Here is a 72,089-nt window from a genome sequence, read left to right as displayed (position 1 = left end):
GGCAAGTGCCCCCTTTTGCCCCCTGCCGTGGAGACTCATTACCCTACATACTGGGCTCCGGAACAACTATAAATCTAAACTTGGTTGCTAAGCAGCATGTATAGTTTCCATAGGGACAGAGTCACAGATTTATGTATATATGTGTATGTATACAGCGCTACGGATTCTGCAGGCGCCATATAAATAAAGGTAATAGAGACAGTATATAAAGCGGAGATTTCCTAGAGTATCGCCTTCTGCGCTTTCAAGATGCTGTTCCACTTATCTGTCATTTTATTCCCCCTAAAGGTTCAATCACATAGAAGACAACCTATCAATGCCGGCCTTTCAGTCACATGACAAACAGTGAGATGCCCTGCATAATGTATAGTTAAATCAGCGAGTCGGCCCCTGTATAATGTAGAGATAAATCAGTGACCGGCCCCCTGTATAATGTATAGATAAATCAGTGACCGGCCCTGTATAATGTATAGATAAATCAGTGACCAGCCCCTGTATAATATATAGATAAATCAGTGACCGGCCCCCTGTATAATGTATAGATAAATCAGCGAGCCGGCCCCCTGTGTAATATATAGATAAATCAGTGACCGGCCCCTGTATAATGTATAGATAAATCAGTGACCACCCCCCTGTATGATGTATAGATAAATCAGTGACCGGCCCCTGTATAATGTATAGATAAATCAGTGACTGGCCCCTGTTTAATGTATAGATAAATCAGTGACCGGCCCCCTGTATAATGTATAGATAAATCAGTGACCGGCCCCCTGTATAATGTATAGATAAATCAGTGACTGGCCCCTGTATAATGTATAGATAAATCAGTGACCGATCCCCTGTATAATGTATAGATAAATCAGTGACCGGCCCCCTGTATAATGTATAGATAAATCAGTGACCGATCCCCTGTATAATGTATAGATAAATCAGTGACCGGCCCCCTGTATAATGTATAGATAAATCAGTGACCGGCCCCCTGAATAATGTATAGATAAATCAGTGACCGGCCCACCTGTATAATGTATAGATAAATCAGAGAGATGTCCTGTATAATTATTGTGTAATTACTGTATACAGCGCAGGGGGGTTATATTACTGTATACAGCGCTGGGGGTATATTACTGTATACAGCACTGGGGGTTATATTACTGTATACAGTGCTGGGGGGGTTATATTACTGTATACAGCGCTGGGGGGGTTATATTACTGTATACAGCGCTGGGGGTTATATTACTGTATACAGTGCTGGGGGGTTATATTACTGTATACAGCGCTGGGGGTTATATTACTGTATACAGCGCTGAGGGTTATATTACTGTATACAGCGCTGGGGGGGTTATATTACTGTATACAGCGCAGGGGGGTTATATTACTGTATACAGTGCTGGGGGTTATATTACTGTATACAGCGCTGGGGGTTATATTACTGTATACAGCGCTGGGGGTTATATTACTGTATACAGCGCTGGGGGTTATATTACTGTATACAGCACTGGGGGTATATTACTGTATACAGCGCTGGGGGGGTTATATTACTGTATACAGCGCTGGGGGTTATATTACTGTATACAGCGCTGGGGTTATATTACTGTATACAGCGCTGGGGGTTATATTACTGTATACAGCGCTGGGGGTTATATTACTGTATACAGCACTGGGGGTTATATTACTGTATACAGCGCTGGGGGTTATATTACTGTATACAGCGCAGGGGGGTTATATTACTGTATACAGCGCTGGGGGTTATATTACTGTATACAGCGCTGGGGGGGTTATATTACTGTATACAGCGCAGGGGGGTTATATTACTGTATACAGCACTGGGGGTTATATTACTGTATACAGTGCTGGGGGGTTATACTACTGTATACAGTGCTGGGGGGGTTATATTACTGTATACAGCGCTGGGGGGGTTATATTACTGTATACAGCGCTGGGGGTTATATTACTGTATACAGCGCTGGGGGGTATATTACTGTATACAGCACTGGGGGTTATATTACTGTATACAGCGCTGGGGGTTATATTACTGTATACAGCACTGGGGGTTATATTACTGTATACAGCGCTGGGGGTTATATTACTGTATAGAGTGCTGGGGGGTTATTACTGTATACAGCACTGGGGGGTTATATTACTGTATACAGCACTGGGGGTTATATAACTGTATACAGCGCTGGGGGTTATATTACTGTATACAGCACTGGGGGTTATATTACTGTATACAGTGCTGGGGGGTTATATTACTGTATACAGTGCTGGGGGGTTATATTACTGTATACAGTGCTGGGGATTATATTACTGTATACAGCGCTGGGGGGTTATATTACTGTATACAGCGCTGGGGGTTATATTACTGTATACAGTGCTGGGGGGTTATTACTGTATACAGTGCTGGGGGGTTATATTACTGTATACAGCGCTGGGGGGTTATATTACTGTATACAGCGCTGGGGGGTTATATTACTGTATACAGTGCTGGGGGGTTATATTACTGTATACAGCGCTGGGGGATATATTACTGTATACAGCGGGGGGGTTATATTACTGTATACAGCGCTGGGGGTTATATTACTGTATACAGCGCTGGGGTTATATTACTGTATACAGCGCTGGGGGTTATATTACTGTATACAGCGCTGGGGGGTTATATTACTGTATACAGCGCTGGGGGATATATTACTGTATACAGCGGGGGGGTTATATTACTGTATACAGCGCTGGGGGTTATATTACTGTATACAGCGCTGGGGTTATATTACTGTATACAGCGCTGGGGGTTATATTACTGTATACAGCGCTGGGGGTTATATTACTGTATAGAGCGCTGGGGGTTATATTACTGTATACAGCGCTGGGGGTTATTTTACTGTATACAGCGCTGGGGGTTATATTACTGTATACAGCGCTGGGGGGTTATATTACTGTATACAGCGCTGGGGGTTATATTACTGTATACAGCGCTGGGGGTTATATTACTGTATACAGCGCTGGGGGGGTTATATTACTGTATAGAGCGCTGGGGGTTATATTACTGTATACAGCGCTGGGGGTTATATTACTGTATACAGCACTGGGGGTTATATTACTGTATAGAGTGCTGGGGGTTATATTACTGTATAGAGTGCTGGGGGTTATATTACTGTATACAGCACTGGGGGTTATATTACTGTATACAGCACTGGGGGTTATATTACTGTATACAGCGCTGGGGGGGTTATATTACTGTATACAGCGCTGGGGGTTATATTACTGTATACAGCGCTGGGGGTTATATTACTGTATACAGCGCTGGGGGGTTATATTACTGTATACAGCGCTGGGGGTTATATTACTGTATACAGCGCTGGGGGTTATATTACTGTATACAGCGCTGGGGGGGTTATATTACTGTATACAGCGCTGGGGGTTATATTACTGTATAGAGCGCTGGGGGTTATATTACTGTATACAGCACTGGGGGTTATATTACTGTATACAGCACTGGGGGTTATATTACTGTATACAGCGCTGGGGGGTTATATTACTGTATACAGCGCTGGGGGGGTTATATTACTGTATACAGCACTGGGGGTTATATTACTGTATACAGCGCTGGGGGTTATATTACTGTATACAGTGCTGGGGGTTATATTACTGTATACAGCACTGGGGGTTATATTACTGTATACAGCGCTGGGGGTTATATTACTGTATACAGTGCTGGGGGTTATATTACTGTATACAGTGCTGGGGGGTTATATTACTGTATACAGTGCTGGGGGGTTATAATACTGTATACAGCGCTGGGGGTTATATTACTGTATACAGCGCTGGGGGTTATATTACTGTATACAGTGCTGGGGGATATATTACTGTATACAGTGCTGGGGGGTTATATTACTGTATACAGCGCTGGGGGTTATATTACTGTATAGAGCGCTGGGGGTATATTATATATATACATTACAAAATGTACAAGAATGATAAATACCCTATAATGGGGGGAATGAAGGTTAACCTGTGCGGTCACGTGGAGTGTGGGGCGCGCGGAATGTGGGGCGCGCGGAGTGTGGGGCACGCGGAGTGTTGGACATGCGAGTCGGCTCTGGTGAAGTTGTAAGTGGGTTCCCTTTATTTTCTGCCCGCTTGCTGCATGCCCTTGCAGCTTAGTGAATAGGAGGAGGGTATTATGTGGTGCATGCACTGTTCAGGAAGGACACTAGATGGCGGCACTGAGCATCTCCAGCTAATACAACATATAAGCAGCACCATTCATACAGAACATAGAAGCTGCCAGCAGACCGGCCGTCTAGTAACGACTCAGACTATAATCAGTCGCTGGCCTCGTCTTAGATTCAGGAGCCGTATGTCTATCCCTTGCATGTTTAATCCCCTCACTGTATTACCCTCTACCACTTCTGCTAGGAGGCTGATGCACTTATCTACTACCCTCTTGGTGAAGTAGTGTTAGATTTTTTTCTCCTCCTTGGAAATAACCCCCCTCCAGTACTGCATTTAGACACCTTTTTTGTACTGATCCAGTCGCACATACGTCCAGCACGCTGAAGAATGTATACATTGGGGGAGGAATAATGACACAGAGGCGCTAATACCATATTTGCTCGATTATAAGACAAGGTTTTTTCCAGCCATGGCTTGAAGCTTTGTGAGACCCACATGCGTGGCAAGCGCTCCCATAGATTTCAATAGGAGCTTCTTTCCTGCTACTGATTGGCTTCTCGAAGCCACAAATGTCGGACCATGAAAGAGGAGAGCAGCTGCAGCAACAGGGCTGTAGCTTCTATGTCAGGTGTTTTTTAGTTTTCATTTCACTCCGATGCCTTCACGGAGGGTTAGGGCCACTCACAGAAACTTTAATGTACAGTGGCAAGAAAAGGTAAGTGAACCAGCATTTATGGATACATTTGTCCTCTGAACCTCATTTAAGTTACAAAAATCTGTTTTATCTAATAACACAAATTATTGTATTGTTCTTTCCATATTCTAAGGGACAGAGAAGAGATTCATGAATCCCACGATGCTCTCGAAAGCTTGTCCAAGATACATATATATCACATACACACTGATTCACATACACACACCGTCACATACACATAACATACATTTTATATTATATATATATATCACATACACACTGATTCACATATACACACCGTCACATACACATAACATACATTTTATATTATATATATATCACATACACACTGATTCACATATACACACCGTCACATACACATAAATACATTTTATATTATATATATCACATACACACTGATTCACATATACACACCGTCACACACACATAACATACATTATATATTATATATATATATATATATATATATATCACATACACACTGATTCACATATACACACCGTCACATACACATAAATACATTTTATATTATATATATCACATACACCCTGATTCACATATACACACCGTCACATACACATAACATACATTTTATATTATATATATATATATATCACATACACACTGATTCACATATACACACCGTCACATACACATAACATACATTTTATATTATATATATCTCACATACACACTGATTCACATATACACACCGTCACATACACATAAATACATTATATATATATATATATATCACATACACACTGATTCACATATACACACCGTCACATACACATAAATACATTATATATTATATATATATCACATACACACTGATTCACATATACACACCGTCACATACATATAAATACATTATATATTATATATATATATCACATACACGCTGATTCACATATACACACCGTCACATACACATAACATACATTTTATATTATATATATATATCACATACACACTGATTCACATACACACACCGTCACATACACATAACATACATTTTATATTATATATATATATCACATACACACTGATTCACATATACACACCGTCACATACACATAAATACATTATATATTATATATATATATCACATACACGCTGATTCACATATACACACCGTCACACACACATAACATACATTATATATTATATATATATATATATATATATATATATCACATACACACTGATTCACATATACACACCGTCACATACACATAAATACATTTTATATTATATATATCACATACACCCTGATTCACATATACACACCGTCACATACACATAACATACATTTTATATTATATATATATATATATATCACATACACACTGATTCACATATACACACCGTCACATACACATAAATACATTATATATATATATATATATCACATACACACTGATTCACATATACACACCGTCACATACACATAAATACATTTTATATTATATATATATCACATACACACTGATTCACATATACACACCGTCACATACACATAACATACATTTTATATTATATATATATATATATCACATACACACTGATTCACATATACTATTTAATTATTAAGAAGAAACAGTCACACACAGAGTCAGAGTCAGAGTCAGAGTCAGAGTCACAGACAGAGTCACAGACAGAGTCACACACACACCTGGTGCTGGCTGCAGCTTACTCTAAGTTGGTGTGAAGGAGGCAATCAGGAGAGTTGAGAAGTCTCTCCTGATTGGCTGAGACCTCCTTCACTCAGACTCCTCATTCCGGGACAATGTGGTCACCCTAATTGGCTCGAATATAGGCCGCACCCGATTATAGGCTGCGCCCTTATAGTTTGCTGCTATTTTAAAGAAAATTTATTATTTTTCAAGAAAAAAATACACATTAATATATACTATATATATATATATACACTATATATATATATATATATATATATATTATACACACACTATATATATATATATTATACACACACTATATATATATTATACACATATATATATATTATACACACACTATATATATATAATACACACACTATATATATATAATACACACGTATATATTATACACACACTATATATGTATATTATACACACACTATATATATATTATACACACACACTATATATATATTATACACACACTATATATATATATTATACACACACCATATATATATATTATATACACACACTATATATATATTATACAGATATATATATATATTATACACACACTATATATATATTATACACACACTATATATATATTATACACACTATATATATATTATACACACACTATATATCTATTACACACACACACTATATATTTATATATATTATACATACACTATATATATATATATTATACACACACATATATATTATACACACACTATATATATATATATATATATTATACACACACTATATATATATAATTTATACACACATATATATTATACACACACTATATATATATATATGAGGCACCGACATCAATGGGCAGTCCTGGCCGCATCCCGCAAAGAAGTTCCCAGGTATGTATACACACACACCTATGTGTATATATAAATATATATATATATATATATATGTATATACTGCTCAAAATAATAAAGGGAACACTAAAACAACACAATGTAACTTGAAGTCAATCACACTTCTGTGAAATCACACTGTCCACTCAGGAAGCAACACTGATGGACAATCAATTTCACACGCTGCTGTGCAAATGGAACAGGCAAGGCAATAGGTGGAAATTATAGGCAATTAGCAAGACACCCCCAATAAAGGAGCGGTTCTGCAGGTGGTGACCACAGACCACTTCTCACTTCCTATGCTTCCTGGCTGATGTTTTGGTCACTTTTGAATGCTGGCGGTGCTTTCCCTCTATCTGTTGCATGAGACGGTTGTGAGTACAGCCCAACACCGTGCAGGACGTTTGGCATTTGCCAGAGAACACCAGGATTGGCATATTCGCCACTGGCGCCCTGTGCTCTTCACAGATGAAAGCAGGTTCACACTGAGCACGTGACAGACGTGACAGAGTCTGGAGACGCCGTGGAGAACGTTCTGCTGCCTGCAACATCCTCCAGCATGACCGGTTTGGCGGTGGGTCAGTAATGGTGTGGGGTGCCATTTCTTTGGGGGGCCGCACAGCCCTCCATGTGCTTGCCAGAGGTAGCCTGACTGCCATTAGGTACCGAGATGAGATCCTCTGACCCCTTGTGAGACCATATGCTGGTGCAGTTGGCCCTGGGTACCTCCTAATGCAAGACAATGCTAGGCCTCATGTGGCTGGGGTGTGTCAGCAGTTCCTGCAAGAGGAAGGCATTGATGCTATGGACCGGCCCGCCCGTTCCCCAGACCAGAATCCGATTGAGCACATCTGGGACGCAAGTATGTCATACGATTAGTTCATTCATTCAGATCTACGATGTGTAATCTTAGTGTTAGTGCATTATACAGGGGGCCGGTCACTGATTTATCTATACATTATACAGGGGCCGGTCACTGATTTATACATTATACAGGGGCCGGTCACTGATTTAACTATACATTATACAGGGGGCCGGTCACTGATTTATCTATACATTATACAGGGGCCGGTCACTGATTTATCTATACATTATACAGGGGGGCGGTCACTGATTTAACTGTACATTATACAGGGGCCGGTCACTGATTTAACTATACATTATACAGGGGCCAGTCACTGATTTAACTGTACACGTGTATAGATTATCTGAAATCTGCCCAAAATGATAACTCAATCCCATCCAACTAATGCTGGCCTCACCTTATCTCTACTACAGCTGTCACTAAGACCCTATCTGCGTAAATCCCTTTCCAGTCCTGGGTCTGACCCCACCAAATCTGGTCTTATAGGGAAAGCCGGGGTTAAAGTCACCAATGACCTTCTGGAAGCTAAAGCTCAAACTGTCACTTCACCTGACGGCGCTTTTTAAGCTGCAGCCTCGGCGGCTGTCAAACTGCAGCCTCAGCTTCTCACCAACCCCCCCCCCCCGGTCTCCATCTACCGGCTTCACCTGATCAGACTTCACTCGAAGTGATGAGCATCTCTCCTCTATCACTTGTAGGAAGCCAAAAGCACACATGGGTTACACGCGCCTGGATAGGCAACAATCACGCTATTTAACCAAAAACCTGTAAACTCTGGTGATTGCGGGGAACGCAATCCCTGCCTCGTCACTCCATCCCACGTCTCCCACGGTGGATCGTCTTCACCCACTCAGGACCGCGTATCCCATCACACGCACTACGCGTTCCGCCCACAGCTAAAGCCCTGCTTCCCGTCTCTCTGATATAAACCCCGCTTTATGAGCTATTCCTGGGGTAATCCTGGGGTAGACGGCAGCCCCCCCAGCTGGGGCTAATGCAGAATGCTACCCACGGCAGATCAGTCACCGTCAATAATGCCAGAGATGCCGCCTTATACAAATTTACCACTGACCGGTAACAATCCACAGCCCAAGCCGGTGGAGCCAACATGGCAGACGGCAATCAAGCAATTTACCCTATTAGGAAGGCAGCAATTCCAACACCATCACTCCCAGTACGGATTCTGTGATACCCTATCACTCCCAGTACGGATTCTGTGATACCCCATCACTCCCAGTACCGATTCTGTGATACCCTATCACTCCCAGTACGGATCCGTGTGATATGCCATCACTCCCAGTACGGATCCGTGTGATACCCCATCACTCCCAGTACGGATCCGTGTGATACGCCATCACTCCCAGTACGGATTCTATGATACCCTATCACTCCCAGTACGTTTTCTGTGGTACCCTATCACTCCCAGTACGGATTCTGTGATACCCCATCACTCCCAGTACGGATTCTGTGATACCCCATCACTCCCAGTACGGATTCTGTGATACCCCATCACTCCCAGTACCGATTCTGTGATACCCTATCACTCCCAGTACGGATCCGTGTGATATGCCATCACTCCCAGTACGGATCCGTGTGATACGCCATCACTTCCAGTACAGATCCCTGTGATACCCCATCACTCCCAGTACGGATCCTTGTGATACCCCATCACTCCCAGTACGGATCCGTGTGATACCCAATCACTCCCATTACGGATTCTGTGATATGCCATCACTCCCAGTACGGATCCCTGTGATACCCCATCAGTCCCAGAATGGATCCCTGTGATACCCCATCACTCCCAGTACGGATCCCTGTGATACCCCATCACTCCCAGTACGGATCCGTGTGATATGCCATCACTCCCAGTTAGGATTCTGTGATACCCCATCAGTCCCAGAATGGATCCCTGTGATACGCCATCACTCCCAGTACAGATCCCTGTGATACGCCATCACTCCCAGTACAGATCCCTGTGATACCCCATCAGTCGCAGAATGGATCCCTGTGATACCCCATCACTCTCAGAATGGATCCCTGTGATACCCCATCACTCCCAGTACAGATCCCTGTGATACGCCATCACTCCAGGAATGGATCTCTCCGATACGCCATTATTCCCAGTACAGATCCCTTTGATACCCATAACTCCCAGTGCTGATCTGAGACACATCATCGCTCACAGTATTAATTCCTATGGTCACCTATCAGTCACAGTATGGATAGCTGAGGTAGCCATTACACCAGTACAGAAATATGCAGCACTTCAGCTGCCCAAGCTAACCCTCTATGGCTGGTTTAGAGGTCTCCATGTATTTCATAGAGTTAAGCCACTGGTGCAGTACAGAGAGTTGGGAAAGGATGTGTCTGAAGCACATGGTTCCATTTTGGTGCCACATCAGCCCAAGCTAAGTGTCCCTCTGTTCCAGTCAGCGCATGCCCGAGCCCACTCAGCCGTGAACAGTCAGTAGGATTCACTCCACAGACACTCCAGGTCACAGCCCCAAAACCCCCATCAGATCAGATGAGGCATTTAAGGTGACCTGGAGACCCCAGGTTTCTCCACTCGTCCACCCATCCATCATTTATGGGACAAATAGCTCATAAATGTCTTGCGTGTTCTATTATGGTGTCCTTACACACAATGTTCTCTTTAGGGTGACTCCTACATCTTTTGATAGCTGACTGTGCACACCGAAATTATGTCATAGCTACTGATGATGTCACACAGAGGAAGGAAGCTCACATAAGGAATTAGAGGATGCAGGAGGGAGCATGGCTTTAGCTATTTAAAGAAGAGAGGAGGGAGAGACTGTCTCCATGGCAACAATACGGTGACATCACATTGACAGAGTGACAGCGAGGGGCGTGGGATGGGGGAACGGGGGAGGGAGAATTTGTAAAAAGAGAAGCGTGGGAAAGAGAGGCAGGAAGGGAAGAAGGAGAATAGAGAATGAAATCCAGAAATTAGAGAGTGGAAACAAGGCAGAGAACGAGCAAACTTTAAGGAGAATGGCTCGGAAGGAGCAAGATTAGAAAATGTGGTAGAGCGGCAGTGATGCAAAAGAGACGAGCGCAGACACTGGAGAGAGAGGTGGGAGAGGGAAATGAGGAGAGACGTGAGGGGTAACAGCAGGTGAACCACCAGGGGACATGGACTGAGCTTTCGAGGAGTAGGAGCAGAATGAGACACAATGATCAGATTGTGAGGGTCCTCAACAAGCGCAGACCCCCACATAAGCCAAATAACACAGCAGTATCTAGCCCCCAAACTGCCATCCCAAATGCACTGTGGGCCTAGGGTGGGAGGTCGAGGGGGCAGATGACAAGGAGCATTGATTGCCCTATTGGGGGATTAGGCTCCCCTGTAACGGCGCCACTCAATAGGCCGGTTAATATGGTGGTCACTTATCTCCCCAGCCGGCCCATTCACTCTATGGAGGGCTGTGCTGAGTTTCCTTCTGCGTCGCACTCCCTTTGAAAGTGGAGTACCAGGATATGACATCATATCCTGACTCCCAGCGGAATGGAGTGGCAGCACCAAACGTAAATGCGCCACTCAGCTCCTAATGAATAGACTTCAATTGGACGAAAGAGCAACAAAAAGAGAAGGAAATAAAGAAATAAGTGAAAAAGAGGGAGAGTGATTCACCTGCATGCTGGCCCTGTATAATGTATACTTAACATGGGGAGAGTTTGTGATTTATTGATGTGACTATACATTATACAGGGGCCGGTCACTGATTTATCTATACATTATACAGGGGCCGGTCACTGATTTATCTATACATTATACAGGGGGCCGGTCACTGATTTATCTATACATTATACACGGCCAGCCACTGATTTATCTATACATTATACAGGGGGGCGGTCACTGATTTATCTATACATTATACAGGGGGCCGGTCACTGATTTATCTATACATTATACAGGGGCCGGTCACTGATTTATCTATACATTATACAGGGGCCGGTCACTGATTTATCTATACATTATACAGGGGGCCGGTCACTGATTTATCTATACATTATACAGGGGGCCGGTCACTGATTTATCTATACATTATACAGGGCCGGTCACTGATTTATCTATACATTATACAGGGGCCGGTCACTGATTTATCTATACATTATACAGGGGCCGGTCACTGATTTATCTATACATTATACAGGGGCCGGTCACTGATTTATCTATACATTATACAGGGGCCGGTCACTGATTTATCTATACATTATACAGGGCCGGTCACTGATTTATCTATACATTATACAGGGGGCCGGTCACTGATTTATCTATACATTATACAGGGCCGGTCACTGATTTATCTATACATTATACAGGGCCGGTTACTGATTTATCTATACATTATACAGGGCCGGTCACTGATTTATCTATACATTATACAGGGCCAGCCACTGATTTATCTATACATTATACAGGGGCTCTCTGATTTAACTATACATTATATAGGGCCGGTCACTGATTTATCTATACATTATACAGGGGCTCACTGATTTATCTATACATTATACAGGGCCGGTTACTGATTTATCTATACATTATACAGGGCCGGTCACTGATTTATCTATACATTATACAGGGCCAGCCACTGATTTATCTATACATTATACAGGGGCTCTCTGATTTAACTATACATTATATAGGGCCGGTCACTGATTTATCTATACATTATACAGGGGCTCACTGATTTAACTATACATTATATAGGGCCGGTCACTGATTTATCTATACATTATACAGGGCATCTCACTGATTTAACTATACATTATATAAGGGCCGGCTCGCTGATTTAACTATACATTATACAGGGGGCCGGTCACTGATTTATCTATACATTATACAGGGGGCCGGCTCACTGATTTATCTATACATTATACAGGGCATCTCACTGATTTAACTATACATTATATAAGGGCCGGCTCGCTGATTTAACTATACATTATACAGGGCCGGCTCGCTGATTTAACTATACATTATACAGAAAGAAGAGTCAAAAGAGGGCTCTTCTTCATATTGAGTCTTTAGTTGAAGTTGATACCTTTTTTTGAACCAACACAGAAAAATAAATAAAGTTACATAAGATTTTTGGACCTCGGAGGTCTCTCCTTCAGATGGAAACTTTGACTAAAAACACAATTTTCTTTTGGGCTAATATTCTTGCTACCCGGATTCGCTGCACAAATATAAAGCACCAGGGGCATGTAGCAGTTCTGAGGATTTACTGAAAGCGACTGTTCTACAAAACATTCCCCTCAGGGCAAAATCTGACATTTTACAATTTCACATAAAACCACAAACTTTAATGCTTTTTCACTATCTACGGCAACAACCTATCAGGGCCTGCCTTTCAGTCACCTGATTTGTGCATGATTACAGAAATATCTGTAGGCAGCGTTTGGACATTTAGCTGGGGTGTTGAGAGGAGACTGAAGACGGAAAGGAATGAGAAGACGGGGCGGTATGTGGGATGTATAAAGTCACACCAAGTAATATATAGGGGCCCTTGGAATAGAGATGCTTTGGCACTAAAGCCCAAACAACCATATTTCCCCTGAAGGGACACATGCGGAAGGACCCAGGAGACGGAGACACCTGAGATACACTGATAATCTCCACACTTCGCAGGAGATTACAGAAAACTATGTGATTGGAGATGAAAGAAACAGACGGGAGAACAAACAACGCGGCATGGACTACAGGAAAAGCAAGAACAAGCACATTAAAAGACTGGTAGAGGACAGGAGAGAATGAGGAGGACATGAGAGAATGTGGAGGGCAGGAGAGAATATGGAGGGCAGGAGAGAATGAGGAGGACAGGAGAGAATGAGGAAGGCACGGAAGAATGAGGAGGACAGGAGAGAATGAGGAGGACAGGAGAGAATGTGGAGGGCAGGAGAGAATGAGGAGGACAGGAGAGAATGAGGAGGACAGGAGAGAATGTGGAGGACAGGAGATAATGAGGAGGACAGGAGAGAATGAGGAAGGCACAGAATAATGAGGAGGACAGGAGAGAATGAGGAGGACAGGACAGAATGATGAGGACAGGAGAGAATGAGGAAGGCACAGAAGAATGAGGAGGACAGGAGAGAATGAGGAAGGCACGGAAGAATGAGAAGGACAGGAGAGAATGAGGAGGACAGGAGAGAATGAGGAGGACAGGAGAGAATGTGGAGGACAGGAGAGAATGTGGAGGACAGGAGAGAATGAGGAGGACATGAGATAATGAGGAAGGCACAGAAGAATGAGGAGGACAGGAGAGAATGAGGAAGGCACGGAAGAATGAGGAGGACAGGAGAGAATGAGGAGGACAGAAGAGAATAAGGAGGACAGGAGAGAATGAGGAAGGCATGGAAGAATGAGGAGGGCAGGAGAGAATGAGGAAGGCACGAGAGAATGAGGAGGGCACCTGAGAGGTAAGAACGGAAGAAGAAAACACAACTGAATGTCAGAATGAGTGGGCCCCAGAGTTCTCCTTATAAGGAGGTTTCTCCAAACCCTACACCTCAGTTCTGACTCCTCTGTTTCACCACATGGGGGGGGCAGAGTCACAGCTCCCTGTGTGCCCACGCTGGGAGAGGGGTAGACTCCTAGCCCCCTGTGTGACCCCGTTTGGAGAGGGGTAGACTCTTAGCCCCCTGTGTGACCCCGTTTGGAGAGGGGTAGACTCCTAGCTTCCTGTGTGACCCCGCTGGGAGAGGGGTAGACTCCTAGCTTCCTGTGTGACCCCGCTGAGAGAGGGGTAGACTCCTAGCCTCCTGTGTGACCCCGTTTGGAGAGGGGTAGACTCCTAGCCCCCTGTGTGACCCCGCTGGGAGAGGGGTAGACTCCTAGCCCCCTGTGTGACCCCGTTTGGAGAGGGGTAGACGCCTAGCTTCCTGTGTGACCCCGCTGGGAGAGGGGTAGACTCCTAGCCCCCTGTGTGACCCCGTTTGGAGAGGGGTAGACTCCTAGCCCCCTGTGTGACCCCACTGGGAGAGGGGTAGACTCCTAGCCCCCTGTGTGACCCCGTTTGGAGAGGGGTAGACTCCTAGCCCCCTGTGTGACCCCGCTGGGAGAGGGGTAGACTCCTAGCCCCCTGTGTGACCCCACTGGGTGAGGGGTAGACTCCTAGCCCCCTGTGTGACCCTGTTTGGAGAGGAGTAGACTCCTAGCCCCCTGTGTGACCCCGCTGGGAGAGGGGTAGACTCCTAGCTTCCTGTGTGATACCCGTTTGGAGAGGGGCAGACTCATAGCTCCCCATTTCACCCTGAAGGGGGAGGGTAGACCCACAGCTCCCTTTGTCACCCCACAGGGGGAGGGGCAAACTCACAGTTACTTTTGTCTCACCCTGCTGCAGATAGATTCAGGCTCTCTCTCTCTCTCGCTCTGTGGCTCATGTGATAATTAACTTCATGTGCAAAATGTAATTAACAAAATCACAGAGACTCACAGAGAGAAATGGGGACAGCAGCAAATAGAGAGTGTGGAGAGAGAGCTCACAGAAACATGATTCACGAGGGTCCCATGCAGACTTCCAACAGTCCTGTAGTATCAATATCATACATGGAGGAGAGACAGAGACTCCATACTAAACCAAATGAAGATGAGACTTCTGAGGCTCCAAAAGCTTATATAGCTTTGCATCTTTTTCTATGGGGCCAATAACTGGGACCAAGTTCAACTAAAGACTCTATTTTCTGTTTGGTCAAAACATCCATTTGTGCTACACATCAAAAACACAGACCTCATAACAGCACTGTACATACATACCATAGCAGCCCTGTACATACATACATACCATAACAGTCCTGTACATACATACCATAGCGGTCCTGTACATACATACATACATACATACCATAACAGCCCTGTACATACATACATACATACCATAACAGCCCTGTACATACATACCACAGCAGCCCTGTACATACATACCATAGCAGTCCTGTACATACATACATACCATAGCAGCCCTGTACATACATACATACATACCATAACAGCCCTGTACATACATACATACCATAACAGTCCTGTACATACATACATACTATAACAGCCCTGTACATACATACATACCATAACAGCCCTGTACATACATACATACATACATACATACATACCATAACAGCCCTGTACATACATACATACCATAGCAGCCCTGTGCATACATACATACTATAACAGCCCTGTACATACATACATACTATAACAGCCCTGTACTGTACATACATACATACATACCATAACAGCCCTGTACATACATACATACCATAACAGCCCTGTACTGTACATACATACATACATACCATAACAGCCCTGTACATACATACATACCATAACAGCCCTGTACTGTACATACATACATACTATAACAGTCCTGTACATACATACATACCATAACAGCCCTGTACATACATACATACATACCATAACAGCCCTGTACATACATACATACATACATACCATAACAGCCCTGTACATACATACATACATACCATAACAGCCCTGTACATACATATATACATACATACCATAACAGCCCTGTACATACATACATACATACATACATACATACATACCATAACAGCCCTGTACATACATACACACCATAACAGCCCTGTACATACATACATACATACATACCATAACAGCCCTGTACATACATACATACATACCATAACAGCCCTGTACATACATACATACATACCATAACAGCCCTGTACATACATACATACATACATACCATAACAGCCCTGTACATACATACCATAGCAGTCCTGTACATACATACATAACATAACAGCCCTGTACATACATACATACATACATACCATAACAGCCCTGTACATACATACATACATACATACATACCATAACAGCCCTGTACATACATACATACATACATACCATAACAGCCCTGTACATACATACATACCAAGCCTGTACATACATACATACCATAACAGCCCTGTACTGTACATACATACATACCATAACAGCCCTGTACTGTACATACATACTATAACAGTCCTGTACATACATACATACCATAACAGCCCTGTACTGTACATACATACTATAACAGCCCTGTACTGTACATACATACTATAACAGTCCTGTACGTAAATACATACAATAAACTTCCTGTACTGCATATATGTAACAGTCTCAAACTGTACATACATACATACTATAACTGTCGAGTACATACATAGCACTCCTGTACTGTACAGGACTATTGTAGTTCCGTAATGTTCATAGTCATACCATAACAGTCCTATACATACATACATACATACATACATATATAGCAAGGCCCTGTGTGTATGTATATTGGGTACCTATAGCCCTGTGTGTACGTGTATTGGGTACCTATAGCCCTGTGTGTACGTATATTGGGTATCCATAGCCCTGTGTGTACGTATATTGGTTACCTATAGCCCTGTGTGTACGTATATTGGGTATCTATAGCCCTGCGTGTGCGTATATTGGGTATCCATAGCCCTGTGTGTATGTATATTGGGTACCTATAGCCCTGCGTGTACATATATTGGGTATCCATAGCCCTGTGTGTACGTATAGTGGGTACCTATAGCCCTGTGTGTACGTATATTGGGTACCTATAGCCCTGCGTGTACGTATATTGGGTACCCATAGTCCTGTGTGTACATATATTGGGTACCTATAGCCCTGCGTGTACGTATATTGGGTATCCATAGCCCTGTGTGTACGTATATTGGGTACCCATAGTCCTGTGTGTACATATATTGGGTACCTATAGCCCTGCGTGTACATATATTGGGTATCCATAGCCCTGTGTGTACGTATATTGGGTACCTATAGTACTGCGTGTACATATATTGGGTACCCATAGCCCTGTCTGTACGTATATTGGGTACCTATAGCCCTGCGTGTACATATATTGGGTACCCATAGCCCTGTGTGTACATATATTGGGTACCTATAGCCCTCCGTGTACGTATATTGGGTACCCATAGCCCTGTGTGTACGTATATTGGGTACCTATAGTACTGCGTGTACGTATATTGGGTACCTATAGCCTTGCGTGTACGTATATTGGGTATCCATAGCCCTGTGTGTACGTATATTGGGTACCTATAGTACTGCGTGTACGTATATTGGGTATCCATAGCCCTGTGTGTACGTATATTGGGTACCTATAGCCTTGCGTGTACGTATATTGGGTACCTATAGCCTTGCGTATACAGGGTACACACAGCCTTGTGTTCATGTCAACCACGGGACCCTCTAATGATATAAGAAAGAAGACCTTGGTTCCATGTGTGATATGAGGGGATGATGCCCTTACACACACACATGGACACACACAAACACACTACCTTTACTCACACTGTGCTTACACACACCGCCCATACACTTGCACACGCGTATTTACGCTTACCCTTATAGACACACATTTACCGTAACATAAACACTTCCCCCTCTCTCCTATCTTTCCCCCTTCTCCGTATTTCGACCTTCCCTGGAAGTCCTGTGGTGGGAGTTTGTGGTCTCTTCCTACAGACCTTCACTTCAGTGCTCACTCAGGGTGCGCACAGCTGCAGTGCTGAGCAGCGGGCTATGACATCATACCCCTGGCGCTTAGCATCAATAACCGGAGCGCAGCGAGAGGGAGCGCTGGTCTGAAGGAACAGACCTCCCGATCCCTTTATTGTAGGCCTGGAGATCTATGGTCTCCCTAACCAGCCCTGTTCCTCCAGCAGCGGACAGTCCAGTCCACCTCCAAAGCGCCCCCAGCAGGGCGACGGACATCACAAGTTGTGATGACGGACACAATGTGTCGGTACGGACCACCTGCCGACCCCTGCTACTGAACATGGGCATGTACCATGGTGCTAGGCTTTCCAGGACATATACTCATTCCCGTGTTAATGAGCCACCCCTGGCGGTATGTGCGATGTATGAAGTCACGCCATGTAACATTTGCCAGTGGAACCCTATAGAACGGTGATGCCCAAACAGCCATATTTCCCCTAAAGGGACACAGCATTTGCAGACAGATAAAAGATGTCTCCCCGGGAGATTGAAAGGATCTGGTTCAGGATGACACAGGGCCCGGCGATTACATAACACGGTAACATAACACGCATACACGTATGGAAACTCCGGCGTGCAAACAATCCATAGGAACTAAATCTGCGAGATACATCGATAATCTACAAGCCGTTTCTATCAAACCAATACAACAGCAAATTAACATTTTATAAACAATATTAAAAGGCAAGGCCTGGGCGGAGCTATAGGGAGTAATGGGAGGAGTTATATGCAGTAGTGGGAGGAGTTATAGAAATGATTATAGGAAGGTATTACATGGTGTAATAGGAGGGTATATGAGTAGTGGTTATATTATATATAATATAATATATAATATTATATATGAGTTATATTATATACGGTATGGTATAATAGGAGGGGTGATAGGAGTAGTAGGAGGAGTTATATTATATACGGTATGGTATAATAGGAGGGGTGATAGGAGTAGTAGGAGGAGTTATATTATATACGGTATGATATAATAGGAGGGGTGATAGGAGTAGTAGTAGGAGTTATATTATATACGGTATGATATAATAGGAGGGGTGATAGGAGTAGTAGTAGGAGTTATATTATATACGGTATGGTATAATAGGAGGGGTGATAGGAGTAGTAGTAGGAGTTATATTATATACGGTATGGTATAGTAGGAGGAGTGATAGGAGTAGTAGGAGGAGTTATATTATATACGGTATGGTATAATAGGAGGGGTGATAGGAGTAGTAGTAGGAGTTATATTATATACGGTATGGTATAATAGGAGGGGTGATAGGAGTAGTAGTAGGAGTTATATTATATACGGTATGGTATAATAGGAGGGGTGATAGGAGTAGTAGTAGGAGTTATATTATATACGGTATGGTATAATAGGAGGGGTGATAGGAGTAGTAGTAGGAGTTATATTATATACGGTATGGTATAATAGGAGGGGTGATAGGAGTAGTAGTAGGAGTTATATTATATACGGTATGGTATAATAGGAGGGGTGATAGGAGTAGTAGTAGGAGTTATATTATATACGGTATGGTATAATAGGAGGGGTGATAGGAGTAGTAGTAGGAGTTATATTATATACGGTATGGTATAATAGGAGGAGTGATAGGAGTAGTAGTAGGAGTTATATTATATACGGTATGGTATAGTAGGAGGAGTGATAGGAGTAGTAGTAGGAGTTATATTATATACGGTATGGTATAATAGGAGGAGTGATAGGAGTAGTAGTAGGAGTTATATTATATACGGTATGGTATAGTAGGAGGAGTGATAGGAGTAGTAGTAGGAGTTATATTATATACGGTATGGTATAATAGGAGGAGTGATAGGAGTAGTAGTAGGAGTTATATTATATACGGTATGGTATAATAGGAGGAGTGATAGGAGTAGTAGTAGGAGTTATATTATATACGGTATGGTATAATAGGAGGAGTGATAGGAGTAGTAGTAGGAGTTATATTATATATATATATTATATACGGTATGGTATAATAGGAGGGGTGATAGGAGTAGTAGTAGGAGTTATATTATATACGGTATGGTATAATAGGAGGAGTGATAGGAGTAGTAGTAGGAGTTATATTATATATATATATTATATACGGTATGGTATAGTAGGAGGAGTGATAGGAGTAGTAGTAGGAGTTATATTATATACGGTATGGTATAATGGGAAGAGTTATAGGGAGGGTTTTGCAAAGTAATGGGAGGCGTTATATGGAGGTTATTAGGGTCTGTTTGGGGTAACAGGGCAGTAACGGATCCGACGGCACATTGTCTATGCTGCTGTGCGATTTCAGCACCATGGAGAGCGTCACGTGCCGCCAGGCCACCGGCTCCCATTCTATATGTGTGTGTGTGCTGGGAATGGTATCTGCCTTTACAGTATATCTATAGGTCCTCCCCCCCGTCTGTGCTGTCACATCTACATTTGGTGTATGAACACGGACATCCATGAACACGGGATTTGCACGTAATTAGCTGTGATCCGTAGAAGAGATGAATACTTGGACCGACACGGGAAGACGGAGCCATGTGTCTCCCAGACATGTAGACGTTTAAGCACCGCGTGTATATATGTGAACGCTGGCAGAGCGTGATCATGTAGGCTCGGTGTCGGTGTGTGTGTCCGGTGGCATGGTTAGCGTGCAGCTGTGTGTCTCGTGTGTATGTTGTATTAGAATGTGTCGGTCTCTTTGTGTGTCTATGTGCGATATTCGAGACCTGTTACAGAGGGAAGTGGATTCACAGGCTGGGGCAGGATTGGCCAGTGGATAGTTCCATGGCACTGAGTGAGGCAAAATAGATGAGAGGGCAATAATGAGGCTTTGTGGGTGGCACATTGGGGCAGGTGAGTAGAGGGTTGCTGCAGGGGGGCACAAGAGCAGTCAGATTTGAGTGGAACTACGTAAAGGGTCATTAGGGGACGGGTAGAGGGTCATGTCTTACCTTAGTGGTGACAATACACAGACAATCCATGGCACCTGCTGTCACCTCGGCCGCTCAACCACATCCAAAATCTCTGCAGGATAACCCTCCCCTTCCTGCTCTCCTTCCTGTCTATTCCCCAGCCCTGTCTGTCTGTATTCTGCCCCTATGGTGGGGACCTCAGTGATCTGAGGGTGGGGGGCAGAGGGGGAGAAGGGGGAACAGGGTGAGGATTTGACAGAGGGAGGACAGGGGATGGAAGCAGGAGAGAGGGTGCTGGTGTAAAGAAGAGAAGCCTGCAGCCTTCTGGGTGTTATGCAGAGAAGGAGGGAGGGAGAGCAGGAAGGAGGGGGGGAGGAGAAAGGGAGACTCGGAGAGAAAAAGACACAGAACGAGGAGAAGAAGGAAGAGAGAGGGAGAGACAGAGAGAGAAAGAAGGAGAGAGAGAAAAAAGAGGAAAGAGAGGGGGAGGAGAGAAAACCCACGCTATGGTAGTTACTCACGAAGACTTAGTGACTAATAGTGAGAGAGAGAGACACACAGGGGGAGAGAGATAGAGAGACGGAGTAAGAGGGAGGGGGAGACAGCCATAGAGAGACACACAGCTACACAGAGGTCTCTATGGGTAGAGAGACGCACAGAAGGGGGCACACATGGAGTAAGAGACAATGAAAGAAACAAGCACAATGTGGGTAGAGAAAGAGACATAGCGGAGAGAGAGAAAAGGAAAACACAGACAGGAGAGCCAGTCATCAAGACATCGACCGAGCTTCATAAAATCCTGCAATGAGACACACAGGAAAGAGGGACGCAATAGGAAAGTGGTTCCGACGGCAGAGACAGGTGACGAGAGAGAGAGAGAGAAGCAAGCGGCAAGGAGGGAGAGAGGAACAGGGGACTATGAGTGGGAGAGACAGGGATCTTGGGAACGGGACAAAGACAGGAAGGAAATGGAAAGGGGGTAAAATGAAAGAGTAGAGCGAGAAACGAGGGACAACGAGAGGGGGAGAGACAAATGGGGGAAAGTGAAGAAAGACAGTGGGATATATAAATAGGAGAACAAGGGACAATGGGGGAGAGAAACAGGAAAAGAGAGAGAATGATATTGGGCTTGGAATGGGACAGGAGAAAAATACAACTAGAGGGGAGAAATGAAGAGATCAACACGAGTCAGGGGGAGAGGGGCAAAGAGAGGACAATGAAAGGGGAGAGGGGCAACGAGAGGACAATGAAAGGGGAGAGGGGCAAAGAGAGGACAATGAAAGGGGAGAAGGGCAAAGAGAGGACAATGAAAGGGGATAGGGGCAAAGAGAGGACAATGAAAGGGGGGAGGGGCAAAGAGAGGACAATGAAAGGGGAGAGGGGCAAAGAGAGGACAATGAAAGGGGGCAGGTGGCAAAGAGACGATAATAATAGAGGAAAGGACAAAAAATGGGGCAATGAGGGAAGAGATGGGAAAGAGGACAATCAGAGAGGAGAAAGAGGGGGACAGTGATTGGGTGGAGAGAATAGGGTCCAGTGATGGGGGGCAATGGGGAGAGATGAAAACAGGGACAAGAAAGTGGAATGTGGAAAATACAGGGGGAAATGATGGTGTTTAGGGAATCAGGGGCAATGATGGGGCAACAAGATGGGGGAGGGAGAGGGGTGTAATGAAAGGCTATGGAGAAAGAATGGTACAGTAAGAGGGGGTAAGGAGAAACCGGTACAATGAGCTGGGGAGAGGGTAACAGGAAATGAAAGAGGGGAGAGAGAAAAGGGGGCAATAATGAGAGACAGGGGACAGTGAGAGGGGGCAAGGGGGAATATGAGAGGGTAGAGGAAGAAACAATGGGCAATGCATGGGTGAAACATTGGACAATGAGACAAGAGAGAGACAATTGTCAATGCCAGAAAGAGGAGCAACAGGGGAAAGAAAAGTGGGACAAAGAGATGGGGGAAAGAGAGTTAATGGACAATGGGAGAGGAGAGAAATGGGGGGGTGGAGGGATAAGAAACAGGAAGCAATGGGGGGGGAAGAATGAGTGCAGACAGAGAACAATAAAAGGATTGAAACGGAAAGGGGGGCAATAAGATTGTGATGAGGTGATGGGGCAATAAGATGGTGATGAGGTGATGGGGACAATAAGATGGTGATGAGGTGATGGGGGCAATAAGATGGTGATGGGGCAATAAGATGGTGATGGGGACAATAAGATGGTGATGAGGTGATGGGGGCAATAAGATGGTGATGAGGTGATGGGGCAATAAGATTGTGATGAGGTGATGGGGGCAATAAGATGGTCATGAGGTGATGGGGACAATAAGATGGTGATGGGGACAATAAGATGGTGATGAGGTGATGGGGGCAATAAGATGGTGATGAGGTACCAACAGTGTGACTGGAGACGTACTTCTGAAATTCCCACATCGGAATCACTTGTTTTGGTGGAGATTGGTGGCATGAGCCTTACCGGAAGAGCCAGATCCGAGGCTCTCTCCAAGGGACCGGTCCTCCCCATTCCCAGCAGCGACTGGGAACAGAGGAATAATAATGTAAAGACAGAATTTGCTGGCTTTGCTCCCATATTCCTCCCCAGCTGCTGGGAATCCTCTATTTACTTTTTATTATTTCTTCTTTTTTGCACGGTTCCTACAGCGATATGGCCAGCGATCCCTTTGGTGATTTCCTAGATCCCTATAAAGTATTTTTATTATTATTTTTATATATAAAAAAAATCTCTCTTGTGCTGATCACATGGATCAACAAGCATGCCCTGCAATGTTAGTCATTGGCCAGAAGGGGGAGCCATCAGAGATCCCATCAGGGTCTCCTCTCAAGTCCTTCCAGTGGGTGTCAGGCCACGATTACACCGGATCTGCCAGCACCAACAGCGAAGAGTCCTGCCGCTGCAAAAATGCCAGGATGCTCCTTTTTTATGGACGAACCTGCGCGCCCATAGGGCTAAAACATCGTTTTCATTCCGGGGGCAAACAACGTCACCGGACCAAATCTCTTTTATTTCGTGCAGCGCCCTTTTATGAGGGTCCATATAAAATGCTGCAGCAAAATCCAAACAAATCCTTCCCGCTGACGGCCCCTGGGCTAAACATTTTGCTCGCCTCTTATAGTCTGACGTGAACCCTAGGCCTGGCTATTTCTTACATCACCAGGTGATGTATGAGATCGGACCCTGGGGTTTTAACTATTTTAATTCTTTGCATGCCAAGGCTTTTTAAGTACCCTACGTACCGCACACATTTGCCATTTTAACCATATGGGGCTTTAATCAAGATTCCCCTTTTCCATGTTTGATGAACCCACACAAATTATTCATCCTTTTTTCAGAAAAAAAAAATAGGGCTTTCACTTGAAACCATAGAAACATGCAAAAAAAAAAAAAAAGATCATTGTGAGTGCTAGTATGTACAAAAAAAACCTATGCTAAAAAAAATGTTTTACAATTTTACTTAGACTTTGGTCTGCAGATTAAATGCTGCTAATTCAGCATCTCGGAGATTACAGACCCCACATACATATTGTTAATGTTCTAGAGGGCCACCTCCATCCCTTACACAGTACCGTATAGGGAGGTAATTTTAATACCTCTGGGTTTGGGAGTCATTCGTGGAGGAGGGGGCAGGTATCATTTTTAGATGTATTGATAAGGCGACGGGATGTCAGGCCTTTTTCGTCATTTTTTTACACTGTTGCAATTTGTGCATCCAGCCAGCAGGGGGAGCCGCCAGCCGCATGTAAGAGAAACCCTGCTGCGTCTCTCCCGTCTTCCAGCGACCTTCCGGTGGGTGTCAGCAGCGATGCCTGCCAGGAGCAAACGCCCATTCGCACAATCGGGCATTCCTTCTGTAACGGTGTAAGGGCGCGTGCGCGGTTACACGTGATCGATAGACGGCCTGATCTCCTGCGTAGCGGCAGGGAGATGACTTACAAGTACGTCCAGTATCTCCAGTGGCCCCGTTATGGTCTCTGTTCCCCAAATGCCCCCTTCCAGACATACATTGTTACAGTCTATGTTTCACTTGCTAGTAATTTGTGTTCGGCGGGTTTTCTCTGATGAGAATAATGCCCCTCTGTAAATGGAACGAGGTGACGGCCCTGGGGTATGACCGTAGGAAACTAACCCCGCCACCGCTACTGTCATTCCATTATTACTCAGATTAAATCACGGCCTGTCCAAAAGGAACACCCAGTGCAAACTTACCTTGTGTAACATCACATTACTCCCAGTCAACACGCATTCAATAACAGTACTAAGCATTAGCCTTCAGAGCTCATATACTGCGCTCAAATACTCAATACTCGGTGCTCTATGGGGGCCAAACCACCAGTTCCAGGACTGCTTCTTCTTCTTTACACTGAAGAGAGATCCTAATGACGTACGTCTGTGGCTGTATGTTTGGGGTCGTTGTCGTGCTGCAGAATAAATCTGGTGCCGTATCAGATGCCTCTTCGATGGTATTGCATGATGGAGAAGTATCTGCTGTACTTCTCAGTATCGAGACCATTAATTCTTCCTCAATTCGCGATTCCACTTGGGGAAATGTAGCCCCAAATATACGAGGAACCTCCACCGCGTGTCACCATCCCCGTACCGCTCTCCTGCCTTCGGCTGCAGCCACATATTTTACATTTTGACTCGGCAGAGCACCTGCTGCCATCTTTCTGCTCCTCGGTTCCTGTATTTTTGTGCGTAATTGAATTCCTTGGCTTTGTCTCCACATCGGAGGTCGGGCTTTTTGGACGCAAGTCCAAAAAAATAGGCCCGGGCATTTAAGCCTGAGCAGCCCATTTTTATTTATTTATTTATTTATTGTTAAAGCCCACCCTTCATGTTCCATCTTTGCATTTACTCATTCACACAAATCATTCACACATTCATTAATGCAGTCTCACAAATCATTCAAGCAATTCATCCACACATGAATTCATTAATTCTCATACGCATTCACACAATTCATCCACACATTTATTCATTCATTCTCATATGCATTCACACTACCCCCTCTACCCATCTTATCTGCCCCTTCTCACTATGTTCCCCCTTTTCACTATGTACCCCTTTCCCCACTTCTCAATATGTACCCCCTCTCACTATCTATCCCTTCTCCCCATTTCTCACTATCTAACCCCCCTCTGCCCCTTCTCACTGCACCCCCTCCCTCACCCTACTTACCTTGTTGCCGGAGCAAGCAGCAACTGCAACCGGGCCCGCGGCAGGGCCGGATTGACTTAGGGGCTGATGGAGCTGCAGCTCCAGGCCTCTACCTTAAAATAGGCCCAGTCAGGACCGGACTGACTGGACCTATGCGGCCTCTACGGCAGCATTAACGCAGGGCCCCTTAAGCCCGCCGCAACTGCAACCGGGTCCGCCACTCTAAGGGGCCGGGAAGCCCCCACCAGGGCCGGCCTTAGGGGCTTAAATTAAAACATCGGGGTTTTTTTTTAACTTTATTTAACATCCTCCATATTAAATAAAGTTAACAAAAACTTTATTTAACATGGAGGATGTTAAATAAAGTAAAAAAAACAACAACCCCCCCCGATGTTTTAATTTAAACCCTGTGCGGCCGCACAACCGTAAGGCCGGCCCTGGTGGGGGCTTCCCGGCCCCTTAGAGTGGCGGACCAGGTCGCAGTTGCGGCGGGCTGAAGGGGCAGGTGCCCCTTATGCCCTGCGTTAATGCGGCCGTAGAGCCCGCATAGGCCCAGTCAGTTCGGTCCTGACTGGGCCTATTTTAAGGTAGGGGTCTGGAGCTGCAGCTCCATCAGCCCCTAAGTCAATCCGGCCCTGCCGCGGCCCGGCCCAACGGGCAAATGCCCGGTTTGCCCGATGGCCAGTCCAGGCCTGAACATGCATATGGCTAACCTGAGTATAAGACTTGAAGGTACCCTGAATATTGGGCAAGACCAAGGATCAAATCAGGTTTTAGTTCTCATAGCAGCTGGAAATACAGCTTTTATCTTACAGATAATGAAACAAACAAAACTGTCTGCACACTGCGTATCTTTATCGCTGGTATAATAGTAACCCAACTCTTACCTCTTTTTCCCACACTTCCCTGTGTCTCCCTGCTGCCTATGCTTGGATACAAAACTTGCGGCCTATATTCGGCAAATACGGTAATATATAATATGAGGAAAATACAGGATATAACGGGTTAAAAGGACGGGATTAGTTATACGGCCGGAGAGTATATAATATATAATGTGAGGAATATACAGGGATATAACGGGTTATAAGGACGGGATTAGTTATACGGCCGGAGAGTATATAATATATAATATGAGGAATATACAGGGATATAACGGGTTATAAGGACGGGATTAGTTATACGGGGGGAGAGTATATAATATGAGGAATATACAGGATATAACGGGTTATAAGGACGGGATTAGTTATACGGCTGGAGAGTATATAATATATAATATGAGGAATATACAGGATATAACGGGTTATAAGGACGGGATTAGTTATACGGCCGGAGAGTATATAATATATAATATGAGGAATATACAGGGATATAACGGGTTATAAGGACGGGATTAGTTATACGGCCGGAGAGTATATAATATATAATATGAGGAATATAAAGGGATATAACAGATTATAAAGACGGGATTAGTTATACAGGCTGGAGAGTATATAATATATAATATGAGGAATATACAGGATATAACTGGTTATAAGGACGGGATTAGTTATACGGGGGAGAGTATATAATATATAATATGAGGAATATACAGGATATAACGGGTTATAAGGACGGGGATTAGTTATACGGCCGGAGAGTATATAATATATAATATGAGGAATATACAGGATATAACGGGTAATAAGGACGGGATTAGTTATACGGCCGGAGAGTATATAATATATAATATGAGGAATATACAGGATATACCGGGTTATAAGGACGGGATTAGTTATACGGCCGGAGAGTATATAATATATAATATGAGGAATATACAGGGATATAACGGGTTATAAGGACGGGATTAGTTATACGGCCGGAGAGTATATAATATATAATATGAGGAATATACAGGGATATAACGGGTTATAAGGACGGGATTAGTTATACGGCCGGAGAGTATATAATATATAATATGAGGAATATACAGGGATATAACGGGTTATAAGGACGGGATTAGTTATACGGCCGGAGAGTATATAATATATAATATGAGTAATATACAGGGATATATAACGGGTTATAAGGACAGGATTAGTTATACGGCCGGAGAGTATATAATATATAATATGAGGAATATACAGGATATAACGTGTTATAAGGACGGGATTAGTTATACAGGGAGAGTATATAATATATAATATGAGGAATATACAGGGATATAACGGGTTATAAGGACGGGATTAGTTATACAGCTGGAGAGTATATAATATATAATATGAGGAATATACAGGATATAACGGGTTATAAGGACAGGATTAGTTATACAGGGAGAGTATATAATATATAATATGAGGAATATACAGGGATATAACGGGTTATAAGGACGGGATTAGTTATACGGCCGGAGAGTATATAATATATAATATGAGGAATATACAGGGATATAACGGGTTATAAGGACGGGATTAGTTATACGGCCGGAGAGTATATAATATATAATATGGGTAATGTACAGGGATATAACAGGTTATAAGGACAGGATTAGTTATACGGCCGGAGAGTATATAATATATAATATGAGGAATATACAGGACATAACGGGTTATAAGGACAGGATTTGTTATACAGGGGGGGAGTATATAATATATAATATGAGGAATATACAGGGATATAACGGGTTATAAGGATGGGATTAGTTATACGGCCGGAGAGTATATAATATATAATATGAGGAATATACAGGGATATAACGGGTTATAAGGACGGGATTAGTTATACAGGCCGTAGAGTGTATAATATATAATATGAGGAATATACAGGATATAACGGGTTATAAGGACGGGATTAGTTATACGGCCGCAGAGTATATAATATATAATATGAGGGATATACAGGGATATAACGGGTTATAAGGACGGGATTAGTTATACGGCCGGAGAGTATATAATATATAAAATGAGGAATATACCGGGATATAACGGGTTATAAGGACAGGATTAGTTATACAGCCGGAGAGTATATAATATATAATATGAGGAATATACAGGATATAACGGGTTATAAGGACGGGATTAGTTATACGGCCGGAGAGTATATAATATATAATATGAGGAATATACAGGATATAACGGGTTATAAGGATGGGATTAGTTATACGGGTCAGAGAGTATATAATATATAATATGAGGAATATACAGGGATATAACGGGTTATAAGGACGGGATTAGTTATACGGGGCCGGAGAGTATATAATATATAATATGAGGAATATACAGGATATAACGGGTTATGAGGATGGGATTAGTTATACGGCCGGAGAGTATATAATATATAATATGAGGAATATACCGGGATATAACGGGTTATAAGGACAGGATTAGTTATACAGCCGGAGAGTATATAATATATAATATGAGGAATATACAGGATATAACGGGTTATAAGGACGGGGTTAGTTATACGGGGGGAGAGTGTATAATATATAATATGAGGAATATACAGGGATATAACGGGTTATAAGGACGGGATTAGTTATACGGCCGGAGAGTATATAATATATAATATGAGGAATATACAGGGATATAACGGGTTATAAGGATGGGATTAGTTATACGGGGGAGAGTATATAATATTTAATATGAGGAATATACAGGGATATAACGGGTTATAAGGACGGGATTAGTTATACGGCCGGAGAGTATATAATATATAATATGAGGAATATACAGGGATATAACGGGTTATAAGGACGGGATTAGTTATACGGGTCAGAGAGTATATAATATATAATATGAGGAATATACAGGGATGTAACGGGTTAAAAGGACGGGATTAGTTATACGGCCGGAGAGTATATAATATATAATATGAGGAATATACAGGATATAACGGGTTATAAGGACGGGATTAGTTATACGGGTCAGAGAGTATATAATATATAATATGAGGAATATACAGGGATATAACAGGTTATAAGGACGGGATTAGTTATATGGCCGGAGAGTATATAATATATAATATGAGGAATATACAGGGATATAACGGGTTATAAGGACGGGGTTAGTTATACGGCCGGAGAGTATATAATATATAATATGAGGAATATACAGGATATAACGGGTTATAAGGACGGGATTAGTTATACGGCAGGAGAGTATATAATATATAATATGAGGAATATACAGGGATATAAGGTGTTATAAGGACGGGATTAGTTATACGGCCGGAGAGTATATAATATATAATATGAGGAATATACAGGATATAACGGGTTATAAGGACAGCATTAGTTATACGGGGGGAGAGTATATAATATATAATATGAGGAATATACAGGGATATAACGGGTTATAAGGACAGGATTAGTTATACGGCCGGAGAGTATATAATATATAATATGAGGAATATACAGGATATAACGGGTTATAAGGACGGCATTAGTTATACGGGGGGAGAGTATATAATATATAATATGAGGAATATACAGGGATATAACGGGTTATAAGGACAGGATTAGTTATACGGCCGGAGAGTGTATAATATATAATATGAGGAATATACAGGGATATAACGGGTTATAAGGACGGGATTAGTTATACGGGGGGAGAGTATATAATATATAATATGAGGAATATACAGGATATAATGGAAAGTGACTGAGATCATTTTCTGGCCATGGGTCTCCCGTTATTAGCGTCAGACAGTTTAGTTTGAGACAGTAGTGCACACATTACCTGTAATCTGCAAACCCCTGGAGTGGGTAGCAGTGGACATTGTTGAGCCTTTGGTCAAAGCCCTGCCACAGGGGGAAAATATTTCCTCGCTACAGTGGACTGCTTAGAGGCCGTGGTCTAGTTGAACATTCTGCTAATGCCCGGGAATCTTCTGGACTCTCCTTCCATCTGTTGCATGAAAGGAAGGCGCCTGGTCCTTTGTATCTGGTACAGGGGTATTGGGGGAGACAGTATGGGGCCAGTTGTCCCTTATATGCTAAAGCCGCAAGAAACATGGAGCATTTGCCCAAACCTCGTGCAGCCCAGACCAAGCAAAAAGTCTGCTTTGACTGGAGGACGTGGCTCCGTGAACACCGCGTGAGACACGGAGAGCTCAATAAGCAGAATAAATTACCAGACATTCCGGAAATTGCAAAATAATCGAATAAACAAAACGCTGATTAATACCACGTGGTCAACGGGGCAGATCCGTGGGGCATCTGCCGAGGAGTCGAGTGCAGCCCGCTCTATGACCCCGTCAAGGAACCCCCTATGCCTTAAAAAACAATGGGTTTGAAATAAAGTCTACGGAAACGTGTACGGTTAGCGTGGGTGGACAGGCGGTCAGTTCTTCTAACATTAAACTGCAGCCGCCGCGCTCTCCACCATTCTTCTAACATTAAACTCCAGCCGCCGCGCTCTCCCCCATTCCTCTAACATTAAACTGCAGCCGCTGCACTCTCCCCTATTCCTCTAACATTAAACTGCAGCCGCCGTGCTCTCCCCCATTCTTCTAACATTAAACTGCAGCCGCTGCGCTCTCCCCCATTCTTCTAACATTAAACTCCAGCCGCCGCGCTCTCCCCCATTCCTCTAACATTAAACTGCAGCCACCGCTCTCTCCCCCATTCTTCTAACATTAAACTGCAGCCGCCGCACTCTCCCCCATTCTTCTAACATTAAACTGCAGCCGCCGCGCTCTCCCCCATTCTTCTAACATTAAACTCCAGCCGCCGCGCTCTCCCCCATTCCTCTAACATTAAACTGCAGCCGCTGCACTCTCCCCTATTCCTCTAACATTAAACTGCAGCCGCTGCACTCTCCCCTATTCCTCTAACATTAAACTGCAGCCGCCGCACTCTCCCCCATTCCTCTAACATTAAACTGCAGCCACCGCTCTCTCCCCCATTCTTCTAACATTAAACTGCAGCCGCCGCACTCTCCCCCATTCTTCTAACATTAAACTGCAGCCACCGCTCTCTCCCCCATTCCTCTAACATTAAACTGCAGCCGCTGCACTCTCCCCTATTCCTCTAACATTAAACTGCAGCCGCCGTGCTCTCCCCCATTCTTCTAACATTAAACTGCAGCCGCTGCGCTCTCCCCCATTCTTCTAACATTAAACTCCAGCCGCCGCGCTCTCCCCCATTCCTCTAACATTAAACTGCAGCCACCGCTCTCTCCCCCATTCTTCTAACATTAAACTGCAGCCGCCGCACTCTCCCCCATTCTTCTAACATTAAACTGCAGCCGCCGCGCTCTCCCCATTCTTCTAACATTAAACTCCAGCCGCCGCGCTCTCCCCCATTCCTCTAACATTAAACTGCAGCCGCTGCACTCTCCCCTATTCCTCTAACATTAAACTGCAGCCGCCGTGCTCTCCCCCATTCTTCTAACATTAAACTGCAGCCGCTGCGCTCTCCCCCATTCTTCTAACATTAAACTCCAGCCGCCGCGCTCTCCCCCATTCCTCTAACATTAAACTGCAGCCACCGCTCTCTCCCCCATTCTTCTAACATTAAACTGCAGCCGCCGCACTCTCCCCCATTCTTCTAACATTAAACTGCAGCCGCCGCGCTCTCCCCCATTCTTCTAACATTAAACTCCAGCCGCCGCGCTCTCCCCCATTCCTCTAACATTAATCTGCAGCCGCTGCACTCTCCCCTATTCCTCTAACATTAAACTACAGCCGCCGTGCTCTCCCCGATTCTTCTAACATTAAACTGCAGCCGCTGCACTCTCCCCTATTCCTCTAACATTAAACTGCAGCCGCCGCACTCTCCCCCATTCCTCTAACATTAAACTGCAGCCACCGCTCTCTCCCCCATTCTTCTAACATTAAACTGCAGCCGCCGCACTCTCCCCCATTCTTCTAACATTAAACTGCAGCCACCGCTCTCTCCCCCATTCCTCTAACATTAAACTGCAGCCGCTGCACTCTCCCCTATTCCTCTAACATTAAACTGCAGCCGCCGTGCTCTCCCCCATTCTTCTAACATTAAACTGCAGCCGCTGCGCTCTCCCCCATTCTTCTAACATTAAACTCCAGCCGCCGCGCTCTCCCCCATTCCTCTAACATTAAACTGCAGCCACCGCTCTCTCCCCCATTCTTCTAACATTAAACTGCAGCCGCCGCACTCTCCCCCATTCTTCTAACATTAAACTGCAGCCGCCGCGCTCTCCCCCATTCTTCTAACATTAAACTCCAGCCGCCGCGCTCTCCCCCATTCCTCTAACATTAAACTGCAGCCGCTGCACTCTCCCCTATTCCTCTAACATTAAACTACAGCCGCCGTGCTCTCCCCGATTCTTCTAACATTAAACTGCAGCCGCTGCACTCTCCCCTATTCCTCTAACATTAAACTGCAGCCGCCGCACTCTCCCCCATTCCTCTAACATTAAACTGCAGCCACCGCTCTCTCCCCCATTCTTCTAACATTAAACTGCAGCCGCCGCACTCTCCCCCATTCTTCTAACATTAAACTGCAGCCACCGCTCTCTCCCCCATTCCTCTAACATTAAACTGCAGCCGCTGCACTCTCCCCTATTCCTCTAACATTAAACTGCAGCCGCCGTGCTCTCCCCCATTCTTCTAACATTAAACTGCAGCCGCTGCGCTCTCCCCCATTCTTCTAACATTAAACTCCAGCCGCCGCTCTCTCCCCCATTCCTCTAACATTAAACTGCAGCCACCGCTCTCTCCCCCATTCTTCTAACATTAAACTCCAGCCGCCGCTCTCTCCCCCATTCCTCTAACATTAAACTGCAGCCACCGCTCTCTCCCCCATTCTTCTAACATTAAACTGCAGCCGCCGCGCTCTCCCCCATTCCTCTAACATTAAACTGCAGCCACCGCTCTCTCCCCCATTCTTCTAACATTAAACTGCAGCCGCCGCACTCTCCCCCATTCTTCTAACATTAAACTGCAGCCGCCGCGCTCTCCCCCATTCTTCTAACATTAAACTGCAGCCGCCGTGCTCTCCCCCATTCCTCTAACATTAAACTGCAGCCGCCGCGCTCTCCCCCATTCTTCTAACATTAAACTGCAGCCGCTGCGCTCTCCCCCATTCCTCTAACATTAAACTGCAGCCGCCGCGCTCTCCCCCATTCCTCTAACATTAAACTGCAGCCGTTGCACTGAATCCTGCACTTCTTACATAAATCTGCAGCCAAAAGACATCCCATACTAATTATTATCCAAACACTTAACCCCCCCCCCCCTCCGAGCAGCAGTCTGTGCTGACATAGAAATCCGGGGGCAGTTACCTTGTCTTTCTTGAATCTGCGCGGAGAACCACCATTACTGGGAGTCAGAATAACTTCATAATATTCCTGGATATCTGAGGGGAGAGAATCCATTCATGAGCTGTTTTACCCTGTGCCCTACTCACGGGGCCTATACTGGTTCTCACACTCAAGGAAAGGAACCCTGCACCCCCCCCTCCGCCACAGAGACCCCCCTGTCTACCCACCCTGCACCCCCCCCCCACAGAGACCCACACTGCACCTCCCCCACAGAGACCCACCTGTCTACCCACCCTGCACCCCTCCGCCACAGAGACCCACCCTGCACCCCCCCACACAGAAACCCACACTGCACCTCCCCCACAGAGACCCACCTGTCTACCCACCCTGCACTCCCCCACACAGAGACCCACCTGTCTACCCACCCTGCACCCCCCCACACACAGAGACCCACCCTGCACCCCCCCCAGAGACCCACCCTGCACCCCCCCCCCGAGACCCACCCTGCACCCCCCCCCCCCGAGACCCACCTGTCTACCCACCCTGGACATGAAAAAACTGCAATACTGCACTTTTACTGCACATTTACTGCATTTGTACTTCACTGCACTGCAGTTGTACTGCAGTTATTTTTGTACGGAAGTACAAATGCAATAAAGCTGCAGTACTTTGAATTACAACTGTAGGTTTGCAATATAAAAAAAAAGTGCAGTAAAAGTGCAGTATTGCAGTCTTTTCATGTCCAAAAAACTGCAGTATTACTTCAGAAAAACTGCAGTAATTTTTTTGTAAGGGGCACCCTGCACCCCCCCACAGAGACCCCCCCCCCCAGAGACCCCCCCCGTTCCCCGCGCCGTGTATTCTTACCCAGCAGCGCTTGGAATAAGTTGCTCTGGAAGATGCTGATAAGAGTTTCGGCTTCAACGTGGAGAGCGGCGTCCGGCCTCAGGGCGTCCTCCATCAGACGCAGCACCGTCTGCGTGTCTGCAACGCAATGCAACAACTACCCCATAAACACCCACCATTATCCCCGCAACATACCATCCCACCCCTGTAACAACTACCCCATAAACACGTAACCCACCATTACCCCCTCAACATACCATCCCACCCCTGTAACAACTACCCCATAAACACCCACCATTACCCCCGCAAAATACCATCCCACCCCTGTAACAACTACCCCATAAACACGTAACCCACCATTACCCCCGCAACATACCATCCCACCCCTGTAACAACTACCCCATAAACACCCACCATAACCCCTGCAAAATACCATCCCACCCCTGTAACAACTACCCCATTAACACGTAACCCACCATTATCCCCGCAACATACCATCCCACCCCTGTAACAACTACCCCTGCAAAATACCATCCCACCCCTGTAACAACTACCCCATAAACACGTAACCCACCATTACCCCCGCAACATACCATCCCACCCCTGTAACAACTACCCCATAAACACCCACCATTACCCCCGCAAAATACCATCCCACCCCTGTAACAACTACCCCATAAACACGTAACCCACCATTACCCCCGCAACATACCATCCCACCCCTGTAACAACTACCCCATAAACACCCACCATAACCCCTGCAAAATACCATCCCACCCCTGTAACAACTACCCCATTAACACGTAACCCACCATTATCCCCGCAACATACCATCCCACCCCTGTAACAACTACCCCTGCAAAATACCATCCCACCCCTGTAACAACTACCCCATAAACACCCACCATTACACCCTCTACCACTCCTGGCATCATTCAGCCCGCCTGCGGCTCATACCCCCTCATACATTCGTATTATTACTACTTATTGGATTATATAGCGCTGTCATATGTTGTAGCGCTGTACAATTGGGTAAACAGGACAGCGGTAGCGCAAACAAGAAATCGGCCAGAAACAGGAGGTCAAAACGCTAAAAATGTACATTTTACCTTCTACCCCCTCAACCTCCGAACAGCAGCAGCCGAGTATAACGACTAAGGAGTAACGAAGTAACCGATCGCCACCCCCAACGGTGCAATAAGAGACCCCAAAGCACTACTCCCGGGCAAATAGCCCCCCAGCACCCCACAGCCATAAACAAAGCCTCCCCTCCCACCGGGGGTATCCGGGGTCCTGATCAGGAGGAGACCCACCACAGGTACCTTGTTTTTTGGCAGGCATCGCTCCGCTGCCGGAACTTTCTATAATCCTTTAATCCCCGAGAACATCTGGCATCTAATCGTATTAACGGGGGATTTCTAGCCCCGGGGCATTCTGGGTACTGTGGTCCACCTTTCGGACGGAGTTACCCTGTGAGGTCAGAGCGTGACCTCCCGTCAGCGACAGGTCCTGCCCCGGGCAGAACATCTGACAAAGGATGCGGGGCGACCCCAGGAGAACCAAAAGCCATACGGACCCCGAGCGGGGCAGGTCCGGCCAAAGAGCCCTCGTTACCTGCCCAAAGCGCACCCTCCTGCCCTGTCCAAAACACACGGGAGAGGAAGGGAATGCACTATAAACCAACGAAGGAGCTCAGAGAGGACCCAGTTATTGTGTAAATGGTGCCCAAGGTCCTTGTTACAATAACGGCTGTAAGTGGAGTCACACGCGGGCCCAGATTGCCACCCTCGCCAGCCCTCCCCACGTGGCAAAGGACACACTAGCACACGGAGCCATGCTCGGGGAGAGTGGCAGGGGCATCACCTAAAGAAAGCAGATCCCTGGGGCTTTAAGTCGATTTTACTTTTGCTCTTAGCCATATGAACCCGAATGCCAACAATGGCCAAAGAGGGGCACTTTAGGGGGGTGTTTACAGGCATAACTGTGGATCGGTGTAATTGAGCGGGGTACTAGAAGGAGAATAATGGGTTAATTTATAAAGCCGTTTCCTGCTGTTTCTATACACATTATCGGGGCTTTTAGGGCTGTAGAACCCTGCGATCCCCTCATACCCAGCAAACACTCTGACCTCCTAGAAAAGAGGGGCATCAGGGGAGGAAAAGAGAGAGGCATGGGTATCTGAGGCCCAAATAGGACCCCTCAAACTAAACAGGGATACTCGTAATCTCGTGGGAGACACGGAATCTCTGCCGGTGACGGGATGTAACGTATCGGGGGAGACGCGGAATCTCTGCCGGTGACGGGATGCAACGTATCGGGGGAGGCGCGGAATCTCTGCCGGTGACGGGATGTAACGTATCGGGGGAGACGCGGAATCTCTGCCGGTGACGGGATGTGACATATCGGGGGAGGCGCGGAATCTCTGCCGGTGACGGGATGTAACGTATCGGGGGAGACGCGGAATCTCTGCCGGTGACGGGATGTAACGTATCGGGGGAGACGCGGAATCTCTGCCGGTGACGGGATGTAACGTATCGGGGGAGACGCGGAATCTCTGCCGGTGACGGGATGTGACGTATCGGGGGAGACGCGGAATCTCTGCCGGTGACGGGATGTAATGTATCGGGGGAGACGCGGAATCTCTGCCGGTGACGGGATGTAACGGATCGGGGGAGACGCGGAATCTCTGCCGGTGACGGGATGCGACGTATCGGGGGAGACACGGAATCTCTGCCGGTGACGGGATGTAACGTATCGGGGGAGACGCGGAATCTCTGCCGGTGACGGGATGCGACGTATCGGGGGAGACGCGGAATCTCTGCCGGTGACGGGATGTAACGTATCGGGGGAGACACGGAATCTCTGCCGGTGACGGGATGCAACGTATCGGGGGAGGCGCGGAATCTCTGCCGGTGACGGGATGTAACGTATCGGGGGAGACGCGGAATCTCTGCCGGTGACGGGATGCGACGTATCGGGGGAGACGCGGAATCTCTGCCGGTGACGGGATGTAACGTATCGGGGGAGACACGGAATCTCTGCCGGTGACGGGATGCAACGTATCGGGGGAGGCGCGGAATCTCTGCCGGTGACGGGATGTAACGTATCGGGGGAGACGCGGAATCTCTGCCGGTGACGGGATGTGACGTATCGGGGGAGACGCGGAATCTCTGCCGGTGACGGGATGTAACGGATCGGGGGAGACGCGGAATCTCTGCCGGTGACGGGATGTGACGTATCGGGGGAGACGCGGAATCTCTGCCGGTGACGGGATGTGACGTATCGGGGGAGACGCGGAATCTCTGCCGGTGACGGGACTGCACTGCCCACATAGAACCCGGCCAGCACCCAGGACTTGCCATCTTTGTCCCCAAACATTGTTTTCAATGGGTTTAGGGACCAGTGTCCTTAAGGGGTTAAACGTTTTATTCTGTTATTTTTAAAACCCGGTTTGTTCATTACATTATTTTAATGTCCACACTCCCCGCATAGATCCTGACCAGCACCCAGGACTTGCCATATAATAATCTATAACTGTAAAGCTGGGTTTGTGTGTTAATGTGTTGATCTATACCGGCAATGCTATGTGTCCATACATTATTATTATTATATACCTGCATATTATTATTGATCTATACCTCCTATACGTGTCCATACATTATTATATACCTGCATATTATTATTGATCTATACCTCCTATATGTGTCCATACATTATTATTATATACCTGCATACACAGGGCTTGTATGTCTGCTTCTGTTTATTTGATCCATACCTTCAGTGCAGTGAATTCATTGATCTATACATGTAAAGCTGGGTTTGTGTGTTAATGTGTTGATCTATACCTCCTATATGTCTGTACATTATTATATACCTGCATGTTATTATTGATCTATACCTCCTATATGTGTCCATGCATTATTATTATATACCTGCATATTATTATTGATCTATACCTCCTATATGTGTCCGTACATTATTATATACCTGCATATTATTGATCTATACCTCCTATGTGTCCATACATTATTATTATATACCTGCATATTATTATTGATCTATACCTCCTATATGTGTCCATACATTATTATTATATACCTGCATATTATTATTGATCTATACCTCCTGTATGTGTCCATACATTATTTATGTATTCCTGCAAATACAGGGATTGTATGTCTTATTCAGTTGAGGTTGGGGTCACCCTAGAAGTGGTTTGTGTAGCTGCCCCGGGGTGGTAGTTTGTGTAGATACCCCGAGCAGATACTCCCGGGGGGTAGTTTGTGTAGATACTCCGAGCAGATACCCCCGGGGGGTAGTTTGTGAAGATACTCCCGGGGGGTAGTTTGTGTAGATACTCCAAGCAGATACCCCGGGGGGTAGTTTGTGTAGATACCCCGAGCAGATACTCCCGGGGGGTAGTTTGTGTAGATACTCCAAGCAGATACCCCCGGGGGGTAGTTTGTGTAGATACTCCAAGCAGATACCCCGGGGGGTAGTTTGTGTAGATACCCCGAGCAGATACTCCCGGGGGGTAGTTTGTGTAGATACTCCAAGCAGATACCCCCGGGGGGTAGTTTGTGTAGATACTCCAAGCAGATACCCCCGGGGGGTAGTTTGTGTAGATACTCCAAGCAGATACCCCCGGGGGGTAGTTTGTGTAGATACCCCGAGCAGATACCCACGGGGAGTAGTTTGTGTGCGAGCAGCGCGACCCTACAGAATCTAGCCGTCCATTTTTCCCGCGATGCCTCACGCGGTGGGCGGGACTTGCGGCCACGGGATCCGGAAGTGCGGTGACCTTGTTTTAGAGGCAACTTGAAGATGTCGGCGAAAGTCTGTGAGAGAGTGATCCGAGCGGCGGCCCGGGGGTGAGAGACAGACTGACGGTGACAGAGAGCGACTGACAGACAGTGAGAGACAGCCTGACCGACCGAAGGCGACTGACAGAGAGAGACATACATGGAGAGAGAGACCGACAGAGAAAAAGACACACACAGAGGCAGACAGCGAGACAGACAGGGGGCATGCACAGAGACAGACGGCGAGAGAGAGACAGACAGAAAGACAGGTAGGGACAAAGACAGACAGGGGGGGAGAGAGATGGACAGAGAGATAGACTGACAGGGGGGCATGCACAGAGACAGGTGGGGAGAGACAGACGGTGAGCGAGAGACTGACAGAGAGGGTGAGAGAGAGACACAGTCAGTTAGGGACAGACAGACAGACAAGGAGCGAGACAGTCTGACCGACCGAGCGAAGGTGACTGGTAGAGTGACAGACAGACTGACAGCCGGTCACTGACTCTGTGTCTGTCTCAGTTGCAGTGTGTCCGTCCGGCCGTACTCCCAGGCAGCCGAGGTAACGTGTGGTGGGGCGGAAAAATAGTAAATGTTTTGGGGGAAAATTGTACATAACATGAAATGAGCTCGGCTGGGGCCCCTCTGCCCCCGCGGGCCCTGCACCCCCTCTGCCCCCGCGGGCCCTGCACCCCCGCGGGCCCCCGCACCCCCTCTGCCCCCGCACACCCCTCTGCCCCCGCGGGCCCTGCACCCCCTCTGCCCCCGCACACCCATCTGCCCCCGCGGGCCCCTGCACCCCCTCTGCCCCCGCACACCCCTCTGCCCCCACGGGCCCACTAGTCACATTAAACTCCTCACGTCTAGGCCGAAGTGCTGTCTCTGAGCAGCCCCCGGCGTAGTGATTGGAGCCCCCGGCGTAGTGATTGGAGCCCCCGGCGTAGTGATTGGAGCCCCCGGCGTAGTGATTGGAGCCCCAGGTGTGGCCCCCAGCACGTCACAGGCGGCCCTGCGTCTGTATTATACACAGGATCTGCGCATCCCGGATTACCCAGAATCCTCTAGCGGCGAATACCCCTAATGAGTAATCTTTATTTCATTGTGGGGCAGATAGCTGCCGGGTCCTCGGGGCACTTAGCGACCGGCTCCTCGGGGTGCATAATGGTGACTTTGTGTCATGTGACTGTATTCTGGCTTTTTCTCCCCAGACGGTGCTCGGAAAGGATGGGGTAAATGTGGAAGCCGCCGTACCGCATGCACAAAGCGGGCAAAAAACAGCCGAGGTGTGTGAAGCATACCCTTCCCATTAACCCCTTCTCTGCCTCCTTCTGCCCCATACCCTTCCCATTAACCCCTTCTCTGCCTCACTCTGCCCCATACCCTTCCCATTAACCCCTTCTCTGCCTCCCTCTGCCCCATACCCTTCCCATTAACCCCTTCTCTGCCTCCCTCTTCTCCATACAGTTCTCATTCCCCTGTCTCCCCGCTCATTGTTCTCATCCTCTCTCGCAGGAATCCCGCTCCTTTGCTGTCGGCATGTTTAAGGGGCAAATTCACACTGATCAAGTATTCCCCTACCCGTCAGGTAAGCAGGTGGGGCAAACAGAGCCTGTAGTGCCAGTCAGGTACTGGATTTATTTCTATTTGAGTGACAGCTGAGAGCTCTCCACCCTAATGTGTCATAGTCCTCACACTCTGCCACCCAGTACCCAGAGCTCTCTCATTCTCTCTCATTCATTCTCATTCTCTCTCTCTCATTCTCTTTCTCATTCTCTCTCTCTTTCTCATTCTCTCTCTCTCATTCTCATTATCTCTCTCTCTCTCTCTCTCTCTCTCTCTCTCTCTCTCTCTCTCTCTCTCTCTCTCTCTCTCATATTCTCCCCTACAGCGCTGAGTGAGGAGCAGTCACAATTCCTGAGTGAGCTGGTCGCTCCGGTGTCTCGATTCTTTCAGGTGAGGAGAGACGGGTTGTTTGGTTGAGAGGTTTTGGAGGGACTGTGTGTGGAGTCCTGGGAGGATCGGGTCGGGTGTGATGGATGTGTGTCTCTACACACGTATGCCCCTCTCTGCCCCTACAGGAGGTAAATGACCCGGCCCTTAACGACTCTCTGAAGAAAGTAGATGACAAAACCATGGCTGGCCTGAAAGAGCTGGGAGCGTTCGGCCTGCAGGTCCCCACTGAGCTCGGCGGCATGGGTCTGAATAACACGCAGGTAACACGGAACACAGGTCTGAAAAACACGCGGGTAACCGGGAACACAGGTCTGAAAAACACGCGGGTAACCCGGAACTCGGGTCTGAAAAACACGCGGGTAACCCGGAACTCGGGTCTGAAAAACACGCGGGTAACCCGGAACTCGGGTCTGAAAAACACGCGGGTAACCCGGAACTCGGGTCTGAAAAACACGCGGGTAACCCGGAACTCGGGTCTGAAAAACACGCGGGTAACCCGGAACTCGGGTCTGAAAAACACGCAGGTAACCCGGAACTCGGGTCTGAAAAACACGCGGGTAACCCGGAACTCGGGTCTGAAAAACACGCGGGTAACCCGGAAAACACGCAGGTAACATGGGTCTGAAAAACACGGAGGTAACACGGGTCTAAATAACATGCAGGTAACACGGAGCACGGGTCTGATAACACAATTCTATGAGCGGGGGGTATGACACGGGGCATCGGTGCAAATATTGGAGGAACAGGAGCCACGCGACTATCCGTGTAAACATTAAATAACTAACGTTACTAGACGTGACCCGTAGTGGGAGCGAGGAAAGGTGAGGCGGGCGTAGGTGGCATTCCCTGAAGAAGGGGGTGTTCAGGGATGTTTTGGGGGCTCAGGCCGAGGAAACATGGGTGTGAATAACACGCGGGTAACACAGAGCTGGGAAAAATGGGTGTGAATAACATGAGTGTAACATGGAGCTGGGAAACATGGGTGTGAATAACACGTGGGTAACACGGAGCTGGGAAACATGGGTGTGAATGACACGCGGGTAACACGGAGCTGGGAAAAATGGGTGTGAATAACATGAGTGTAACATGGAGCTGGGAAACATGGGTGTGAATAACACGTGGGTAACACGGAGCTGGGAAACATGGGTGTGAATGACACGTGGGTAACACGGAGCTGGGAAACATGGGTGTGAATAACATACGTGTAACAAGGAGCTGGGAAACATGGGTATATTTGATTGCGGTCGTGCGTGTGTTTATACCGCGCACGCATGTATTTTGTGTCCGGCGTGGTCAGCTCTGTATGTTCCTTTCCAGTATGCCCGCCTGGTGGAGATCGTGGGGCTGCATGACCTTGGCGTGGGGATCACTCTGGGCGCCCATCAGTCCATCGGCTTCAAAGGGATCCTGCTGTACGGCAACCGCGAGCAGAAGGCCAAGTACCTGCCTCGTCTGGCTTCAGGTTAGATCACGGGACGGGGCCCGGGGGGGGGGGGTGGACACGCGTGTGGGGAGGGGGAGCTGGATATCAGCGTGTGGACGGGGGGGAGCGGCAGAGGCGGGGGTCTCACCGGGATGTCTTGCAGGTGAAACGATCGCCGCTTTCTGTCTGACGGAGCCGTCGAGCGGGTCGGACGCCGCATCCATCAGAACCACCGCCAAGAAGAGCCCCTGCGGTGGGTATTATACCCTGTCGGGGGGCAAGATCTGGATCAGGTGAGGAACTAAGAGACACGCAGAGGACGCGTGTACACATGATACACGGTATGTGTGTTATATGTATGTTGTTACACGTGTATCCCTTGGTGTTGCTGTTGATGAGGGTGGGGGTTGTAATAAACGAGCGGGGCCCTGGGGGTAGATCAGGAGCGGCTGTCGGTGACCGTCCTGTTGTTGCCGCAGTAACGGAGGAATCGCCGACATCTTCACTGTGTTCGCGAAGACGCCGGTGGCGGAGCCGACGAGTGGAGACGTGCGAGAGAAGATCACGGCCTTCATAGTGGAGAGAGGAGAAGGGGTCACTCAGTAAGATTCCACTCCTATCCCTCCCCGCTCTCTTGCTGTCTGTCTCACGCACACATGCTCCCCGCTCTCTTGCTGTCTGTCTCGCACGCCCTCCCCGCTCTCTTGCTGTCTGTCTCGCACGCCCTCCCCGCTCTCTTGCTGTCTGTCTCGCGTGCGCTCCCCGCTCTCTTGCTGTCTGTCTCGCGTGCGCTCCCCGCTCTCTTGCTGTCTGTCTCGCGTGCGCTCCCCGCTCTCTTGCTGTCTGTCTCGCGTGCGCTCCCCGCTCTCTTGCTGTCTGTCTCGCGTGCGCTCCCCGCTCTCTTGCTGTCTGTCTCGCGTGCGCTCCCCGATCTCTTGCTGTCTGTCTCGCGTGCGCTCCCCGATCTCTTGCTGTCTGTCTCGCGTGCGCTCCCGGCTCTCTTGCTGTCTGTCTCGCGTGCGCTCCCGGCTCTCTTGCTGTCTGTCTCGCGTGCGCTCCCCGCTCTCTTGCTGTCTGTCTCGCGTGCGCTCCCGGCTCTCTTGCTGTCTGTCTTGCGTGCCCTCCCCGCTCTCTTGCTGTCTGTCTCGCGCGCCCTCCCCACTCTCTTGCTGTCTGTCTCGCGCGCCCTCCCCGCTCTCTTGCCGTCTTTGTTACTCACCTGTGCCGGCTCCTCCTCAGCGGCCCCCCGGACAGTAAGCTGGGGATCCGGGCGAGTAACACGGCTGCCGTTCACTTCGACGAGGTCCGGGTACCGGCAGAGAACGTGCTGGGAGGAGAGGGCAACGGCTTCAAAGTGGCCATGAACATCCTGAATAACGGGCGCTTCGGGATGGCCGCTGCCCTGTCCGGCACCATGAAGGGCATGATCCAAAGAGCGGTGAGTTCTTCCCCATGGGTGGGGGCAGCACAGGGGCCCCACGGGTGGGGGCAGCACAGGGGCCCCACTGCTGTCTTCTGCATCCCAAGCGCGTTATTTGACATTTATCAACGTGAAACTGCTGCTGCGCTCTTCCCCATTCCGCTAGCGTTAAACTGCAGCTGCCACTAGATTAACCCGCTACCACTTCCGCTGGAGGGCAGAGTCTTTTATCCACCGCCATCTCTGAGCGTTTAACGGGCCTCTGTTTGCAGGTGGAACACGCTTCAAACCGCGTCCAGTTCGGTAACAAACTTCATCACTTTGGGGTCATTCAGGAGAAGTTGGCACGGATGGCGGTACTGCAGTATGTCACGGAGGTACGCTCTCCCCCGCAGAGTGCCCAGATTGCCTTCTTGCCCCTGTGAATTGAATGATTGCCCCCGCGCCCTCCTGACCGGCTCTCTGTCTGCCGTTTCAGTCCATGGCTTACATGATCAGCGCCAACATGGATTCCGGGAGTAAGGATTTCCAGATCGAAGCCGCCATCAGCAAGATCTTTGGCTCGGTAAGCGGGAGATTCCCACCCCCGTGACCCACCCTCCGCTCACTGGGGTACGTGGGGTATGTGGAGGGAGATCCCAGGGCTGCACGGGGTGTAAGAGGTAGTTGTGAGGGCTGCATGGGGCAGCTCCAGGGGCAGCATGGGGGATGAGAGCATTGGGTGAAGGGGTGGTTGGATGGTGTCTGGGGGCAGTTCCAGTGGCCTCAGTGGTGAGGGGGGCAGAACGTGGAGGTCCTCCAGGGGTAAATAGCGGGGATGCTCACAGCGGTTGTAGTCATTAAACAGTTTTTTCTCCCCTGCAGGAGGCAGCTTGGTCGGTGACCGACGAATGTATCCAGATTTTGGGGGGCACGGGTTTCATGAAGGTGAGAGGGAAGAGTCCTGTCTGCCCCCCCATATCTTACCCGATGAGTTCCCGCTCCGATCCTCCGCTCCGCGTGTTTCTTTCACCCCGATGTTAATGCGCTCGCTCTGCGTTCCCGTGTCGCCCGCAGGATTGTGGCGTGGAGCGCGTTCTCCGGGATCTTCGCATATTTCGCATATTTGAGGGAACCAATGACATCCTCCGGTTGTTTGTATCGTTACACGGCTTGCAGGTACCACGGATGTTCCTCTGCAGGGACGCCAACCGGGGGGGGTAACACGGATGTTCCTCTGCGGGGGGGGGGTTAACACGGATGTTCCCCCTGCAGGGGGGGGTAACAGATGTTCCTCTGCGGGGGGGGGTAACATGGATGTTCCCCTGTGTGGGGGGTAACACAGATGTTCCTCTGCGGGGGGGGGGGGTAACATGGATGTTCCCCTGTGTGGGGGGGGTAACACGGATGTTCCCCCTGCTCCACGTTCTCTCTGTTCTGTCTGCAGAGCGCCGGGAAGGAGCTGAAGTCTCTGCAGAAAGCCCTGAGCCGACCGCTAAATAACCCCGGGCTGCTGATCTCGGAGGGGCTGAAGAGAGTGCGGAGGTGGGGGCGCTAGAGGGGCAGAAGGGGTCGTAACCTGCAGGGGGGTAAAGACGGTGTGAGTGAAGCTTATGGGGGGGCAGGAAGATATGAGTGATGTGAGTGAGAGTAACGTGGGGTGAGGCGGCCGCGGAGAGGCACGGGCAGGTGGATAAAAATGGGGGGGACGTTGGCCCTCAGTCTCTGAGTGATCAGCGGAGGGTGTGAGCGCGGCCGAGGCCTCCTGCTGATCGCTACTCATTCCTCCCCACAGGAAGGCCGGGCTCAGTACAGGACTCACCCTGAAAGGACACGTCCACCCCGAGCTGGAGAGAAGTGCGGAACTGGTGAGGAGCAGTGGGGAGGGAGGAGGGCGAAGCAGTATGGGGTGGGGAGGGGGGAGGGCAAAGCGGTGCAGAAAGGCATTTCAGGGGGGGGGGGAATGGCATATAGGAGGGGGGTATAAAGCATATCTGGGAAGCTACATCACATATTCCCCCCCCTGCGGGAGTTACGTGGATTTATCGCGCATGGTTTCTCGCTCCGCAGGCTGTCGGCGCTCTGGAGGATTTCGGGGTCACCGTGGAAGAGCTGCTGATCAGACACGGCAAGAGGATTGTGGGTAAGCGTCGAGAAGCCGAGGCCCCCCATGAAACCGCTTTATTTCCCATGATCCTGCGGGTTGAGGGTCTTCCCAACGTAATGGGGGGGGTTTATGTTTACAAATCGGTCACCATAGCAACCGGTGGAATTTCCTACGAGTAAACTTTGCATCAAGATCCCTATCTACGTTTTTTTTTTTAGCTCCCTCTCCATGGCTTTTTTTTTATTTTTATAAATGTAACCCTTTTATGTCCGCCGGCTCCAGAGCACATCATGTGATCAGATCTAACAACTCAAAACAGGAATAAACTGTGAAGTATAGGTGGAACAGCCTCCCAGCAGAGGTGGTAGAGGCTAATACAGTGAGGGAATGTAAGCATGCATGGGATCGACAAATGGCTCCAGAATCTAAGATGAAACCAATAACATTAAACTGCAGCCGCCGCGCCCTCCCCCCATTCTTCTAACATTAAACTGCAGCCGCCGTGCCCTCCCCCCATTCTTCTAACATTAAACTGCAGCTGCACCGCTCTCTCTCCCCTGTGCCACCCTGCCCCGTTGCATTCTGGGAGTGTTAATTGTCCGCTCTCCCCGCAGATGAGCAGTTCGTGCTGCAGCGGATCGCAGACTGCGCCATCGACCTGTACGCCATGACAGTGGTTTTGTCCCGGTAAGTCGCGTGCGGGGGTGGGGAGGACAGCCTCCGTTGCTACAGCCAGTACCTGCCCCCTCCCCGGGTTACTTCCCCCCCTGGATGCTGACTGCTTTTTCCTCCCCACAGGAGTTCGCGCTCACTGGAGCAGGGGCTCCCCGGGGCTCTGCACGAGAAGATTCTCTGTGACATCTGGTGCTCCGAGGTGAGGAAACGTCCTTCAGGGGGCGGGTCCTGGTCGGCCGCCACGTTCATCGCTTCTCACGCCGCCTCTCTCTCTCTCTCAGGCCCAATCACGCGTCCGTAAGACCCTGCGGAGCCTGCGCAGCGGGGGAGGAGGCAGCGAGCTCTTCCGGAACCTGCGCTCGGCGTCGGCCGCCCTGGTGGAGCACGGCGGGGTGGTGGCGTCTCACCCGCTGGGCTTTTAAGCTGTGACCGGCAGGGGGTGGCGGTAGCCGGTCCCCCCAGCGTTACTCTCTGCCTTGGATCCCAAGTGCCTCCATTCACACAATAAACCCGGTGACCCAACGCGGGGCCCCGACTGATGTCTCTGCCTAAAGGGTTAAGATGTTTGTCCTGCATGTTAAAAGGTATCTGGCCGTGATTTATGGCGGTCAGCTGGGAGCCTATAATGGGGAGGAATAAACCACAAAACGATCAGCCGCTCACAGCCAATGGGAGACGTGAACAAGGCTTCTGACACTGAAAGGGTTAATTAAGCGAACACCCAGCGCCCCCTTGGGCTTCTACACAAAACAGGAAAACATATTAACCCCTTCTCGACCGGGGCCCAGAGACACCTCCTTTTCCGTGATGAACGCGTGGAAATTATGCGTCGTTTTGCTCAAATGACAGAAATACATAAAACGGAATAATTATTATTATTAACGACATTACTTTTTTTTTTTTTTTTACTAAAACAGAAAGAAAACTTTTTTTTTTTTCTTTAAGGTTTTCTTAGAATGCTGCTGCTAACCGACCCGATATATATTCCGGGACGCCCCCGGACCCCCCCTTACGTTTTATTGGTGGTACTGGGTCAGAGGTAATTTTTTTTTTTTTTTTGCTTGCAGCGGAGGAGCTGAGGGGTATTGGGCACTTTTTAAAAAAAATATATATATATATTTTCCCCTTTTCATAAAAAAAAAAAATATTTTCTATTATTGCTCTGTTGCCAGCACAGTATGGAGTGAGATCCCTTTTGGATACCGGTGATGTCATGGTGACATCACTGGACTCCCAATAAATTAGCATTTACTTAATTTATATTAAATTTTTCACTTTTTTTATTATAAAGGAAATGAGACATTTTGCCCCCCCACCCACTGCTGATCACAGTCCATGTTCACTGCATTGCTGATCCCAATTCTCCCCCCTCAGCGATCGCAGGGGGGGTCCCTCCTACCCTCCATTAACACCTCCCGGCAGTGAACGCCCGATCACGCGATCAGACATTCATTATATAACGGCGTTGTGGCGCTCGCCTGCCGGCAACACAATCAAGACATAACGGTAGAGCTGGGATGGGGGCAGCAAAAAAAAAAGCGAGGGTTGGGGGGGTGGGGGACAAAACATTTCAACGGCTGCCCGATTGTGTTTTTTTTTTTTTTTTTTTACTTTTTACACATAGCAGGAATTTTCTCTTTAACCCTACGTGCCGACGTCCCGATCGCCGTTTGGTATCATTTGTGATTTTAAACAAAACAGCAAATTCTGAGAGAAGTGTAAAAAAAAAAACCCCATAACTTGTCCTTAAAGGGTTAACAGTCTTGGACTACTAGACGGGTGTGGAGAGCGAAACGCTCTGCAGCACATCCTCCATATCAGGAGTACGCGTATCTCTATAGCGCCAACAGCATCCGTAGCGCTCTAAGTCCGGCCCCTGGGGCCACAGATTTCTTTACTTCTCGGGGGCATTCGCTGTCGTCTCTTTATTGATCCACGAGAGTCTCACCTGTGGCTTTCAGCCGCATCCACATTGGAGAAGCTCCCGACCAATCAGAGCGTGGGGGGGTCTATTTGCTTTGGGTAACAAACCTTGTGTTTGATTTGCCCTAAAAGCCCCGCTGCTCCCGTCTGACCCGCGCTGAGTCCCTACAAAGGAATCAATTTCCCACCCAGCTCCGTCTGAATCGAACTTAAGTTTTACTTTACTGAGAGGGTAGTAGATAAGGGGAGCAGCCTCCCAGCAGAGGTGGTAGAGGGTAATACAGCATGCATGGGGTAGACATATACGGCTCCTGAATCTAAGAGGAGCCGGAAGGGGCCGAACTAGCAGCAGATTGCAGGCTCTATGCGTAGCTCGGACTGACCAATCCCTGACGGAGAACCCAGCAAGGGGTTAACCCCCCAACCCTGCTGTAATGACCGAGGGGCCCCGGGCCCGCGTCGGGAGTCGTTCCAAAAGCTGCCTTTGCCCCTGAGCGAAGGGCAACAAGACCGCAGCGGCGCATCACAACATCTCCCCCCTCCGCAGCGAGCGTTAGCTCCGTGGCCAAGCAGTACAAGCAGCGGCTATAAAACACAAGGCTTTCCGTCCTTTATTTATTGTGTTTATACTAAAAAAATAATAAATACATGAGAAACGGCCAATAACTGAGGCACTTCACAGCCGCTGGCGACACGCTGGGACCCCCCTGTGACATCACCCGCCGCGTGACATCACCCGCCGCCCCTCCCACAAGGCACAGAGAAAGGATTTCCCCCGGGAACGTACCTGAACAATGGGGGCAATAAGAAGGGGGGGAGGGGGTTCCAGCTGTCACCATGGATACAAATATATAAAAAACAAGATTGCCTGGTCTGTAACGACGCAAACTGGGGGCGGCACCGGGGCAGAACGCGGCACGAGCTGCCCCCCCCCCCGTGGGGCTTTCTGGGCGTACCGGCCCCCAGGGGGCGTACGTTACAGAGCGATCGCGCATGTGGGTACATCATTCTCAATACTGTAATAAAAAAACATTAAAAAGAAATACTTCATAATGATGGGGCCCCCGGGGGCCCCGGTACCGTCAGCTAACAGGATACATGTGCGTGTACATAAAGGCAGGTTCACAAACCATGCGTACAGTTAGTGTTTTAGTGACCCAGGGGCCCTGCCGGGGCCATGGGCAGAGTCCACCCGGCCTCCAGATAACAGGCAGAGGAAGTCGGGCCCCGAAACCGCCCCGTTATTTCTGTTATACAGGAGGGCAAGGGCCATAGAACGCCCCCCTCCCCCCGCTCACTCAATGAGGAATTATTCTGCATTAACTAACAAAGGCACTAGGAGGGAACCCGATTATTCCTCCCCACTCACATGACGTCGACAAAGAACTCGCTGGGGTTCCCCATCGCCATGTGGAAGGACTGGCGGCTGGCAGTGAGCTCAGGCGGGACCGAGGCCAGGTCCCGGACTAAGGGTTGTGGCCCCGGGGGCACCGAGGAGGGTGGGGGGAGCGGGGGTGGAGGCATCATCATAACCATCATGGGGTTATAGGAGAGAGGAAGTCCGGGTGCGGGGTAGGAATGGAGAGAAGGAGGGTGATGATGAGGGCGAGAGGCAGTCGATCTCTCGCTGGCCGCGCTGCTGTTTCCTCCGGCTCTCCTGCGGCTGCTGCGGGTAGAATATTCCGACTCGCTGCCGGAGCCGGACTTAGACTCCGCCCCCGCGCCCCCGCCGGGGCGCTCATCTTTCTGGACGCCGTGACCGCCATCACTGCGAGTGGAGCCGCTGCTGCGACTGCCTGCGGGGGGAGGGGGAGATCGTTAGCGCCATCTACGGGGAGGACAGAGCGAGTGCCGCTCGCCCACCCACACCCCCCCACAACACCCCCCAACTCACCTTCACTGTGCTGACTGCCGCCGCTGCCCACGCCGTAGCTGTAGGAGGAGAGCTCGTGGTAGGCAGGTGGCTGCGTGCTGTACGGATGGGGGGCCTGATACTGATACGAGAAGGTGGGGAGCAGGGGCCACGGAGACGCTCCAGGAAGTGGAAGAGGGGCCAGCGTGTCCTGGTCCGAGGCGCCGCTGGAGCCGTCGTTGTCATTCAGGGACAGGTTAGCCATATCTGCGACGAGAGGAGAGAGCAGTGAGCCGGCGGCAGGACGCGGTACGTAGAACTTATTCCCCTCCCCCGGCTGCCTCCCGCCCAGCCCCCCCGGCTGCCTACCGCCCGCGTCGCCCTGCAGGGGGCACACTCACAGTTCTCGCAGCTGGTCAGGTCCCCGAAGATGTAGTAGCACTGCTCGGAGAACGTGATCTTGTTGACCGTGTGGCGGATGAACCCCGCTTTCAGCAGATTGCTGGCGAACTTGCGCGCCTCCCTGCGGTCCTGGAAGCCCTCCACGTGGTGATAGAGCCAGTCCACCACGTCCGAGCCTGGAGAAGAACGCGGTCAGAGACTTTACTTCCTATCATGGAGCGCAAGCGGCCCCCGGGGGCCGATCCGCCGGCACCACAGGGTCCAAGCTACAAGCTGCAGGGTCTCACCTAGGAAGGCGTTGGGGATGGTGATCTTCAGCCACATGCGATCCCGAACCTCGAGGCCGGACTCCGGGGAGGCCATGACCTTCACGACAGACGCCAGATCCGTGTGTATGGACAGACTGAAGAGCGAGACAGCCGGGCGAGACACTGCGGGGGGCACAGAGAGGGGGGCTCAAACACACCGACTGAAAGAGGGAAGGGGGGCCTGAAACACACCGACGGAAAGAGGGGGGCCTGAAACACACCGACGGAAAGAGGGGGGCCTCAAACACACCGACGGAAAGAGGAGGGCCTCAAACACACCGACGGAAAGAGGAGGGCCTCAAACACACCGACGGAAAGAGGAGGGCCTCAAACACACCGACGGAAAGAGGAGGGCATCAAACACACCGACGGAAAGAGGAGGGCCTCAAACACACCGACTGAAAGAGGGAAGGGGGGCCGGAGCCGGGCAGGCGTCCGCCCCGGCTCAGCACTTACACTCGGTCTCCGTCACAGAGCTGCTGGAGGTCATGCTGCTCATCGATGCGCTCCCCGGGTACACAGGGAACGATCCGCTAAGGGCTGCGGAATGGGACACCCAGGCGGCCGGGTCGATGGGCTGGATGGGCTCATCTGAGGGCAGAGAGGGGAACGTTAGTGGCGGGCGCAGTGAGGGTACACATCGGGGAGAACAGATGCCAACGCGGGGGCCACTTACTGCGGGGGAGGGTGAAGTAGCCTTGGGGAGAGGGGTCCCAGCATTTGGCCACAGTCAGGACGATGGGGCTGAAAGAGAGACCGGGGCAATTAGCGAGTGAGAGGAGATTCCCCCCGTTCCTTTTGAACTGCCCCTCCATTCCTTGGGAACTGCCCCCCGCGGCACTCACCCGGGTTTATGGACGATCTCCCTCAGGACTCTCACAGCGTCGTCGTTGCTCATGTTTTCAAAATTGATGTCGTTCACCTGAAAAAAGGTTAAGAGGGGCGTGAGGTGCCACATGACAACATGGGGAGGGGGTACATGGGGCAGCCCCCTGACATACAGCTTGAGGAGGGGGGTGCATGGGGGCAGTCCCCTGACATACAGCGTGAGGGGGGGTGCATGGGGGCAGCCCCCTGACATACAGCGTGAGGAGGGGGGTGCATGGGGGCAGCCCCCTGACATACAGCGTGGGGGGGGTGCATGGGGGCAGCCCCCTGACATACAGCGCGAGGAGGGGGGTGCATGGGGGCAGCCCCCTCACATACGGCGTGAGGAGGGGGGTGCATGGGGGAAGCCCCCTGACATACAGCGTGGGAAGGGGGGTGCATAGGGGCACCATCAGCAGGCTCACCTGCAGCAGCATGTCTCCAGGCTCGATCCGTCCATCAGCGGCCACCGCTCCTCCCTTCATTATGGAGCCGATGTAGATCCCTCCGTCCCCTCGCTCGTTACTCTGCCCCACTATGGAAATCCCCAGGAAATTGTACTTCTCTGAAAGGAGACACACGGGAGTGAGAAGGGGTCCCCAAAAACCCCACCGCCGGGGCCACGGTACCCTAATCATCTCATAACACGCGTCACCCCTCCCCCGTGCTGCCCGCTCAGGCTAAGCATCTGCGGGTGGGATGGGGGGCCTCGGCGGCTGCAGATCCGTCACGCACCCATATTCAGCGTCACCGTGATTATGTTCAGGGACATCGTGGAATCCGTGACGCTGCTGAACGAGGAGGCCTGGGGAGGAATAAGGAAAAGAGACCAGCTGACATCTAACGGCTCATGTAGATATAATATCCTACATCCACTGGACTTCATAAATTATATATGCTATTATAGTGTTATATATATATATATATATATATATATATATATATATATATATATATATATATATATATATATATATATATATATATATATATATATATATATATATATCCCTACATCCAACACTATGTTATATCATATCGCTATATAGATTTTACAATATACCAACGGCATTTATATAATCTAAATTATATAATATCCCAGCATCCAACGGCTTTTACAGATTATATAATATCCCAGCATCCAACGGCTCTTATAGATTATATAATATCCCAGCATCCAACGGCTCTTATAGATTATATAATATCCCTGCATCCAACGGCTCTTATAGATGGTATAATACCCCCGTATCCAACAGCTCTTATAGATGATATAATACCCCCACAACCAACAGCTCTTATAGATTATATAATATCCCCGCATCCAACGGCTCTTATAGATTATATAATATCCCCGCATCCAACGGCTCTTATAGATGGTATAATACCCCCACAACCAACAGCTCTTATAGATTATATAATACCCCCACAACCAACAGCTCTTATAGATGGTATAATACCCCCACAACCAACAGCTCTTATAGATTATATAATATCCCCGCATCCAACGGCTCTTATAGATTATATAATACCCCCGCATCCAACAGCTCTTATAGATGATATAATACCCCCACAACCAACAGCTCTTATAGATTATATAATATCCCCGCATCCAACGGCTCTTATAGATTATATAATACCCCTGCATCCAACAGCTCTTATAGATGATATAATACCCCCACATCCAACAGCTCTTATAGATGATATAATACCCCCACAACCAACAGCTCTTATAGATTATATAATATCCCCGCATCCAACGGCTCTTATAGATTATATAATACCCCTGCATCCAACAGCTCTTATAGATGGTATAATACCCCCGCATCCAACAGCTCTTATAGATGATATAATACCCCCACAACCAACAGCTCTTATAGATTATATAATATCCCTGCATCCAACGGCTTTTATAGATTGTATAATATCCCCGCATCCAACGGCTTTTATAGATTATATAATATCCCCACATCCAACGGCTCTTACAGATTATATAATATCCCCCCATACAACGGCTTTTATAGATTATATAATATCCCTGCATCCAACGGCTCTTATAGGTTATATAATATCCCCACAACCAACGGCTCTTATAGATTATATAATATCCCCGCATCCAACGGCTCTTATCGATTATATAATATCCCCGCATCCAACGGCTCTTATAGATTATATAATATCCCCGCATCCAACGGCTCTTATAGATTATATAATATCCCCACATCCAACGGCTCTTATAGATTATATAATATCCCTGCATCCAACGGCTCTTATAGATTATATAATATCCCCACATCCAACGGCTCTTATCGATTATATAATATCCCCGCATCCAACGGCTCTTATAGATTATATAATATCCCCGCATCCAACGGCTCTTATAGATTATATAATATCCCCACATCCAACGGCTCTTATAGATTATATAATATCCCTGCATCCAACGGCTTTTATAGATTATATAATATCCCCGCATCCAACGGATCTTATAGATTATATAATATCCCCACATCCAACGGCTTTTATAGATTATATAATATCCCCGCATCCAACGGTTTTTATAGATTATATAATATCCCCGCATCCAACGGCTCTTATCGATTATATAATATCCCCGCATCCAACGGCTCTTATCGATTATATAATATCCCCACATCCAACGGCTCTTACAGATTATATAATATCCCCCCATACAACGGCTTTTATAGATTATATAATATCCCTGCATCCAACGGCTCTTATAGATTATATAATATCCCAGCATCCAACGGCTCTTATAGATTATATAATATCCCCACAACCAACGGCTCTTATAGATTATATAATATCCCCACATCCAACGGCTCTTATCGATTATATAATATCCCCGCATCCAACGGCTCTTATAGATTATATAATATCCCCACATCCAACGGCTTTTATAGATTATATAATATCCCCGCATCCAACGGCTCTTATCGATTATATAATATCCCCACATCCAACGGCTCTTATAGATTATATAATATCCCCGCATTCAACGGCTTTTATAGATTATATAATATCCCTGCATCCAACGGCTTTTATAGATTATATAATATCCCCACATCCAACGGCTCTTATAGATTATATAATATCCCTGCATCCAACGGCTCTTATAGATTATATAATATCCCTGCATCCAACGGCTTTTATAGATTATATAATATCCCCGCATCCAACGGCTCTTATAGAATATAAATTAGAATCTCCGCAGTCCGGGGCTCCTTTACGCAGCCGAGTGACACCCAGTGCATCTGCCCCCTTACAAATAGCTAAACACTGGGGGGCCTGCGCGGAATCCGTTCCTTTACCGTATATACCGTATGTAAATATTCTTCTGTGTCCAAATCCTGTTATCGCTCTACACGTAGCGCAAGATACAAAATATCGCCCCACAGAGGGCAGTTTCCACTCACCCTCTCTAGCCGGGGGGGGCGCTGCTTGCGCCTGCGCCGGTGCCGCTTTAGGAGTCGCGAGGCGCTGCTTTGCTCCGTAGAACTGCTGAACCTGCAGATCACAAGCGATCACAATTAACAGAAATCAAAGCGACTGCACGCCAGAATTCCGACACTTTCAGAAACCGAGGACAGCGCGTCCTGTGCCCTGGGGAGGAATTACAGCCCAGGAACAAAAAAAGCAAGAGAAGAATAACCGGTCTCGGCAAAGGGTTAACAGAACGGAGGGATATTGTCGCAGCCGCGAGGCAGTCCGCTAGGGGCCGGGCAGAGCCCTCGGCAGCCGGAGACCCACCTGCTCATCGTATCGTCCTCCTCCGAGTCGCAGATGCTGGTCTCGATCTCGCTGGTGAGGAGCGTGGATGAAGATTCATAACCTGCCAGGTGACGGTCAATCCGCCCGTTAACCCCTCGGCCGACTCCTGGTAAAACAAACAGCCCCTTTTACCATCACGCCAGACCCTGCCCCTGGGGGAGAACCCACTGGGGGCACCTCGTCAACGCGTGCCGAGCACCGGCAATTGGACGCAGAGCCACCACACGACACGCCTGGCACAGGAAAGATGTGGAGCGCGCTGCTGACCCAGGGCAACATCGGACAGCCGTGTAGCCCCGGGGGGGGGGCGCCAATCCTCATTATTCCTCCAGTGACCTTAAATAACCCGGGAAACTGCCCCCAGGGACTGGATTTCTTCTTCCGTATTCAGGGAAGGAAGGATGTGGCAGTGACTGCCCCGCTGGGCTCAGTTTATTCTCTCATCACTCATCTACCTGCCCCAGAACATGCCCCTTCCCCTCAGTGTGGCCCCCCGGCCCTCACCCGACTCGCTGCTCTCCCTCCGCCTCGGGCGCTCTCTCCTCACAGACACCACCGATTCGGTCTCCGTCTCCTGATCCAGGTTCTCGGAGCTGCCAGACAGGTTGGGGCTGCGGAAAAGAGAGAGGCAGAAAATCAAGAGACCGCTCTTCCCCGGCGAGACGGCGCGCGACCTCCCGCAACTTACTGGAAGGACGGCGGACGGGAATCTCCGATGCCGCTGGTTCTCTCCGCAGGAGGGGGAGGGAGCGGGGGGGGGACCGGGGAGGGCTCCTGCCTCTGCTCTGTGATTGGAGGAGGCGGCGGCGGCGGCAGCGGCGGCTCAGGCTGCGCGTTCTCAGAGGACACCAACTGCAACGAGCAAGAAAGCCGATGACACAGACACACGGCGACAATGTTAGGGGACCCATGGGGCTGTGCCAGGGGACAGAGGGGCCCCGGGTACGGGAATGTGGCAGGGGACAGAGGGGCCCCCGGGCACAGGAATGTGGCAGACAGAGCGGCCCCCAGGCGCCGTGGCAGGGGTAGAAATGTACAGAAATCCAGAGCGGGGCAGAACTCACCCAGGACACTACGCGGCCGTTGAAGCAGGGCAACTTGGCGTTATCATCCGATATCTCCTCCTTCACCACCCTGCAAAGAGAGACAACCTCAATACAGGACACCACCGGAGAAGGGGGGGGGGGGGAGAAATACTGTACCCACCGGAGAAGGGGGGGGGGGAGACATACTGTACCCACCGGAGGAGGGGGGGGAGACATACTGTACCCACCGGAGGAGGGAGGGGGGGAGACATACTGTACCCACCGGAGGAGGGAGGGGGGGAGACATACTGTACCCACCGGAGGAGGGAGGGGAGAGACATACTGTACCCACCAGAGGAGGGCGGAGGGAGACATACTGTACTCACCGGAGGAGGGGGGGGAGAGACATACTGTACTCACCGGAGGAGGGGGGGGAGAGACATACTGTACTCACCGGAGGAGGGGGGGGACATACTGTACCCACCGGAGGAGGGGGGGGAAGACATACTGTACCCACTGGAGGAGGAGGGGGGGGAAGACATACTGTACCCACTGGAGGAGGAGGGGGGGGGAAGACATACTGTACCCACCGGAGGAGGAGGGGGGGAGACCTACTGTACCCACCGGAGGAGGGGGGGACACACTGTACCCACCAAAGGAGGGGGGGGAGACATACTGTACCCACCGGAGGAGGGGGGGGAGACATACTGTACCCACCGGAGGAGGGGGGGCATACTGTACCCACCGGAGGAGGGGGGGGGGAGACATACTGTACCCACCGGGGGAGTGGGACATACTGTACCCACCGGGGGAGTGGGACATACTGTACCCACCGGGGGAGTGGGACATACTGTACCCACCGGGGGAGTGGGACATACTGTACCCGGAGGAGGAGGAGTGGGGGGACATACTGTACCCGGAGGAGGAGGAGTGGGGGGACATACTGTACCCGGAGGAGGAGGAGTGGGGGGGACATACTGTACCCGGAGGAGGATGGGGGGGGGACATACTCTACCGGCCTACACTGACACCGCCCCTACAAAGACAAAGCCGCAGCTAAGACTCAGCCACCCCGGATGCCCCGTCGGCTCTCGCACTCACCCGAAGTCCTGGTCCATAGCCTTGAAGAAGTACTTGGCATGCCCCCGGCCCAGCGCCGCCTTGAAGTCCCGCAGGCGGATGTCATCTGCCGGCACGGGTACCTTCACCAGGTACGGCGTCTCCTCCTCGTCCAGGTGGTAAATCACCTTGGTCTCCGCCATCCTGCGGCCTAGTGGAGACCGGAGCCGCGGCCTCGAGTACCAGCCCGCACCGCCACGGGAGCCAGGCCGCCGTGTGACGTCACCGCGCACGAAGGGCGGGAACGAGAGCCGGCCGCGGAGAGGGCAAGGATGCGGATCGCCACGCCCCGCTGAAAGGCCGTAGTATGAGGGAGGGGTGTGTTCGTTGTGTGTCACGCCCCCTGACAACGGGGCCCTGAGACGTGGAAAGGGTGTCTCTTAGCATGTCCCCGCCCACTCACGAGGTACTGGGGCGGGTGGCCGGTGCCTCGCCTATAATAAGCGGCGTAGACAAAAGGGCGTATCCCGTGGAAGCCCCGCCCAACCGATGGAAGTAAACAACAGCCTACCTAAATAATATACCCCGACGTATATACCCACAATGCTCCTGACCCTGGCAATGAACCCCACTGATTTACCCCAAGGTGTCCAGCTGTGTGCCCCTGAAATGGCCCAATCTACCCCCAGCTACAGGATCCCAATACCCTCTGATCTACCCCACCCTCATAATCTGCCTCGGAACCCAACAATGCACGCCGTGCCCCCACCCCCGGTAATATACCCAGAACCCCCCAACCCCAGGGATAAGGCGTTATTAAGTCTCGGGAAATGAATGGGGGGGTTTATGATCTACCCTCTGGGGTGACCCCCACCCCCAGCCCCTCATCTCCCAGGCTGGAGGTGGAGGACATGGGCTTTGAGTCTCAGTGATAACATTACAGCAGACAGTCTGGCTTCACCTCCCAGCCGCCGCCACCGCTGCGGGCGATACATCCTCTGCGGGCGATACATCCTCTGCATTCACACAACTCAACTTACATCGTCATGTGTTCTCCGTATCAGCATCACCTACACAGATCCTGTGCAGCAGATGTGTGTCCTCAGGGAGCAGTAGATAGGTGGAGCAGCCTCCCAGCAGAGGTGGTAGAGGGTAATACAGTGAGGGGATTAAGCCTGCATGGGATAGACATACGGCTCCTGAATCTAAGACGAGACCAGCGACTGATTAAAGTCTTTACAGCAGGAGAAACGGGCGACTAGACGGGGGGGGGACGTGCCACAGGATCTCTGGTTCTTGGGGCAAGAAATTAACCATTTATAGCCCTGACCTCCCACCCATAACCCCGTTCTACCCACTGTACAGCTCCCCCCCGAGAGGCCACGGGCCAGTGACACATGACCCCCCCCCCCCCAGGGCACCACAGCCCAGACCACCGGTCCCCCCCCCCCCGATGACCGGCAGAGATACTCGGCACTACTCTACACAAAGTAACATTTATTTCTGGGATACAAACGGATTTATTACAGGGAGGGAGAAAAAAAATAAAGCTCTCGGCCAATATTTACACGGGGAGCGGAGGGGGCGCTGTGCGCGGGGGGAGGGCCGCTCCTTGGACAGCCCATTCTCCCCGCGGATGCGAGACTGGCACCCCGCTCGGCCACCCCCAGAAAACAGTCCCAGTAACGGCACCCATCTCGGGGCCCACCGCCTCTCCTCACTCTCCGTCGGGGCCCCCATCCCAAGAGTCTGTGCTCCAGCCAGGGAGGGAGCTGGGGCTCCCCTAAAAAGTCTTTCGTCTTGTGTCAAGGCTCCATCCTGGGCCCCGGGCCCCCGCTCTGACGCCCCCCCCTGCACTTCTGGCAGTAGTAGATGTCCGGAACGTTGCTCTTTCTGATCTTCGCGCAGGAAAGATGGACCCAAGTGCAGCAGATGTTACACTCGATCATCGGGCGGCCGGCAAACGGCTTCTCGCAGTAACACGTCACAAGGTCCCAAGAATCGTCACCTGGGGAGAGAGGTAACAGGGTAAAAGGAGGGCAAGCAAGGGGGGGCACGCAGAGAGAGAGTGGGGGTGCGGTCCCAAGGGGGTCACGAGGGGGAGGAGAGAGAGGGGGGGTCACGAGGGTGAGGAGAGAGGGCAAGCAAGGGGGGGGATCACGCAGAGAGAGCGGGGGTGAGGTCCCAAAGGGGTCACGAGGGTGAGGAGAGAGGGGATCACGAGGGTGAGGAGAGAGAGAGAGCGAGAGAGGGGGTCACGAGGGTGAGGAGAGAGAGAGAGCGAGAGAGGGGGTCACGAGGGTGAGGAGAGAGAGCGAGAGAGGGGGTCACGAGGGTGAGGAGAGAGGGGGGGGTCACGAGGGTGAGGAGAGAGAGAGCGAGAGAGGGGGTCACGGGGGTGAGGAGAGAGGGGATCACGAGGGTGAGGAGAGAGAGAGAGCGAGAGAGGGGGTCACGAGGGTGAGGAGAGAGGGGGGGGGGGTCACGAGGGTGAGGAGAGAGAGAGCGAGAGAGGGGGTCACGAGGGTGAGGAGAGAGGGGGGTCACGAGGGTGAGGAGAGAGGGGGGTCACGAGGGTGAGGAGAGAGGGGGGGTCACGAGGGTGAGGAGAGAGCCGGGGTCACGAGGGTGAGGAGAGAGCCGGGGTCACGAGGGTGAGGAGAGAGCCGGGGTCACGAGGGTGAGGAGAGAGCCGGGGTCACGAGGGTGAGGAGAGAGCCGGGGTCACGAGGGTGAGGAGAGAGCCGGGGTCACGAGGGTGAGGAGAGAGCCGGGGTCACGAGGGTGAGGAGAGAGCCGGGGTCACGAGGGTGAGGAGAGAGCCGGGGTCACGAGGGTGAGGAGAGAGCCGGGGTCACGAGGGTGAGGAGAGAGCCGGGGTCACGAGGGTGAGGAGAGAGCCGGGGTCACGAGGGTGAGGAGAGAGCCGGGGTCACGAGGGTGAGGAGAGAGCCGGGGTCACGAGGGTGAGGAGAGAGCGATAGAGGGGGGTCACGAGGGTGAGGAGAGAGCGATAGAGGGGGTCACGAGGGTGAGGAGAGAGCGAGAGAGGGGGGTCACGAGGGTGAGCAGAGAGCGAGAGAGGGGGGGTCACGAGGGTGAGCAGAGAGCGAGAGAGGGGGGGTCACGAGGGTGAGCAGAGAGCGAGAGAGGGGGGGGTCACGAGGGTGAGCAGAGAGCGAGAGATGGGGGTCACGAGGGTGAGGAGAGAGCGAGAGGGGGGGGCGAGGGTGAGGGGGTCACGAGGGTGAGGAGAGCGAGAGAGGGGTGGCACGAGGGTGAGGAGAGAGCGAGGGGGGGTCACGAGGGTGAGGAGAGAGCGAGGGGGGGTCACGAGGGTGAGGAGAGAGCGCGAGGGGGGGGTCACGAGGGTGAGGAGAGAGCGAGAGGGGGGGTCACGAGGGTGAGGAGAGAGCGCGAGGGGGGGGGTCACGAGGGTGAGGAGAGAGCGAGAGGGGGGGGTCACGAGGGTGAGGAGAGAGCAAAAGAGGGGGGGTCACGAGGGTGAGGAGAGAGCGAAAGAGGGGGGGTCACGAGGGTGAGGAGAGAGCGAAAGAGGGGGGGTCACGAGGGTGAGGAGAGAGAGACAAACATTCCGCAGTCCGCGCCAAGGGGTAACGGGTCGGTGGTCTTAAGGGAGGAGGCCGCGGATCTCACCTGATTCCACCATTATGTCCTCATCCATCACTTGTGTGTCTGCGTCGCTCGAGCTGCCCCCGCCGTCCCTGCTGCTCTCCGCGCTGGGGGGTGGCTGAGGGGCAGGGGCAGTTCCGAGGGGTCGCTCCCTTTTCTCGTCCTCCTCAGTGTCCGTATCACTTAGTCTCATCCCCGCTCCCCCTCGGTGCCTCTGTCGTCTCTTCCTCCGACTGCCCTTCTTCACTCGCTCACTTCCGGGACCCCCCAAGCCTTTCCTCTTACTGCTGCTCCCACCCCCACCCTGGGTCTTGGCTTTCATTACGAACGTCTGGATGGTGTTCAGGTCAGAGGTGTGGGGGGTCCCCGGCCGCTCGGAGGTTAGCGGGGGTCTCGGGGTGTCGGGAGAATCCCAGCTGTCGCTTTCCTCCGTCCTGTGAGGAGACGTGGAGCCTGGAGGGGTCCATGTGCCCTCCTGTAGAGGACAAAAGCCATAAAGTGTTATCGCCGCCCACCTGCCACTTCCTCTGCATCCCAACTGCCCAGCTTACCCCGGAGGTAGATACCACATCCCTACTGCCCCTTTACCCCGGTGGTACACACCACATCCCTACTGCCCCTTTACCCCGGTGGTACACACCACATCCCTACTGCCCCCTTACCCCGGTGGTTCATACCGCATCCCTACTGCCCCCTTACCCAGGAGGTACATACCGCATCCCTACTGCCCCCTTACCCAGGAGGTACATACCCCCATCCCTACTGCCCCCTTACCCCGGTGGTACATACCGCATCCCTACTGCCCCCAGGCCTCTCACCTCTTTGGCGGATGATGGGATGTAACCAGCGTACGCCAACACAAAGCTGCAGAATCGGTTGAAGTCCTCGACAGTCCGAGATCGTTTCTGTGGAGGCTGCGGGGTTAAAGATGTAAGCTTTAGCACTTCATATGGCAACGCAGGGAGTAACCGTGTTACAAGACACCCCCCCCAAGGCCTCATTCAGTCTCAATTCAATGTACCCCCACCCCGGCTCACTCTGACATTGTGCCCCCCACACCACACACGCTCACACTCACCTGAGCTGCAGACTTTAGATTCAACGGCGTATCTAGAGAGAGAGAAAAATAAATGTAGGATCCACCAGCCCCCAAACCCAGTGCTACAGCCCTCCAAACACCCAGCGGCTCCCCCAAACTCAACGCTACAGCCCTCCAAACACCCAGCGGCTCCCCCAAACCCAACGCTACAGCCCTCCAAACACCCAGCGGCTCCCCAAACCCAACGCTACAGCCCTCCAAACACCCAGCGGCTCCCCCAAACCCAACGCTACAGCCCTCCAAACACCCAGCGGCTCCCCCAAACCCAACGCTACAGCCCTCCAAACACCCAGCGGCTCCCCAAACCCAGCGCTACAGCCCTCCAAACCCCCAGCGGCTCCCCCAAACCCAACGCTACAGCCCTCCAAACACCCAGCGGCTCCCCCAAACCCAACGCTACAGCCCTCCAAACACCCAGCGGCTCCCCAAACACAGCACTACAGCCCTCCAAACACCCAGCGGCACCCCCAAACCCAGCACTACAGCCCTCCAAACACCCAGCGGCTCCCCCAAACCCAACGCTACAGCCCTCCAAACACCCAGCGGCTCCCCCAAACCCAACGCTACAGCCCTCCAAACACCCAGCGGCTCCCCAAACCCAACGCTACAGCCCTCCAAACACCCAGCGCCTCCCCCAAACCCAACGCTACAGCCCTCCAAACACCCAGCGCCTCCCCCAAACCCAGCGCTACAGCCCTCCAAACACCCAGCGGCTCCCCAAACACAGCACTACAGCCCTCCAAACACCCAGCGACACCCCCAAACCCAGCGCTACAGCCCTCCAAACCCCCAGCGGCTCCCCCAAACCCAACGCTACAGCCCTCCAAACACCCAGCGGCTCCCCAAACACAGCACTACAGCCCTCCAAACACCCAGCGGCACCCCCAAACCCAGCGCTACAGCCCTCCAAACACCCAGCGGCTCCCCCAAACCCAGCACTACAGCCCTCCAAACACCCAGCGGCTCCCCAAACCCAACGCTACAGCCCTCCAAACACCCAGCGGCACCCCCAAACCCAACAGCCCTCCAAACACCCAGCGGCTTCCCCAAACCTAACGCTACAGCCCTCCAAACACCCAGCGGCTCCCCTAAACCCAGCGCTACAGCCCTCCACGCATCCAGCGGCTCCCCCAAACCCAACGCTACAGCCCTCCACACATCCAGCGGCTCCCCAAACCCAGCGCTACAGCCCTCCAAACCCCCAGCGGCTCCCCCAAACCCAACGCTACAGCCCTCCAAACCCCCAGCGGCTCCCCCAAACCCAGCGCTACAGCCCTCCAAACACCCAGCGGCACCCCAAACCCAGCGCTACAGCTCTCCAAACAGCCAGCGGCTCCCCAAACCCCCAGCGGCTCCCCAAACCCAGCGCTACAGCCCTCCAAACACCCAGTGGCTCCCCAAACCAGCGCTACAGCCCTCCACGCATCCAGCGGCTCCCCCAAACCCAACGCTACAGCCCTCCAAACACCCAGCAGCTCCCCAAACCCAGCGCTACAACCCTCCAAACCCCCAGCGGCTCCCCAAACCAGCGCTACAGCCCTCCAAACACCCAGCAGCTCCCCAAACCCAGCGCTACAGCCCTCCAAACCCCCAGCGGCTCCCCCAAACCCAGCGCTACAACCCTCCAAACCCCCAGCGGCTCCCCAAACCCAGCGCTACAGCCCTCCAAACCCCCAGCGGCTCCCCAAACCCAGCGCTACAGCCCTCCAAACCCCCAGCGCTACAGCCCTCCAAACACTACAGCCCTAACAGAACATTACGGCCCTCATAACATACGGGAACAGCCACAGATACAACCTGTAAAAGCCACCCCTCGTCTCTACCATCTAACTACCCCTAGAAGCCACCCCTCCGCCCGCTACCTAAACCTGGCTCACGAGCTCACCCCTCTAACCCTGTTCTTAACCCCTTATACTTTTAATAAGTGCCTCAGCCTTTATCCTCTGCCCCGCAGTCTCCTGCAATTGCCCCTGGAATCCACATGCAACACATCCAAGTCCCAGAGCGCCCCCCGAAATTAAGGCTGCGGCCCCCGGACCGCGCACATGCCCGCTCCCCTTACCTTCCGGGCTGGGCTCCCCCACCGCTGCCTCCAGCATATCCGGCTCCAGACACCCCTTCAGGGGCAAAACACGGGCCTTGTCAAGTAAGTCGCTCAAAAACTACCCCAACCTGGAGCAGCAGCCACCGTGAGAAGCAGCAATGCGCCCAAAATACCCCAACCGAGTAGCCCAGTCCACGTCCTAAAGCGCCCCTGGAAGCGGCCCAGGTTACCCAGTCCTGTCAGTATATGCCCCTACCCCGGTATCTCCCCCTCCCTCTCCGCCGCTCCCCGGCCGCCTGCTCGCCACGCGCACTGTCTGCTGGGACGTGTAGTTCCGCTACCTGCGCAAAGCGTCGTGGGACTTGTAGTCTATTAGAAAAAAATGCACTGCACACGAGTCACATCTAGAAAGAGCGGAAAACTACATCGCCCAGAATGCCATGCGCGCCCAACGGCACAGTGTCCGGCAGCCCCTGCGGCAGCATCGAAGCTGAGAGGCCATTCAGGCTTACTGCGCATGTCTATCAGATGACTAAGTTCCCAAAGCGCTGATTGGCGTCGATGGCGTGGGTGTTCATGGGACTTGTAGTTTCGTGTAGGGTTCGTACTTAACGTAGGCTACACACGGTAAAAGGCACCGGAATGTTTGTAGAGGGGCTGCTGGGGCGTTAAGGGTCCACATGAAACCAACAACGCCTAAAGGGGGACCCTCTGGGGACTACTCGCAAAAAAGTGAGCCAGCCCTGTACAATGTATAATTCAACATGCGAGAGCTCACTAATTTATCTATACATTATATAGGGGGCCAGCTCACTGATTTTTCTATACATTATACAGGGGCCGGCTCGCTGATTTAGCTACACATTATACAGGGGCCGGTCACTGATTTATCTATACATTATACAGGGGCTGGCTCGCTGATTTAGCTACACATTATACAGGGGGCCGGTCACTGATTTATCTATACATTATACAGGGGCCGGTCACTTATTTATCTATACATTATACAGGGGCCGGTCACTGATTTATCTATACATTATACAGGGGCCGGTCACTGATTTATCTATACATTATACAGGGGCCGGTCACTGATTTATATATACATTATACAGGGGGACGGTCACTGATTTATCTATACATTATACAGGGGCCGGTCACTGATTTATCTATACATTATACAGGGGGCCGGTCACTGATTTATATACATTATACAGGGGGCTGGTCACTGATTTATCTATACATTATACAGGGGCCGGTCACTGATTTATCTATACATTATACAGGGGGGCGGTCACTGATTTATCTATACATTATACAGGGGCCGGTCACTGATTTATCTACACATTAAGAACTCCTGACGAAGCCACTTTTTCCGGCGAAACGCGTTGAGAAGAATTTTCTGAAGAGCTCTTTTTACTTCTACGGACTTTTTCTTCTCTTTTTTATTTTCTTTATACCCTGTGTGGTGAAATCTCACCTCTTACTGAGGATTATTTCTATGCTGATTTTAATTCCGGAATAAATGACTATTTTGGTGGAAGGGCAGTTTTTCACTTACCTGATATTTTGTCAACCACTGCAAGGAGGGGGAGAATCCGGAGAATTCGGAAGAAGCACAGAAAGACCGCAGAACAACTCCCAGCATCCCCAGGCGTGAGACTTCTGTGCTAACTGCAAGTGCACATCCAGTCTGGCGCGTTCCATCACACAACAATCCCACAGCATTGTGCTTCCTCCTACGTATACTGTGCTGTCGCACCCCGAGGCGTTGATCCATACACAGCTTGATTGATCCATACACGCTGAGTGCAGATATATTCCTCATAGGATAATTTCTGTGTCTAGTACTAAACCATCATAGCTTTCTTCTTATCCTTTACATCTTGGAACCGGCTTACAGGAGCGCCCCTCAGTGTTTTGTTTCTGTATTTCCCACACCGGGAGAGCGTCGTAAACGGCAGCAGCCAATAGGAGAAAGGAAAGTATATATCCGTATCCTATAATCACTTCTCTAAACTGGTCATTTATCTATACATTATACAGGGGCTGGCTCACTGATATATATTTACACATTATACACATCATATAACCCCCAGCGCTGTATACAGTAATATAACCCCCCAGCACTGTATACAGTAATATAACCCCCAGCACTGTATACAGTAATATAACCCCCAGCGCTGTATACTGTAATATAACCCCCAGCGCTGTATACAGTAATATAACCCCCAGCGCTGTATACAGTAATATAACCCCCAGCGCTGTATACAGTAATATAACCCCCAGCACTGTATACAGTAATAACCCCCCAGCGCTGTATACAGTAATATAACCCCCAGCGCTGTATACAGTAATATAACCCCCAGCGCTGTATACAGTAATATAACCCCCAGCACTGTATACTGTAATATAACCCCCAGCACTGTATACAGCAATATAACCCCCAGCGCTGTATACAGTAATATAACCCCCCAGCGCTGTATACAGTAATATAACCCCCAGCACTGTATACAGTAATATAACCCCCAGCGCTGTATACTGTAATATAACCCCCAGCGCTGTATACAGTAATATAACCCCCCCAGCGCTGTATACAGTAATATAACCCCCAGCTCTGTATACAGTAATATAATCCCCAGCGCTGTATACAGTAATATAACCCCCAGCGCTGTATACTGTAATATAACCCCCCAGCGCTGTATACAGTAATATAACCCCCCAGCGCTGTATACAGTAATATAACCCCCAGCACTGTATACAGTAATATAACCCCCCCAGCGCTGTATACAGTAATATAACCCCCCAGCGCTGTATACAGTAATATAACCCCCAGCGCTGTATACAGTAATATAACCCCCAGCGCTGTATACAGTAATATAACCCCCAGCGCTGTATACAGTAATATAACCCCCCCAGCGCTGTATACAGTAATATAACCCCCAGCGCTGTATACAGTAATATAACCCCCAGCACTGTATACAGTAATATAACCCCCCAGCGCTGTATACAGTAATATAACCCCCCAGTGCTGTATACAGTAATATAACCCCCCAGTGCTGTATACAGTAATATAACCCCCAGCGCTGTATACAGTAATATAACCCCCAGCGCTGTATACAGTAATATAACCCCCAGCGCTGTATACAGTAATATAACCCCCAGCGCTGTATACAGTAATATAACCCCCAGCACTGCATACAGTAATATAACCCCCAGCGCTGTATACAGTAATATAACCCCCAGCGCTGTGTACAGTAATATAACCCCCAGCGCTGTGTACAGTAATATAACCCCCAGCGCTGTATACAGTAATATAACCCCCAGCGCTGTATACAGTAATATAACCCCCCAGCGCTGTATACAGTAATATAACCCTCAGCGCTGTATACAGTAATATAACCCCCCCAGCGCTGTATACAGTAATATAACCCCCCAGCGCTGTATACAGTAATATAACCCCCAGCGCTGTATACAGTAATATAACCCCCAGCGCTGTATACAGTAATATAACCCCCCCAGCGCTGTATACAGTAAAATAACCCCCAGCGCTGTATACAGTAATATAACCCCCAGCGCTGTATACAGTAATATAACCCCCAGCGCTGTATACAGTAATAACCCCCTGCGCTGTATACAGTGACAACCCCCAGTGCTGTATACAGTAATATAACCCCAGCGCTGTATACAGTAATATAACCCCAGCGCTGTATACAGTAATATAACCCCCAGCGCTGTATACAGTAATATAACCCCCAGCGCTGTATACAGTAATATCACCCCCAACGCTGTATACAGTAATATAACCCCCCCAGCGCTGTATACAGTAATATAACCCCCCCAGCGCTGTATACAGTAATATAACCCCCAGCGCTGTATACAGTAATATAACCCCCAGTGCTGTATACAGTAATATAACCCCCCCAGCGCTGTATACAGTAATATAACCCCCAGCACTGCATACAGTAATATAACCCCCCAGCGCTGTATACAGTAATATAACCCCCAGCGCTGTATACAGTAATATAACCCCCAGTGCTGTATACAGTAATATAACCCCCAGCACTGTATACAGTAATATAACCCCCCCAGCGCTGTATACAGTAATATAACCCCCAGTGCTGTATACAGTAATATAACCCCCAGCGCTGTATACAGTAATATAACCCCCAGCGCTGTATACAGTAATATAACCCCCAGCACTGCATACAGTAATATAACCCCCAGCGCTGTATACAGTAATATAACCCCCAGCGCTGTATACAGTAATATAACCCCCAGCGCTGTATACAGTAATATAACCCCCAGTGCTGTATACAGTAATATAACCCCCAGCGCTGTATACAGTAATATAACCCCCAGCGCTGTATACAGTAATATAACCCCCCAGCACTGTATACAGTAATATAACCCCCAGCACTGTATACAGTAATATAACCCCCAGCACTGCATACAGTAATATAACCCCCAGCGCTGTATACAGTAATATAACCCCCAGCGCTGTATACAGTAATATAACCCCCAGCGCTGTATACAGTAATAACCCCCTGCGCTGTATACAGTAATATAACCCCCAGCACTGTATACAGTAATATAACCCCCAGCACTGTATACAGTAATATAACCCCCCAGCGCTGTATACAGTAATATAACCCCCAGCGCTGTATACAGTAATATAACCCCCAGTGCTGTATACAGTAATATAACCCCTCAGCGCTGTATACAGTAATATAACCCCCAGCGCTGTATACAGTAATATAACCCCCAGCACTGTATACAGTAATATACCCCCCCAGCGCTGTATACAGTAATATAACCCCCAGCGCTGTATACAGTAATATAACCCCCAGCGCTGTATACAGTAATATAACCCCCCAGCACTGTATACAGTAATATAACCCCAGCGCTGTATACAGTAATATAACCCCCCAGCGCTGTATACAGTAATATAACCCCAGCACTGTATACAGTAATATAACCCCCCAGCACTGTATACAGTAATATAACCCCCCAGCGCTGTATACAGTAATATAACCCCCAAGCGCTGTATACAGTAATATAATCCCCCAGCTCTGTATACAGTATTATAACCCCCCAGCACTGTATACAGTAATATAACCCCCCAGCGCTGTATACAGTAATATAACCCCCAGCGCTGTATACAGTAATATAACCCCCAGCGCTGTATACAGTAATATAACCCCCAGCGCTGTATACAGTAATAACCCCAGCGCTGTATACAGTAATATAACCCCCCAGCGCTGTATACAGTAAAATAACCCCCAGCGCTGTATACAGTAATATAACCCCCAGCGCTGTATACAGTAATAACCCCAGCACTGTATACAGTACATAGTTCGTAAGGTTGAACAAAGACAGAAGTCCATGAAGTTCAATCCTTCTACCCAACCTTCCTATTCTTGATCCAAAAGGCGGCAACCCCCCCCCCCCTATTTAAGCGACTCTGAATTCTGCCATCAGGGGAAAAAACAATCCTTCTTGACTCCAAGAGGCAGTGGGATTTCTCCTATTATTCTCTCAGTGATGTCTCGTTTCATCTCATTGTGCCCGTTGAACTCTTTTATTGGCCGTGAGAGAAGGGAGAGAGGTGAGAGGAGAGAAGGGAGAGAGGTGAGAGGAGAGAAGGGAGAGAGAGGGGATGGGAGAGAAGGGAGAGAGGTGAGAGAGACATCC

At 49.6% G+C, this 72,089-nt stretch overlaps 4 protein-coding genes across 4 annotated transcripts in view; 1 reads left to right on the top strand and 3 right to left on the bottom strand.

Moving 5' to 3' along the window:
• The window catches only part of DLG4 (discs large MAGUK scaffold protein 4), a 62,178-nt gene extending 40,032 nt beyond the window's left edge, over positions 1-22,146 (bottom strand). Inside the window, exon 1 of the mRNA XM_053463655.1 lies at positions 21,845-22,146. Coding sequence (XP_053319630.1) covers positions 21,845-21,874 — 30 coding nt within the window. The 5' untranslated portion in view covers positions 21,875-22,146. The remainder of the gene's footprint in view (positions 1-21,844) is intronic.
• An 18,664-nt stretch (positions 22,147-40,810) lies between these two features.
• ACADVL (acyl-CoA dehydrogenase very long chain) lies at positions 40,811-48,919 on the top strand. The gene is made up of 20 exons (XM_053464340.1): positions 40,811-40,912; positions 41,363-41,402; positions 42,049-42,123; positions 42,353-42,425; positions 42,729-42,793; positions 42,919-43,053; positions 44,111-44,255; positions 44,380-44,509; positions 44,696-44,818; positions 45,456-45,654; positions 45,909-46,013; positions 46,115-46,201; positions 46,501-46,563; positions 46,693-46,794; positions 47,063-47,160; positions 47,411-47,483; positions 47,686-47,758; positions 48,337-48,409; positions 48,521-48,596; positions 48,679-48,919. Exons 1-20 carry the CDS (start codon positions 40,866-40,868, stop codon positions 48,817-48,819), a joined length of 1,923 nt encoding a protein of 640 aa, XP_053320315.1. The 5' UTR covers positions 40,811-40,865; the 3' UTR covers positions 48,820-48,919.
• Positions 48,920-51,277: 2,358 nt separating this feature from the next.
• Positions 51,278-59,941, bottom strand: DVL2 (dishevelled segment polarity protein 2). Its single transcript, XM_053462299.1, has 15 exons — positions 59,665-59,941; positions 58,603-58,672; positions 58,227-58,390; positions 58,043-58,149; positions 57,518-57,644; positions 57,184-57,274; positions 54,485-54,554; positions 54,175-54,314; positions 53,728-53,804; positions 53,559-53,626; positions 53,339-53,473; positions 52,862-53,005; positions 52,574-52,750; positions 52,215-52,439; positions 51,278-52,116 (listed from the first exon to the last, which is right to left on the bottom strand). Exons 1-15 carry the CDS (start codon positions 59,823-59,825, stop codon positions 51,686-51,688), a joined length of 2,187 nt encoding a protein of 728 aa, XP_053318274.1. The 5' UTR covers positions 59,826-59,941; the 3' UTR covers positions 51,278-51,685.
• Positions 59,942-61,104: 1,163 nt separating this feature from the next.
• Positions 61,105-66,662, bottom strand: PHF23 (PHD finger protein 23). The gene is made up of 5 exons (XM_053462912.1): positions 66,417-66,662; positions 64,334-64,365; positions 64,074-64,169; positions 63,280-63,730; positions 61,105-61,630 (listed from the first exon to the last, which is right to left on the bottom strand). The coding sequence occupies exons 1-5, from the start codon at positions 66,451-66,453 to the stop codon at positions 61,428-61,430; spliced, it is 819 nt and encodes a 272-aa protein (XP_053318887.1). The 5' UTR covers positions 66,454-66,662; the 3' UTR covers positions 61,105-61,427.
• Positions 66,663-72,089: the final 5,427 nt, after the last annotated feature.

Source organism: Spea bombifrons, chromosome 4 (genome assembly GCF_027358695.1).
Source record: "Spea bombifrons isolate aSpeBom1 chromosome 4, aSpeBom1.2.pri, whole genome shotgun sequence".
Classification (NCBI taxonomy): domain Eukaryota; kingdom Metazoa; phylum Chordata; class Amphibia; order Anura; family Pelobatidae; genus Spea; species Spea bombifrons.
Note: the sequence above shows the minus strand (reverse complement) of the source record. Positions and strands in the feature narration are given on the sequence as shown.

What these genes read in the sequence shown, in the direction of transcription:
- DVL2 (XM_053462299.1), bottom strand. Translation starts at nt 59,825, where the DNA reads ATGGCGGAGACCAAGGTGATTTACCACCTGGACGAGGAGGAGACGCCG. An exon ending in GAGGGAGAGCAGCGAGTCGG is followed by an intron (nt 57,645 to 58,042) that starts GTGAGGGCCGGG and finishes TTGTTTTACCAG; the next exon opens with GAGTCGGCCGAGGGGTTAAC. An exon ending in CGGCAGTCAGCACAGTGAAG is followed by an intron (nt 52,117 to 52,214) that starts GTGAGTTGGGGG and finishes CTCCCCCCGCAG; the next exon opens with GCAGTCGCAGCAGCGGCTCC.
- ACADVL (XM_053464340.1), top strand. Translation starts at nt 40,866, where the DNA reads ATGTCGGCGAAAGTCTGTGAGAGAGTGATCCGAGCGGCGGCCCGGGG. An exon ending in ATCCGAGCGGCGGCCCGGGG is followed by an intron (nt 40,913 to 41,362) that starts GTGAGAGACAGA and finishes TGTCTGTCTCAG; the next exon opens with TTGCAGTGTGTCCGTCCGGC. An exon ending in AGGGCATGATCCAAAGAGCG is followed by an intron (nt 45,655 to 45,908) that starts GTGAGTTCTTCC and finishes CTCTGTTTGCAG; the next exon opens with GTGGAACACGCTTCAAACCG.
- PHF23 (XM_053462912.1), bottom strand. Translation starts at nt 66,453, where the DNA reads ATGCTGGAGGCAGCGGTGGGGGAGCCCAGCCCGGAAG. An exon ending in TCCCATCATCCGCCAAAGAG is followed by an intron (nt 63,731 to 64,073) that starts GTGAGAGGCCTG and finishes TGTCCTCTACAG; the next exon opens with GAGGGCACATGGACCCCTCC. An exon ending in GGACATAATGGTGGAATCAG is followed by an intron (nt 61,631 to 63,279) that starts GTGAGATCCGCG and finishes CTCTCTCCCCAG; the next exon opens with GTGACGATTCTTGGGACCTT.